The sequence below is a fragment of the Pipistrellus hanaki genome (genome assembly GCF_964339955.1).
Source record: "Pipistrellus hanaki genome assembly, chromosome: 1".
In the NCBI taxonomy this organism is placed as follows: Eukaryota; Metazoa; Chordata; class Mammalia; order Chiroptera; family Vespertilionidae; genus Pipistrellus; species Pipistrellus hanaki.
The window spans coordinates 105,835,963-105,908,051 of NC_140503.1; the positions used below are offsets into that span (position 1 = coordinate 105,835,963).

Here is a 72,089-nt window from a genome sequence, read left to right on the forward strand (position 1 = left end):
ATTAGAATTGAGATGAACGAGACAGAGACCAAAGAAACAATACATAAGATCAACAAAACCAAGAGCTGGTTATTTGAAAGGATAAACAAGATTGATGAACCTCTAGCCAGGCTAACCAAGAAACAAAGAGAGAGGACCCAAATAAACAAAATCAGAAATGAAAGAGGTGAAATAACAACAGACCCCACTGAAATACAAAGGATTGTTAAAAAAAAAAAAATACTATGAACAACTGGACAACCTGGAGTAAATGGACATATTCCTAGAAAAATACAACCTTCCAAAACTCAATCAGGAAGAATATAAAAATCTCAATAGAACAGTAACTTGGGAAGAAATTGAAACAGTCATCAAAAAGCTTCCAGCAAACAAAAGCCCACGGCCAGATGGCTTCACAGGAGAGTTTTACCAAACATTCAAGGAAGAACTAAAACCTATCCTCCTCAGACTATTCCAACAAATTCAAGAGGAAGGAACACTTCTAAATTCCTTCTATGAAGTCAGCATCACCCTAATACCAAAACCACATAAAGAAAACACAATGAAAGAGAATTACAGGGATATTCCTCATGAACTTAGATGCAAAAATCCTCAACAAAATTCTAGCAAATCGGCTCCAGCAGAACATCACAAAGATCATACACCACGATCAAGTAGGATTTATTCCGGGAATGCAAGGATGGTACAATATTCGCAAATCAATAAACTTGATACATCACATAAACAAATTGAAAGATAAAAATCATATAGTCATATCAATTGATGCAGAAAAAGCATTTGATAAAATCCAACACACTTTCCTGATTTAAAAACAAACAAACAAAAAAACTCTCAACAAGGTGGGAGTACAAGGATCATACCTCAACATAATAAAAGCTATATATGATAAACCCACAGCCAACATCACACTCAATGGGCAAAAACTAAAACCATTCCCTCTAAAAACAGGAACAAGACAGGGATGCCCACTCTGACTACTCCTGTTTGACATATTGTAGTACTGGAAGTACTAGCCATTGCAATTAGATAAGAAGAGGAAATAAAAGGCATCCAAATTGGAAAAGAAGAAGTACAGTTATCTTTATTTGCAGACGACATGATATTGTACATAAAAGACTCCATCAAAAACTAATAGACTTAATAAATGAATTTGGCAAGGTAGCAGGATACAAAATTAATGCCAAGAAATCTATGGCATTTCTATACACCAATAGTGAACTTGCAGAAACAGAGACTAAAAAGGCAATCCCATTTACCATCGCACCAAAAAAATTAAGATACCTAGGAATAAACTTAACTAAGGAGAGAAAAGACCTATACGCAGAAAACTACACGACACTGAAAAAAGATATAGAGGAAGATGTAAACAGATGGAAAAACATACCATGTTCACGGATTGGTACAATCAACATCATTAAAATGTCCATACTCCCAAAGCAATTTATACATTCAATGCACTCTCCATTAAAATACCAATGGCATATTTCCCAGACCTAGAAAGAACTATCCAAAAGTTCATTTGGAACAATAAAAGACCCCGAATAGTCACAGAAATCCTGAGAAAGAAGAACAAAGTAGGAGGGATCTCAATACCAGATTTCAAGCTGTATTACAAAGCCACTGTTCTCAAAACAGCCTGGTACTGGCACAAGAACAGACATATAGATCAATGGAATCGAACCGAAAACCCAGATAATGACCCAAACCTCTATACTCAATTAATATTTGACAAAGGAGGCACGAACATACAATGGAGTCAAGACAGTCTCTTTACATAAATGGTGATGGGAAAATTGGACAGATACATGCAAAATAATGAAACTAGACCACCAACTTACACCATACACAAAAATAAAGTCAAAATGGATACAGGACTTAAACATAAGACTGGAAACCATAAAAATACTAGAAGCATCCACAGGCAGCAAAATCTCAGACATATGCCAAAAGAACTTATTCACTGATACTGCCCCTAGGGCAATGGAAACTAAAGAGAAAGTAAACAAATGGGACTACATCAAAATAAAAAGTTTTTTTACACCAAAAGAAACCATCAACAAAACAACATGAAAGCCCACTGTATGGGAGAACATATTTTCAAATGTTATCACTGATAAAGTTTTAATTTCCAACATCTACAGACAGCTTATACAATTTAATAAAAGGAAGATAAATGACCCAATTAAAAAATGGGCAATGGATCTAAATAGAATATTTTTAAAAGAAGACAGAAGGAACACCAAGAGGCACATGAAAACATGCTCAAAGTCACTAATTATCTGAGAGATGCAAATCAAAACAACAATGTGGTACCATCTCACACCTGTCAGAACGGCCAACATCAACAAATCAATAAACGACAAGTGTTGGCGAGGTTGGGGAGAAAAAGGAACCCTCGTGCACTGCTGGTGGGAATGCAGCCACTGTGGAGAACAGTATGGAGCTTCCTCAAAAACTGAAAATGGAACTCCCATTTGACCCAGTAATCCCACTCCTAGGAATATATCCCAAGAAACTAGAAACACCAATCAGAAAGGATATATGCACCCCTATGTTCATAGCAGCATAATTTACAATAGCTAGGATTTGGAAACAACCTAGATGCCCATCAGCAGATGATTGGATCCAAAAACCATGGTACATCTACACAATGGAATATTATGCTGCCATAAAAAAGAAGAAATTCTCATCATTTGTAGCAGTCTGGATGGAATTGGAGAACATCATGCTGAGTGAAATAAGCCAGTCAATGAAAGAGAAACACCACATTACCTCACTCATTTATGAATGGTAAAGAACATTATAAACTGATGAACCAAAAGATAGATATAGAGATAGTAAAGCAACAAGCAGACTGTCAAATTACAGCGGGGAAGGTAGGGAGATCAGGGGTAGATAAGAGATTAACCAAAGGACTCGTATATATGCATATAAGTACAACCAATGGACACAAAACTCTGGGAAGTGAGGGTATGTATCGGAGGGGGAGCAATGGTATATGTACAAAGATAATAATTTAATTAAAAATTTTAAAAAATCTTTAACTAATATTTCTGCAATTATGGTCAGGAAATTCTTAAATACTGTGACAGCACAGTCCAACAGTATTGGTGCACTGCTTTAGTTTATGAGTCCTTCCATTTAAAGGCAAATAACAGTTTAATCCCAACTGCCCTGTCTCAGTGGTTGAACATTGACCTATGAACTAGGATGTCATGGTTGGATACCTGGTGAGTGCACATGCCCAGGTTGTGGGCTCAATCCTCATTAATGTTCCTATCTCTCTCTCCCTCTCCTTTCCTCTCTGAAATCAATACAAACATTAAAAAAAATAATTACAGAGGGAATACAGGGGAATGTGGTGGGTGGGAGACAATCAACCAAAGTCATTGCATGCATATATGCATAACCCATGGACACAAACAATAGGGTCTGGGTTGGAGGTTGGGTGTGGGCTGGAAGAGGTCAATGAGGGGAGAAAGGGTATAAATGTAATATTTTTAACAATAAATATTTTTAAAATAATAATAGTTTAGCCTATTTGTCTATTGGGATGAAGAAAAAAAGCATCCTTCAAATCTAGGACTGAGAATCATTTGCTGGGCACCATGGTCAACAAAGTGTAAGGCATGGGCACCATAGGAAGAATATCCTGGACAATGTCATCTATGGCCTAAGGCCCTGTACAAATCAATGCTCACAGAGTGAGGCATGCCTAAATTAATCTTGATTTTAAGAATTTCTACAGACTGGTTGAATTCCTTCTAAAGCTTCTTTCTTCAAGGGATTTTTTTTTTCTTTCCATCTTTTAGGTTTTGCCCCTTTTAGGTTATTTTTTATAGGTTGGATGTTAACTATCTACGTAGGTTTCCTTCAGCCTAAACAGCTCAATCAACCTGGTCATAAATCTCAGGTAGAAAGAATTAATCTCCATGTCTTTCCTAGAAAGTCAGGAGCACCTGGAGCTGGAGATCATGTTCCAGCAGGACTCATAAACAAAATCGATGCTTGTCAGGGAAAAAAAGTTATTTGTGCATGCAGTTTACAAAATAAATCTTGGTACAAAAATGAAATGGGGCAGTGTGACATATAGAGAAAACTATGTGTAAGTTTTTGATCCTCAAGCTGGCATTCTAGAGGTGAATGAACATCTGTTTTTATAATTGACCGATCACTCCAGTAAGGATAACTGCAGGTAAACTTTTATTGGTTAGTTTTGTAGCTCCCATATCTACCAGGCAGTCAATTTGCTTATTCCTCATTGTTGGTTTTTTTTTGTTTGTTTGTTTTTTAGTTTTTTTAATTATTATTATTGATTATGGTATCACATAATTGTCCTCATCCCCCCATTCCCATCCCAAACCCCTCCCTACATATGCCCCACCCCCCTGTGGTCCAATGTCACTGGTTAGGTTTATATGCATGCACACAAGTTCTTTGGTTGATCTCTCTCCCTTACCCCCACTTTTCCTTAACTTCCCTTTGAGGCTCAAAAGTCTGATCACTGCTTCTCTTTCTCTGGATCTGTTTTTCTTCATCAGTTTATGTTGTTCATTATCTCCCATAGATGTGTGAGATCGTGTGATCCAAGAAATACCCTTGTAAGAAGCAAAACTGAGACAAGCCATAATGGTTATGCTGAGAGGCAAATTAATCAGTCTGTAGTGAGTTCCTTTCTGCGCCAACAGTTCTTTTGTGTCCCAATTTCAATGTCAAATAGTTACTTATGTGTACATGTCAGCCATGCTATTTCAGATCTGGTTGGTGGACAAATGGTGGTGATGTAGGTCCTACCATCTCTGGTTTAGTCCTGGGCATCCTTTAGTGACATACAGCTGCTGTCTGCTAGTATGCCAAGGCTTTGTCAGTGTCTTCCATCTCTGAACTGTTTCTCTTCTGTCTTCATGGCTGGAGCACTCCTGTCAATTCCTCTTTGTTGCAGGAATCCAGATGGTCTCAGAGTTGTTTTCTGAAAATATACAAACATATTCTCGACCAAAAGTTAATAAAGGGATATTTTCTATAAATTTTACTTAGGATCCTTTTTCATTCCCCCACCCCCACCCCAAATGATTTTCCTCTGGCTTGTTTTGACACCATGTGTGTTTTTTTCATGGGTATCTTGCGGTTAGCATTTTGAATGAAAGTTAATTTTCTAAAGTACAAGTTTTCTAGATGTAATTTACTCACAGGATATTTTTCCTTACATGGTATTTTTCCACTGTCACCCCCTTTTTTAATTTAAATAATATTAGGCTTTTGGAAATTTTATAATATAGTCTTGATAGCTTTTACATTTTAATTATTTGCGCTATACCATGACTGCTTTAGGTTCATTACGTTACTCAATTTTACCATGAGACTCTCTGCCAATAAGAATTTTTGTTAACACTTTAGGAACAGCTTTTTGTACAGTACAATCAGTTTTTCTAGAATATTCACTTATTTTCATTAGCCAATTTAATTTCCTCTGAGAAATTGGCTATTATTCAACTGTCAAACTCAACACTTTAACAACAATCTTATTTTACCATGTGTGTATTAGTGGAAAGGATTATTTGCCTTCTTGAGAAGGGCCTGAGCATTCCTGGTACTAGGCTGGACTTGGATATTAAAAACCCACTTGCCCACACCATGGGTACAAGACCTCTCAAACAAGTCTTGCTGCAGTGAGAGGGCAGCTGCTATCGGCCAATTCTCTGTCTTTTACCTGGAACCCAATTTGAGCTGTGCATGGGAACCGAAGCAGCCATGGGGACAGGAGACCTCCCTCAGAAGGACTGAAGGTTCAGGCACCTGCCAAGTTGCAGTGGGGTGGGGGTGGGGGTGAGGGTCTGTGCCCCCAGTTCTCTCCTGATGGCCCCTCTGTGACTGTGCCTGTTTTAGGTTGTTCCTTCCCTGAGGAATCTTAACTGTTTCTGGCTAACCAGACATCCTCTGGGGCCAAGCAGGGTGATGTGAGGTTTAGTTTTGTCTTCTTGATAGCCTAGGCCCCCATGGCCTCCACACCCAGCACCTGCCTCAGGATCTCCTCACCTGCTGGTGAGGCTCAGGCACTGATCTCATATTTTGGGGAACCCATGTTTCTTCTCCAGAGAGGGCCCAGCTCACCACACTGGGTGGGAGAGAGATTCATGGTACCAGCCACCATGATGCTTCAACCTCAGCATGAACTGAAAGCTTAGCAACACCTGTGGGCAACTGGACCACGAGAAGAGGATAACTCTTGGCCAAAAGGACAAGAGGAACCAGTATAGAATGCTCAGGTGCCTTCCCAGGGGGCCCTCTACACAGTGGAAGGGATTAAATCCTTTCATGTAGTTTTTATATTGCTGCCAGGCATTCAAAGAATTGGTTTGTAAGTTTGTTTGGGATAATTGTACATTATGTTGTTGTAATTCTAAAATATATAGAGATGTGTTACCTTTGTTCCAAGCACCAAAAAGATGATTTTTTTTTCTGGAAAAAATTATAATGACCTTGTAGAATAATATAATGTAAGGATATTCTAGGCTCTGATAATTCCATTTCAAACTAGCTGTCAATTTCTTTTTGTATAGACAAGGTCTTTGTTACATTTTCTGCACCTCTCCCAGGAGGAAGTAGTGATGGTCCCTTCCATTGGTGTCCTCGCAAGCCAGAAACCTCTTTAATTTTACACACAAAGGAGCAGTGGTTTGATTTTGTGTCATACAGAAAGGAAGCTGGGTGGTGAGCCCTATGTAATTATACTTCCTTGCCCCAGCCATGGTCCTCCTGAATGACCAAGGTGTTTGGTATCATCAGTGAGTACTTTGGGCGGGGGGGATCAGCCCACATAAGGGCTCCTCCCCATAAAGGATTACGAACATAAGTCCAGAAATTCTTCCCCAAAAGCCCCAGATTATATTACCGTACAGCTAATGACTGCTAGCATGGCAGTAAAGATGTTTTCAGGTGTTCTTGGGGTTCCAGTTACCTCACATTTCTTTTTAAAAATATTATTATTATTATCATTATTATTATTATTATTTTACATATGTGTTCATATCCCCCCGTTACCTCCTACTGTCCTCAACTCATACCCCACCCCCCTGTTATCTGTGACCATTGATGAGGCTCATATGTATGCACATAAGTCCCTTGATTGATTTCTTCCCCTTACTCCCAGTGATCTCCTCCTTCCCTGAGGTTTGAGGATCTGATCAACGTTACTCAGTCTCTGGGTCTGTTCTTGTTCATCAGTCTATGCCATTCATTATATTCCACAAATGCGTGAGATGTTTATCTTTCTCTGCCTGGCTTATTTCACTTAGCATAATGCTCTTCAACTCCATCCATGTTGTTGCAAATCGTAGGAACTCCTTTTTTACCGCAGCATAGTTTTCCATTGAATAGATGTACCACAGTGTTTTAATCCATTGATCTGCTGGTGGGCATTTAGGCTGTTTCCAAATCTTAGCTATGGTGAATTGTGCTGCTATGAACATAGGGGTGCATATATCCTTTCTGATTCGTGTTTCTTGCTTCTTGGGATATATTCCTAGAAGTGGAATCATTGAGTTAAATGGAAGTTCCATTTTTAGTTTTTAAAGGGAACTCCATACTGTTCTCCACAGTGGCTGCACTAGTCTGCATTCCCACCAGCAGTGTAAAAGAGTTCCTTTTTCTCTGCATCGTCGCCAACACTTGTCATTTGCTGATTTATTGATGATAACCATCTGACTGGTGCAAGATGGTACCGCATTGTTGTTTTGATTTGCATCTCTCTGATGATTAATAACAGGTTTTCATATGTCTCTTGACCTTCCTTCTGTCTTCTTTCGAAAAGTGTCTATTTAGACCAGTTGTCCAGTTTTTGATTGAGTTATCTTCTTTTTGTTAAGTTGTATGAATTCTCTGTAAATGTTGGAGATTAAACCCTTATTGTTTATATCCTTGGCAAATATGTTTTCCTACGCAGTGGAGTTTCTTGTTATTTTATGATGGTTTTCTTTGCTATGAAAAAGCTTTTTATTTTGATGTAGTCCCATTTGTTTATTTCTTTTTAACTTCCATTGCCCTAGGAGCAGTTTCAGCGAAGTAGTTATTTTGGCATATGTTTGAGATTTTCCTGCCTGTGGATTCCTCTAATATTTTTATGGTTTCCCGTCTTATGTTTAAGTCCTCTATCCACTTTAAATTTATTTTTGTGTATGGTGTAATTTGGTGGTCTAGTTTCTTTTCTTCCTTCCTTCCTTCCTTCCTTCCTTCCTTCCTTCCTTCCTTCCTTCCTTCTTTTCTTTCTTTCTTTCTTTCTTTCTTTCTTTCTTTCTTTCTTTCTTTCTTTCTTTCTTTCTTTCTTTCTTTTCTTCTTCTTTTTTTTTTTTTTTTGCATGTATCTGTCCAATTTTCCCAGCACCATTTGTTGAAGAGACTGTCTTGACTCCATTGTATGTTCGTGCCTCCTTTGTCAAATATTAATTGAGTATAGAGGTTTGGGTCATTATCTGGATTCTCTATTCTATTCTATTGATCTATATGTCTATTCTTGTGCCAGTACCAGGCTGTTTTGAGAACAGTGGCTTTGTAATACAGCTTGAAATCTGGTATTGAGATCCCTCCTACTTTGTTCTTCTTTCTCAGGATTGCTGTGACTATTCGGGGTCTTTTTTTATTCCAGATGAATTTTTGGATAGTTCTTTCTAGGTCTGGGAAATATGCCATTGGTATTTTAATGGAGAGTGCATTGAATCTATAGATTGTTTTGGGTAGTATGGACATTTTAATGATGTTGATTGTACCAACCCATGAACATGGTATGTTCTTCCATCTGTTTACATCTTCCTCTATATCTTTTTTCAGTGTCGTGTAGTTTTCTGCGTATAGGTCTTTTACCTCCTTAGTTAAGTTTGTTCCTAGGTATCTTAATATTTTTGGTGCGATAGTAAATGGGATTGCTTTTTTAGTCTCTCTTTCTGTAAGTTCATTATTGGTGTATAGAAATGCCATGGATTTCTTGGCATTAATTTTGTATCCTGCTACCTTGCCGAATTCATTTATTAAGTCTAATAATTTTTTGATAGGGTCTTTAGGGTTTTCTATGTACAGTATCATGTCCTCTGCAAATAAGAACAGTTGTACTTCTTCTTTTCCAATTTAGATGCCTTTTATTTCTTCTTCTTGCCTGATTTCTATGGCTAATACTTCCAGTACTAGGTTGAACAGGAGTGGTGAGAGTGGGCATCCCTGTCTTGTTCCTGTTCTTCGAGTAAATGGTTTTAGTTTTTGCCCATTGAGTATGATGTTGGCTGTGGTTTGTTATATATGGCTTTTATTATGTTGAAGTATGATCCTTCTATTCCCACCTAGCTAAGTGTTTTTTATCAAGCAACAGTGTTGGATTTTGTCAAATGCTTTTGCTGCATCAATTGATATGATTATGGGATAAATCCTACTTGATCATGGTGTATGATCTTTCTGATGTACTGTTGGATTTGATTTGCTAGAATTTTGTTGTGGATTTTGGCATCTATGTTCATTAGGGATATTGGCCTGTAATTCTCTTTCATTGTGTTGTCTTTATCTGGTTTGGTATTGGGTAATGCTGGCTTCATAGAAGGAGCTTGGAAGTGTTCTTTCCTCCTGAATTTTCTGGAATAGTCTGAGGAGGATAGGTTTTAGTTCTTCCTTGAATGTTTGGTAAAACTCTCCTGTGAAGCCATCTGGCTCTAGGCTTTTGTTTCTTGAAAGCTTTTTGGTGACTACTTCAATTTTTTCCATAGTTATCAGCCTATTGCGATTTTTAGATTTTTCCTGAGTCAGTTTTGGAAGGTTGTGTTTTTCTATGAACGTGTTCATTTCTTCCAGGTTGTCTAGTTTGTTAGAATAGAGTTGTTCATATTATTTTTTAAAACAAAATTTTGTATTTATGTGGGGTCTGTTGTTATTTCATCTCTTTTATTTCTGATTTTGTTTACTTAGGTCCTCTCTCTTTGCTTCTTGGTGAGCTTGGCTAGAGGTTCATCAATATTGTTTATCCTTTTAAAGAACCCGCTCTTGGTTTTGTTAATCTTTTTTATTTTTTTTTTTGTCTTTATGTCATTTATTTCTGCTTTGATCTTCATTATTTCCTTCCTTCTGCTTTCCTTCCTTCTGTGGGCTTTTCTGTTGCTCCCTTTATAATTCTTTGAGTTGTTGAATTAGAATATTTATTATCATTTTTTCTTGTTTTTTGACATAGGTCTGTAGAGCTATAAACTTTCCTCTCAAGATTGCTTTCATTGTGTCCCATAGGATTTGCAATGTTGTGTTTTTATCGTCATTAGTCTCCAGGATGTTTTTCATTTCTTCTTTGATCTCATTGATAACTCAATCATTGTTTAATATAATAGCATGCTATTCAACTTCCAAGTGTTTAAATTTTTTTTGGATTGTTTTTATTGCAGTGTATTTATAATATTATGCCATTGTGATCTGAGAAAATGCTTGATATTATTTCAATCTTTTTGAATTTTGGGTGACTTTGCTTGTTAACCAATATGTGGTCTATTTTTGAGAATTTCCCATGAGCACTTGAGAAGAACATATATTCCTTGGCTTTGGGGTGAAATTCTCTGAAGATGTCAATTAGGTCCATCTAATCTAGTGTGTTGTTTAGAATTGCTGTTTATTTGCTGAGTTTTTTCCCAGAGGATTTATCCATTGATGTCAGTGGTGTATTAAAGTCCCCTACTATGATTGTATTGATGTCGATCTCTCCCCTGATATCTTCCAGGAGATTTTTTATGTATTTGGGTGCTCCTGCATTGGGTGCGTATATGTTTACCAGAGTTATACCTTCTTGCTGAATTGCTCCCTTTGGTATTATGTAGTGGCCTTCCTTATCCCTTGTTATGCCTTTACTTTGAGGTCTATTTTATCTGACATAAGTATCACAACCCCAGCTTTTTTCTAATTTCCATTTGCCTAAAAAATGTTTTTCCATCCCTTCACTCTCAGTCTGTGTGAATCCTTTGCTCTAAGGTGGGTTTTTTTGTAGACACCAGATATATGGGTCATGTTTTCTTATCCATTCAGAAAAAAACACATAAACACAGCAGCAACTGGTTTATGTCCTTTGATTGGTGCATTTAATCCATTTAAGTTTAATGTTATTATCGATGAGTACCTATTTGTTGACATATTTTTCCTTAGTGTTTGTGTTTCTTTTTGACTTTCTCTTTCTTCTTTTTACAGAAGTCCCTTTAGCATTTCTTGCATTGCTGGCTTGGTAATGATGAACTCTCTTAGCCCTTTTTTGTCTAAGGGCTAAGTTTCTGATCCCACCTTCAATTTTGAATGATAGCCTTGCTGGGTATAGTATTCTTGGATTCAGTCCCTTGTTTTGCATCACTTTGTATATTTAATTCCATTCCCTTCTGGCCTGGTGTCTTTCTGTTGAGAAACCAGTTGCTATTCTAATAGGAGATCCCTTGTATGTAACTTTCTGTCTCTCTCTTGTAGCCTTTAAAATTCTTGCTTTGTTGTTGGTGTTTGTCAATTTAATTATGTTGTATCTTGGTGTCGGTCTTTTGGGGTTCAACTTATTTGGGACTCTGTACTTCTTGGACTTGGATAGTTTTTTTCTTGCCAATATCAGGGAACTTTTCTGTCATTATTTCTTTCAGGAGGTTTTCTATTCCTTGCATTTCTTCCTCTCCTTCTTGTATCCCTATTATTCTAATGTTGTTTTGTTTTGTGTTGTTCTAAAGCTCCCTTAGGCTCTCCTCTTGCTTTTTAAGTCTTCTTTCCAGTTGCTGCTGTGTTTATGTGTGTTTTTTTCTACCTTGTCTTCTACTTTGCTCATGTGGTCCTCAGCCCCTTCTAGTCTACTTTTTAAGCCTTCTACTGAGTTATTTATTGCAACTATGTCGTTCTTCATCTCCTCTTGGTATTTTTTTCATGTTGGTGACATTCTCATTCAGCTCTTTATATGTCTCATGAAGTTGTGTGTATTTGTCCTCCAACTGTTTAAACATCCTAGCCGAAACTGGTTTGGCTCAGTGGATAGAGCATCACCCTCGGACTCAAGGGTCCCAGGTTTGATTCCGGTCAAGGGCATGTACCTTGGTTGCAGGCACATCCCCAGTAGGAGTGTGCAAGAGGCAGCTGATCGATGTTTCTCTCTTATCGATGTTTCTAACTCTCTCTCCCTCTCTCTTCCTCTCTGTAAAAAATCAATAAAATAAAAATAAGCATCCTTACAACTATTACTATGAATTCTGTCTCTGATAAGCTGCTAACTTTAAATTCATTTAACTCCCTTTTTGGTGACTCCTCTTTTTCTTTTTTTGGGGGGAGGTGGGGGTTGCCTTTTTGTCTTCCCATGTTTTCCAGTAGTTTTTTTTTTTTTAATATATTTTATTGATTTTTTACAGAGAGAAAGAGAAAGGGATAGAGAGCTAGAAACATCGATGAGAGAGAAACATTGACCAGCTGCCTCCTGCACACCCCACACCAGGGATGTGCCTGCAACCAACATACATGCCCTTGACCAGAATCGAACCTGGGACCTTTCAGTCCACAGACTGACGCTCTATCCACTGAGCCAAACCGGTTTTGGCTTCCTGTAGTGTTTTAATTGTAGATCCAATTGCCTTGCTGCCCAGATTCCTTTGGGGATGGTGCTACTAGTGTAATCTCTCATTTCTCCTGGCCTTGTTAATCTAGTGTAGCTCCCTTCTCAAGGTATTTGGGTTCTCTTGATATAGACCTGCGAGCTTGAGAGACACAACTGCGGTGTTTAGAAGTTAGCCGCTGTGGAGGGGAGTTTCTTAATTTTTGCTGTCTTGCACCGTTAATTGTAATCGTGTGTGCCCAGCAGGGACTCACAGTGGTCCACAGGAATCGTCTGTTGGGGTTTTGGGGTTCAGGGGACCTGTTGTTTGGAAAGGCGTGGCTGAGGTGCCCAGACCCAGCTTTTTCTGTTGCACCTGTGGTGGATATGTGCTTACTCCCAGTGGCGGTTCACTGGAAAACCCACTTTAGTTTGCCAGTGAAGTTCACTAAAGGACCCTGGCAGTGTAGTTGCACAGATGAGGTGCCTGTGGGCCAGTATCAAGGCTAAATGAATTCAAAGCTTCTACTGCTGGAGGGATGTGCGCCTCCTGCTTGTTCAAGATGGCACCAAAGGCAAGCTCACAGTAGCTCCCACTAGTGGCTTACAGAGGTCTGCCAGAACCTCACCTCTGCAGTGGCGAATCTAAGGATGCGTTTTCTCAGGACGCAGAGAGCTCCAATGCACACCTAGGGATCCCGGCACCATGGTTGAGCAGCTGGGCTAGCCTCCAGGGAGAGGAAGTTCAGAATTTCCACTGCGGGGTCTATGTGCCCCCAGTCTATACAGAATCCATTCTCGGGTACTCTTGTTGTCTCCCACGCACTGCCCCAGGAGAGATGTACAACCCCAGAGTGGACTGTTCTACTGTCTATGGGATTGGGATAATGTGCACAAGAGTGCGCGAGAATGTGCAAGCGCCCCAGGAGATGCGCAACCCGGAGTGGGCTGTCCTAGTGTCTATGGGGTTGGGGTAACGTGCGCAAGAGTGTGCGAGCACCTCAGGAGAGGTGTGCAATCCCAGGTGGGGTGTTTTTGCTTGTCTATGGATTTGGATTGTGGGCATGAGTGGGCCATGAGGCGAGAGCCTGCGAACACGCGAATCCGGGATTTTGCTGTTGGGGAGGGGGAGCTGCACTTACAGTTCCTGCGAATGGCATATCTTTGGATGTGGAGGACCGCAAGTCTGCAGCTGAGGTAGCAGGATAATGGCTGGGGTGGGTGCTGGGTCACGGGGCATTTCCAAGGCCTGTCTTGTTGGTGGTGTTGATGAGTTCCTAAAAAAGGCTGTTCTCCCCTTCAAGATGATGTGGGCTCCGTGCTGGAATCCCACCGTCTGGGGAGTGCCTGTAGTGGTGGAAGTCTCTCCTTGTCAAGGAGATGCTTTCTGCCAGCTTCTGCTGCTCCTGTGTGATTTAACTTTCCCTCCCTCACTCACATGCACTCCATGCCCGTCCACACACACTCCTTTCGTACCCTCAATCATTTCCTCTCTCTCAGCTCAGTCCTAGTTGTTAATTGTACCCTGGGCATCTGCGGGGAAATACCAATAGGTCAGGATGTGTCTAGGGGTACTCCTGAGCCTCCTTGCTCATTACCATATTTGTCATTCCTTTCTAACATTTCTTGGAGATAATTTCTATCTTTTTTTTTTCTTTCATTTTTGTTTTTGAATACTAGGCAGTCCTTTCTCCAATGGCCTTTCTCTTTTCAATAGGCACATACATTGGCACCTAGTGGGTCTTTCCCTTTTCCTTTCATGTTCCATCTTTCCTCCTGGTTTCCCTGCACTGTTTCTAAGAAAACGGTAGCCTGATTTAATTTCTTTGGCATGGTAAACTTCATGTCCACAAGCTGGAAAGAATTCATTCCCAATTCCCTATCTAAATATTGGAGCTTCCTTCTGATATCCATGGCACTTTGTCCAATTAAAATCATGTTTACCATCCAGACATTTTCTGGTACCCGTGGGTCAGTATCCATATGCTTTCAAAAGGCCTGAGAGATTCTTTCTAAAAATTCAAAAGGATCTTGGCTTTATTTCTGTTATTTGGGTTGTATCATATTCAGGCTCTTTTGTTTAGGTACTCTTTCTCAAGCCCTTCCAATACACACATTTATAATGTTCTAGGAAGGTTAGGTCTCCACTACTCAGGTCCCAGTTGAACTCTGTCAAGGGAATTGTCCCAGCTGGGTTGGAGGTCCCTGTTGGGATTCTCTTGATGGAGGTGATGAGCTTTTTTATTAGCCTTCTCATATAATAAAAGCCTAATATGCTAAGTGTCCAGTCTGTCTGGTCATCGTTCAATCAATCAGAGTGTAATATGCTAATAATATGCTAAGGCAGATCAAACACTCATTATGACATGCACTGACCACCAGGGGGCAGGCAGTCAACAAGTTGCTATGACATTCACTGACCAATAGGAGCAGATACTCCAATCAGTAGGTTAGCCTGCTGCTGGGGTCTGGCCAATTGGGACCAAGATGGGCTGGACATGCCCGGAGCTCCCCCATGTCCCTCCCTGGCCCTGATCATGCACCAATGGAGTCCCTCAGCCTGGCCTGCACCCTCTCACAATCCAGGACCCCTCAGGGGACGTTGGAGAGCCAGTTTTAGCTCAATCCCACAGGCAAGGTTGAGGGACCCTACTGCTGCATGAAATTTTGCACTGGGCCTCTAGTATTATATAACTACCCACCTTTCTCCTATCGTCTGCCCAGTTTGGATGGCAAGTGGCAAAAATGGAGATGATAAGATCTGCCATTTTCTGAGGGTCCTCCCTAATATGAGGGATCATAATTCTTCCAATTCAGTAAATATGAAGTGGAAAATGGAGTACAGGCCAATAGTAGCCAGCAGGCTGGCCTTCCTGGTTTATTTCACCTATAAGGTCTTGCCTCAAAGGGAATTGTCTTACTCTGGATAGGGATACTTTCTGGCCAAGTTGGGTGCCCTGCCAGATCTTCAAGGAAGAGACCATTCCTTAATCATACAAGGTTGGGGCTGTTGCATCTCTGGACCCATTATCAGGGGTATCTGGAAGCAGGGTTGGTGGTAGGGAAATCTTCCAGCTGATGATCGTGCCAAAAACTGTAATGCATCTCCTCTTTTTTCTTTTCTTCCTGTGTCTTACTATCAGGGAGGAGTTTTGAAGCCAATTCCTTCTCTGAATCATTAGGTTGTTCCCTTTCCTTGCTAAATCCTTATTGTGTAAAGATATAAACACTTGAACATAAGAGATTTTGTCCCATTTCCCTGATGACTGGCAAAGCAATTTCAATTTTATGATGGTGTAGTAATTTAGGGAACCATTTAGGGGCCATCCCTCTCTCCCTATAGTCTAAACTATACATAGGCCAACTACTGTTACAATAGAAAACCAATTTCTTCTTAGTCATTGGATCATAGGTGTACATCAACCAATCTGCTAAAATTTGACCCAGTGGGATCCCTTCAGGAGTTGAAACAGAACAAGCCCTGATAGTATGAAAGTACAAACCCAAACCATAACCATTGCAAACCCCAGAGAAAGTGGGAACATATCAACAGAACTTGGATTTCTAATTCTATTGGTCCAAACAAGTGCTCACAAGCAACTCCCAGTGTCTTGTCTCCTACCAACCAATACAGCAAGTGGTTCTTACCAGATTCAACTGGAGTGAAGCCCAAGTGGCAGGGATAGCTTACCGATTGGTATGGTGAATGGTTCTAACTGGACTCAAATGGCATGAAGCCCAAGCAATAGAGATAGAGGACCCAGAGTTTGCACACTAGTTTGACTTACCCAGTGTTGGAGTCCTTTTGTTCCCCCTTTCTTTTCATCAGTCAAGTGTTACAGGTGGCTGATGCCTTGAGAAGGAGTGCAGGGAAATTCCCATAGAAAAGCTCTCAGTAGCTGGTGGGAAATCCCCACAGTCCTGTTCAGGGGTTGGACTGTCACAGACAGTTGGGACACCAGCCCAGTCTCTCAGGGACTTACTGAGGTCCATGCTATCCCTTCAGAGTTGCCAAAAACTGTAACTGAAAAATCCAGGTTCAGCTACCTGCCTCAAGAAAAGCCAAACTCGTATGACTATGTGCTTGTGCAAAATGAAAGAGGTTTTATTTAGGTACTGTGATCTGGGAGAATGGTGGACTCCTATTGCAAAGATGATATCTGCTTTCTGCTCAAGCAATGGTTCTTACAGTGACAGGAAGGAAAGGCCTTTTTTCTATCCAATTATCTTGCTAGCTTTCTGGCATTGGGGCCCTATCTGATTATCTTTCTAGTTTTTGGTGTGCTTGGGCTCTGCTCATTCACCTTTCTAGCTTTTGGCACACTCCCCCTGAGCCATCTTGATCAATGGGTGAGACTCCGTAGTGCTCTGAGGGACTATCTACAGTAATAAGTACTTTAATGGTGCATTATTGTATTTCATTGTATGAACATTATTATATTGTAATTTATAAACTATTGGCTATTTATGTGATTTCCAAGTGTCTACCATTTTAAATAAAGCTTCAGTAAATATTCCTGTACTTTAATCTTTGTGTATATTTCTGATTATTTCTTTAGGAGATACCTAGATGGTGGGATCAAGATCTATAAATACTTATTTATTGCCAATTAGTTTTCTAGAAAGATTGTATCAAAGCATCCTTCCATCAACAATGATTAAATGTGGCTATCTCATTTTAGCATCAATTCTTGGCTAGTTAGGAAAACAAAACAAAGCATAAAACTGATCATTGCCACTGTATACAGCTCTATACAGTTTTGCCAATCCCATGTACTGTGTTCAATTCCTCACTTTGGCTGATCTAAGTTTAAAGCTGAGGTTTTCAAAATACGCCCCTCTATTTCCAACCCCTGACCAGTTGCATTAGCATCACCTAGAAACTTACTAGAAATGCAAATTTTTGTGCTTTACTCTAGACCTACTGAATCAGAAACTCTGGGGTTAGGAGCCAGTGTGAGTTTTTAAAATATATATTTTATTGATTTCAGAGAGGAAGAGAGAGGAAGAAATAGAAACATCAATGATGAAAGAGAAACATTGATTGGCTGCCCACTACTGAGGATTGAGCCCACCACCCGGCATGTACCATAACCAGGAATCAAACTGTGACCTCCTGGTTCATCGGTTTATGATCAACCATTGAGCAACACTGGCCAACCATCCAGTGTGAGTTTGAAAAATCTCCCAGGTGCTTCTTACATCTGCTCAAGTTTGAGATCCCCCATATGAAAGCATTGAGGAGTCCTTTGGAAGCCATCCTGTGTGTTCATTTTGAGTGCCCAAATATCATTTTCTGGACCCTGACCATTTACAAGGAATAGTGTGATGTGGAATAAAGGCAGTGGGCCCTGGCTGTAACTGCTAGTTGACTCCCTGCAGGATATACATCCAAACATATGTGATGGTCAAGGTGAACATTTTTCTATGTCATTTAGCCCAAATGTGACACTGGAGGGAAGTTTTAAGCTAAGTTACTCAAGATGTGTCATGGTTACACAAGAGTGCAAAGCAAAACATGTTTTCCCCACTGAATAAGACACATTATAAGTTTTCTTTAGCAGCTGTGGCTGGAGATTGCAAAATGAAAAATCTGGCCACCCTCCAGGCTATCCGCGCCCTTTCCCCTCCCCCAAGAACAAAAGACAATCAAGCCAAAGAGACAGGCAAACACAGTGTTCTGAAGTTCACAGCTAATACTGAGAAATGAAGCTGATGGGACATCTGGAATGTATTAGAATGGAGGTGACAGAGAAGAAGAGTACAGAGAAACTCGCCCCATTTAGAATGGCTCTGAGAGGCATGGCCCCAATATTCATTTCAAAGCAATGCATGCCAGGTCTGTGGTAGGTGTGGGAGATAAAATTGGAAAGCAAAAATATCTTTCCAGAGCTATTGGAATAGCATGGCAGCAATGACTGTGTCCTTCATCTGGACTTAATAATTCTCCCACTTCTGAGTCTATTTAGGCCTTCATCCCATTGCATCTCCAGAAGAATGCAGCATGGTATAGTGGGAAAGGTATAAATTTGGAGTCAGACAGCACAAGTATAAATGTTCATGCTCTGCCACATCCCAGCCATATAACTTTTAGCAAGTCACTTGATTTTGCTCAACTTCACTTTCCCCAAACAATACTTCATTGGGACTGCTGCAAGGATGAAATGAGCTCATGAGCATAGTAAATAGTAATTGCTTCATGAATAGTCATTCTTTTTATCTTCTTTACAATATTTTGGTGTTTTCTCAGTACTTTAGTCCCCACCTAGTGTGAGGGATACATAAAAAGTACTCTGTTGATGTTCAGGATTTTAAAAAATCTCATATTTCAAAATTTCTACTCAGTTAAGAAGTTCTTTCCTTTTCTAAATGTTATTCTATATCAAGTCTTTCTTTGATACTTTGTAGTGACCCCGACACCTCTTTCTTTGGTGAGCATCTAAACTAAGTGTTCCTGCCACAAAGTTAGCCCTTTTTTAATTAGCCTGGGTCCCAATCAGGTCTTCCTCTGGAGAAGGAGAAAAGAATGAGAGAGCATGCATTGAGATGTGATGTCTTCCACTCGGACCCTGTCAATCCTGGGCAGTGGGCTTTTCAAGACTGCAACCCAGACCAGCCTCCAATTAAATGATCTACAATCAGGTACTTGTTGCAGCTTTAAGTCTGTCACCAAATCCTCAGACCAGAAGAATTCCCAAAAGCCAAACTTGACCTTGAGCCAACCTGAGTTCAGGCCAGGTCCATAATTACACCATATTTCAATTGTTTCTCCAACTCCAGCCCCTCCTTCTTGGCTTCCCAGAGACCAATTATTTAATGGCCTCGAGGGGTTCAAATCTAAAGAATGGTACAGGTTTAATTATTATTTTAATGATAATTTAATTATGATTTAAATTTAAAATACAAGAGGATTATTATTTTGATTTCTACCTGATTTAACTGAATTTTATTAGAGTGTTATTGATTTTCTTAGGACTCTGGCCAGTGGTGCTTAGCCAATAGGTTAAGTGTCTCCAGATTTCCAGGTATCCCTTACCCTTATCTAGTCCCTGTTGCATGAAACCTCTGAAAACTTTGAAGCTAAGGTCTGAATTTGATCTTGAAGATTACTTAAACTTCCAGAGTCTCACCTGGATGGACAAGACAGTTGTACAGGATGCCTGTTAAGATTTCCATGCAGGCCACATAACCTATTAATATTCATTGATTAGAGGTATGGAGAGTACCAACCAGGGTTTCAGTCTTACTGCTTCAATTACTTTTAGTTGGGCATTTAGAAAATGATGAATTCTACTTGATACATTCAATTCTGAAACACCTTGGCATTATTCAATTATTTCTTCATTTAATAAATATTTAACAAACACTATATATAGGAGGATTATGGAGATACAGTGGGATTAGGGTAATGAGAAAGACATACATGTTTCTGCCTTCATGGAGCTTACTATGTATTGGGAAATGTAGACAATAATCAGAGTAAGAAATATAATGAGTGTTGCAAAAGGATAACCACAGGATGCTAGAAAGCATCTATCAATCCAAGCACAGCTCTTTAATATTGGGTAACTATCATTTTTAGGCTTTTATCCTGTGTCTGGCAACCACTGAAGCAAATATCCAATTCTGCGCCTCCTTTCCTGAGAGTAACTAATTTGTCCTGGTTTATCCAGGACTTACTTGATTTTGGCACTAACCTTCCCCAGTCAGAGAAAACCCTCAATCCTGAGTAAACCAGGATAGGATTGGTTAAACTTTTTGTCTCAGAGAAAGTTTGGAGCAGAGTTTTCTGGCAGGGGGAGTGTTGATTTTTTGGGAGGGAAAAACCTCAAAATTAAGGGAGTGGGAGAGAGTAGCAGAGAGTCTTTTTCAAAGTCCCCACTGTTTTGACACTTGCAACAGTAGTTGGACTTTCATCAGTAATGATAGTTATGTTATCCTTGCAAAGGGGACATTGAAGCAGGAATACAGAGTCCAATTCTCCTATTAGGACATGAGTTCCTAGAAGGAGAGAGGATAGTCTACTCTTTTTTGAAGCCTACATCATTTTTACCACATAATTTGTATATTTTTGTCATGTAATAAAAGTTTTTCAGTTGTCAAAATTTAAAAAATTAAAATTCAATACCAATTTTACTATGTGTCTACTTTGTCCTGGGCCCTGAGCTAGGTGCTCCCATATGTTATCTCCTTCAATCTTACTACATCTTCAGATTTGTGTTAGGATAAAGGCTAAGCTGCTATAAAAAAGATATCTCAAAATACAGGATTAATCAAGGCATGAGTTTCTTTTTGTGAATATTCAAATAATGTTCCAGATGATGGTCCACTAAACAAGTCCAAAGCTAGTTTCCTGACTCTGCCACCTTTAACATGTGGCTTCTTTGGGTCCAACATGGCTACTCTGGCCAAGAGGTAGAGGAAAAAGGCCAGACAAGCACATCCAAATTTGCTGAAACACAACCAGAAGTGGGAGAAAAGCATTTTGTTCACATTTTATTGGTCAGAATTTAGTTACATGGTTATAATAATATGCAAAGTGTGCTTGGAAATGTAATTTCTAATTTGACAGCCATCTATCCATCTAAGACTGGGGATTCATATTATTAAACAAGGGAAAAGGCATATTGATGGGCAAGTCTCACAAAACACCTCATACCTATGGATAAGTATCTTAGTTCCGAAAGATGTGGATTTCCTGCCTGGAGAGGTGCTTTGTTTTGTCAGTGCATTTAGAATTAAGTTGGCTCTGAAAGGCTACCTCAACTTATAAGAGTTTGACATATTGAAAAACAAAACAAAAGAAAATAAAACAAAAAAAACCCACAAAACATACCAAACAAGCAATTTCTTAATTTCCAGTGGAGGAAAATACATATCAGTTTATGTTCCCTATTCAAGCTAAGAGTTTCCTGATATGTAGCTCTTAAGAAGACCACATCACAGTATATACAAGCATATCCTGAGCATCTAATCTGGGCCACAGGCTGTGCTAGACATTTTTTACAGATAATCTAATTTGATCTACATCCTCAATTTGATGAGGTAAGGACCATTATGACTATTTTACAGGAAAGAAAATTTAAAAGCAGAGAGGTTATGTAGCTAAAATATGATGAGGCTGGTGTCTGAATCCAGATCTGATACCTGAGTGGTTGCTTTTTCCACTACATTCTACTGCTTATGTGAGAGCTTTTGTAGTATCTTCTGGATATCTATGGTGATGTTTTTACTTCTTATGTCTCTTTGTATAGATTTTGACTATAGCATTTGTTGCAGTTCTTATTATGGAAGGCTATCTCTTCCAGCCTCCCTCCATCTCCTGGTATTTATGGATCATACCTTAATCATTTTACACAATTGAGGCCAGCACAGGGCCTAGTATTTGTTACATGATTAAATAGATTATTAAATTAGTAAGTAAAAACCTCCCTTCACCATAGTTAAAACCAGACCTTTTGGGGTACCCATTCCCTAATCGGAGAGCTAGATGATGTTTTATATCCTTTCTAATCCCAATTTCTTTTATGAAGAGTAAATGATAACAGAAATCAGCACCACCAAAACTAATGCATATAAATTGAATTTCTTTTTCTTTTAATTTATTGATTTTTTTTTTTTTTTTTTTTTTTTTTTTTTTTTTTTTTTTTTTTACAGAGAGGAAGAAGGGGGGGGTAGAGAGTTAGAAACATTGATGAGAGAGAATCATTGATCAGCTGCCCCCCCCCCCCCCCCCCCCCGCCCACTGAGAATGTGCCCGCAACCAAGGTACATGCCCTTGACCTGAATCGAACCTGGGACCCTTCAGTCCGCATGCCAATGCTCTATCCACTGAGCCAAACCAGTTTCAGCTGAATTTATTTTTCAACACTCCAACTAAATAAAATGCTTCTGTGGACCAGATTCTTTCACCAACTGCAAGTTCTCAAACTACGGGGGTTTGTAATCTATATTTTCAGATGAGTCTTCAGAGGACTCACTATCAGGCAATTGGAAACACTGAGACAAGGTATGCATGAATTCTTCATAAACTATAAAACGTGGTACTATGTGAGGCATTATTGTGGAGTAAGGGTAATAATCCCTGCTGTCTTTGCCACACAAGGTGATTTAAATTTAAAAAAAAAAAAAAGCATTGCTTTGTAAAATTCAGGAACTAAAGCTATCAGACCCAGAGGCAACCTCTTCTTGATCCTCATCACAGGAGTGGACTGGGTGGGTAGAGAGGTTCTATAAGCTCTATAGGGCAGAGAAAGGCACAGGTAGCTTGGAAAAGATCCTTTCCACTCTTTGCCTTTCCAGTATCTCAGAACCTGGGCTGTAAGCTGTGCTGGTGCAGAACACCAAGGTCCCTCTCTTCCTTCACTTATTCATTCTAAGACCTCTTCTGTCAAGAGAGAAATCTGACAAAGAAAGGAACATAGATTCCAGTCACACCTTAAAAAGATGGCTGGTTCTTCCTGAACCCCTGGATTTCTCCTGACACCAGCCCAGACATGAGTTCTTTTACAAGACCCTGCTTTCCAAGAGACCCCATTTCTTGAACCTCTCCTGACTTGTTTGCTTATATCAAATCTATTGGTCCAGGCTTCTGTTCTTTCGGAGTACTAGTGTGGCAGATCAACAAGATAAATTATATTTAAGGCACTAAACTAAGAGCTTCCAGAAAGCAGATTTGGGTTTATTTATATGCCTCTGATCCTAGATTCTGGGTCATATTTGAAGGGTTGAGATGGAACTCATTTAAAGTTAAATGTGGAAAAGGTAGCTGGCATTTCAATAGCTCCCTTTATTCATTCAACAAATATTTGAATATTTACTATGTGAAGGACATATTCTAAGAAGAAATATAGGAAATTTTCAAACTTTGAACTTCAGCATTACTTAGAGTGCTTGTTAAAAGTTCTGAATCATAGATTCTGATTCGGGTCTGGATTGGAACTGGTTAGAATTTGCATTTCTAACCAGTTCCCAGGTAAAGCTGATGCTGCTGGTCTGAGGGCCACATTTTGAGAACCACTAATATAGGTCCTGGCAGGCATCAAGTCCCTGACCTCACAGGATGCAGTCTAGTTGGCTATGCCAAAAAGAATAAAGGTGGAGATTTCAGAAATATTGTCAGGTCAGCGGAGCAGGCACCGAAACCCTTAGCTGCTGTCTGTGCCTGCCACCCCAGTCATCTACCAACTAAGAAGTTAGATGTGTTGGGCAGCCTTGAAAGCAGCGGGCAGCTCCTCGGGTCAGGTTTGGGCGGTGAGCAGAGGGTGCGCTCTGGAAGGCTGGGGGCCGGGGACCTTCCTCGGACAGGCCTCGGCGGAGAGCAGAGGAAGTCGCCCTCTCCCTCCGCGGCCCCGCCCGCGCCTGCTCTCCGCCAGCGTCCGGGGCGGTGGCGGCAGCTGCGCGGGGCGGGGCGCCACGACCCCCGTGCCTCCCCGCCCCCTGGTTGTAGACGCTGCAGCCCGACTGGCTTGGCCTTGAGGCGCCGCAGTGCCGACCGGCCCGCGAGCCATGGCCCAGCCCGGCGAGGAGGCTCTGCCTGGGTCCGAGACCGCGGTGCAGATCCGCGTTGCCATCCAGGAGGCCGAGGACGCGGAGGAGCTAGAGGAGGACGAGGAGGGCGCAGAGGCGCGCGGCGCGGGGCACCCGGCTCGGTACCTCAGCCCCGGCTGGGGCAGCGCTAGCGAGGAGGAGCCCAGCCGCGGGCACAGGTAGGCGCGGCGGCTGCAGGGCCGGGTGGGTGCTCCAGACCCCTGGTCGGGCGGATGGGAGTTCGGGGGCGACCGCTCAGCGAGCGGAGGCGGTTGAGTCAGTGCTGCCCCGGGGACGCTGCTCCGGGTGTCGCACAGTATCAGAAGGGCTTGTGGCCGTCCTTGTGCCAGGGTCCGCAGCTCTGTAACGCGATCAAGGCTCCCTCCCTGCCAGGGTTGGTGGCGGGGATCCGAGGGGCCTGTCCGTGGACATGGTCTGGGACCCAGAAAGAAGTCCTTCCTGGGCTATCCTCTCCCTGTCCTCTCCTTCCCGAGCTTCTAAAAAGCCCAGCCTGACTTTTACTCTAGAGAGTGTCTCCCTCCCCACCCCCCACCTTGTTCCAGGGATTCCAGCAAATCATCACTGCCCAGACTGTTTATCAATCCAAATGGCTTCCCTCTCTGGGTGGGGTCAAGCACAGGGGACACTTGCTGCTGTGGGATCCTAGGAGGGGTGATTTCATGGTGTAGAGAGCTCTGTGGCCCTGATTTGGGATCCGTTTAGGGCTTACTGCCTGTATCCTCCCTTGCTGGGGATTCCCATTTTCACATAGTCTTCCCCACCTGACTTCTATGCTTGCATCATCTTCTTGCTGCCTTGGCGTTGGGTTTCTGGGTCCTAGGTAGTCTGGAGCTGGTATGGCACAAGAAGCCACCTGCCTAACCATGCCTCTGGGCCCTGAACTTTGCCATCAACTGGAGATCTTATCCTTGTGTCCAACTAATGCCCAAGCCTTTTAGGACTGTGGTTTTGTTCCTGCTATCGAAAGGAGATACAGTATTGAGTATCCATAGAAATGAGAAAAAGGAATGGCAGAACTTGCAAATTCTGGGAAATGCCAACAGGCACATATTAAGAGCCTTCTTCTAAGATTCTTTGCACATGCTTTTAGCTGTTAGGGCTCTGCAGGATTATTCTGCGGCAGGCATAAATCTTTTTCACTTGGAGAATAGTCAGCTCAAAGGCATAAGGAGACTGGGACCAAAGCTATCCCCCATCACTCACTGACTCTTTCCCAGTGAAAAAGTCTGGATTTGGGAACCCCGAGATTCAGGGTAGTCCAGTGGAGACAGGGGTATTTGAGGAGGAAAGCTGGGCCACAGCAGATGACATAGTAGACATTTCAGCACTTTACATACTATGGAGTCTGATTCATTAATTCAGCTCTGCTGAGTATTGAGAGTATAAAAATACTGACTCCATAGTCACTGGATCTCACAGTGTTCAGGAGAAGGCAGCCACCTAGTCAAATAATTTCAGAGGTCATTATAATAGCTCTGAGTGGTTTATCCTTCTCACATTTATTTTGCCTCTGGTTAGCAAAAAGTTGTCCTCTGTCCTGGGACTAAGACAGTTCCATTAGCATGGAGTAAAGACCTACTTATTTTGGGGGCCCAGAAAGATCCCCTATGGGATCTAGAGAACATGATCCTCAGTTCTTGTAGGCCTCTTGCCCTCACCCTCCTCACCTTCTCTGCAGAACCGCCCTTTTCTCCCAGCTCCAGTCCAGTGGCTCGAGTCTCATAAAACATTCAGTCAGAAGCATTTTCTGCTGCCCACTGGCATAGAGTTGACCCCAGAAAAATCTCTGAGGCTCTTCAGGGTAGTGTAGCCAACAGAACCCAGCAGACATTCAGAGCACAAGGAGATGCAGCCAAGGACAGGATGCACACTGTCCCTCATTTGGGCCCAGCCTGGCACCGGAAAAGCTGCCACTCCGGGAGAATGTCAAGTGCATTCTCCAGGCACTAGGGTCCCAGAGCCTGCAAGAGGCAGCCCAGGTGTCTGAACCTGCTCGGTGAGATGTGGCCCCCACCCACATCTTCCCCGCAGCCCATTGCTTCCTTTCCTGCCTGCCCTAACAATTCATGCTCCCACAGGCCCCATCCCCTCTAGGTCCCTGAACACAGGGTGCAGTTTGTGTCTATATGCCTTTGTAATTACGCCTCTAGGTCCCTCTGATTGATGACTTCTAGTCAGCCTGGAAGCTTTACTGCCTCTTCCTCACTACTCCCATCCTGACCCCAAAACTGGATTTGTTTCCTCTCCTTTGGGTTGCTGTAGCCATAGATCCATTTTAGTCCGAGCACTTACCCACAATTACAATTCTAGAGTTCCATATCCCTCAACAGAAAATGAGCTTCGTGAATTCAGGGACCGTGCTTGCCCTGTTCTCAGTACCTGGCATATAGTGAGTATTTTCCAAATATTTGTAGAATGAATCATGTCTCTGAGGTCAGAATCACTGGGGTTGAAGTATATGTGTTTCTCCTCACTAGATAGTGAGGTCCTTGAAGGCAGTGATCTTGCCTGAGTCCTCTCAGTATCTCCAGTATCTCGCCCAATACCTGGCTTATACCCAGGGACAAGGGATAAATGGAAAAAAGGAAAAATCTTTGTAACCTCCAAATGTTCATTAGTCTTCTCACATCTTGTTTACTAAAAAGTTACTTTCCTTTTATTATCACCTTTTAACTTAAAAATTTCAAACATAAAATGTGAAACAATACTACAGTTGGAAATATTTTTGTCATTTATTTGATGGATATATAATGTGTATGGTTTTTCCTGAAGCATTTACAGATATCTGGTACATAAGACTTTTACCTTACATACTTCATTTTGTAGCTCTTAATAATGACATTGTCCTATAAAGCCATAATATTATCATTGCAATTAAGAAAATTAACAATTGCCTGCCCTAGCCTGTTTGGCTAAGTGGATAGAGCATTGGCCTGTGGACTGAAGGGTCCCAGGTTTGATTCTGGTTGGGAGTACATGCCTGGGTTGCCAGCTCGATCCCCAGTAGGGGGAGTGCAGGAGGTAGCTGATCAATGATTCTCTCTCATCATTGATGTTTCTATCTCTCCCCCTCTCCCTTCCTCTCTGAAATCAATAAAAATATTTTTAGAGTATTCTTTAAAAAGAAAATTAACAATTCCCTCATATAATCCCTAAAATAATCTAAACGTCAGGTCTCATAGCCAGGGTTCCCCCAATTGCCCCATATTGTGTTTTACAGCTGTTATTTTCCCCCTTTACACTAGAATCCAATCCAAGTTGAGGCATTTGCCTATTATGTCTTTAAAAATCTTTTAATTACCACTTTTTAAAAAATGCTTTTCTATTTTGGAACTAAGAGGCCAGATGTCTTGTTGAATGTTTCATAGTTTGAATTGGTCTGGTTTAACTTGCTCCTTTGTGTCATGTGTTTCCTGTAAACTGGAAGTTAGGGCTAAAGGCTTGATTAGATTCAGATTAGACATTTGGGCAAGAACACTTCACAAGCAATGCCATGGGTTTTTCATTGCATCTCTTTAAGCAGCATCTACCATTAGTGATGCTAAATTTGACCTCTTGGTTAAGGTGGTCCCTCTATTGCAATGAACAAGTAATAGGTGTACTTCTTGTGAATATTCTTTCTCCAACCACTTTCTCCTAATGGTAGTAGCATGCATTGATGATCCTTGTTGGAGTCAGTTAATTTGGGATGGCAAATTGGTGATTTTCTAATTTTATCCTTTATAGTACATTTATTTGCATTCTGCTGTAAAAGAGAGTTTTGTGTCATACCTAGAATTGAACAAGAGTTCCTCCTAAAGAGGCAAATAGAAATGGTTAATTATTTCCCCTTTTTTGAGTACTTCCTTACTTTCTGGTATTTTATATTCTTGACTTAAATTTACATTTTTCCTTTTCCAGTCATGGGATTTAGCCATTTCCACAGGAATCCCTAGTTTTTCAAATACTAGTGGGAAGGTATTTAGAAACCAAGACTTGGATTTGAGTGCTAATATATACTGGGGCACCATTGCTTTCAGGTCCTTTCAATGGACAGAGCTAGGAAATCTTTTCTTTGTTTAAATTTATATTGCTAATTCTAATTTAATATTTTAAGGTTCTGCTTTACTTCCTTTAATTTTACCCTGGAACTCTTGGTTTCTAATAATATTAAACTATTTTTTTTCTTTGTCTTACAATGTATAAAATAATTTAAAATTATAATCTCTATAATAAAGAGCCAGGGTGTAACACCAGTATGACTGAAGCTCCTTATTACCGAAGCTGGACCAGAAGGGAAGTCAGTGCCGGGGCAACCCAGTGCTGACTACTTTGCTGGTAGGCCAAGTGCCCCAGCACTAACTGCTAGGGGGCTGAGAATCAGGGTCAGAGAGAGGCCCGAAGAGAGAAACAGGACTGATCCGTTGCCTCTGTGGCAGCTTTTGAGCAGTACTTGCCTCTCTCTTTCTCTCCCAGTGTGGCCAGCAGCCGGGCCTCCATTTCTCTCCAGGACTCCACCTGAGCTACTGATTAGCCCCACCTTCTTGATCAGGCCCCATTGATAGGTCCAGAGACACTTACTGGCATAGAAACTGACTAATCAGAACCAAATCTGGGGGCTTAGAGGTGTTTCAGTCCAGGGAGAGTGATTAATCCCGAGGCTGGCTCCAGCAATGGCCTTCACAAATCTACAGAAAGTGCTCATCAGTGACAGCCTGTATCCTTGATGCCGGAAGATCCTGCAAGATGGAGGACTGTAGGTGGTGGAGAAGCAGAACCTGAGCAAAGAGAAGCTGATAGTCAAGCTGCAGGACTGCAAAGGCCTTCTCCTTTCCTCGGCCACCAAGGTGACCACGGATGTCATCAACGCAGCAGAGAAGCTCCGGGTGGTGGGCAGGGCCAGCACCAGCGTGGACAACGTGGACCTGGAGGCCGCCACAAGGAAGGGCATCCTGCTCACGAACACTCCCAATGGGAACAGTCTTAGTGCTGTGGAGCTCACCTGTGGGATGATCATGTGTCTGGCCAGGCAGATTCCCCAGGCAACAGCTTCAATGAAGGATGGCAAATGGGACTGAAAGTAGTTCATGGGAACCGAGTTGAATGGAAAGACCCTGGGAATTCTTGGCCTGGGGAGGATTGGGAGAGAGGTGGCCATCTGGATGCAGTCCTTCAGGATGAAGACTGTAGAGTACAACCCCATCATCTCACCAGAGGTCTCAGCCTCCTTCAGCATTCAGCAGCTGCCCCTGGAGGAGATCTGGCCCCTCTGTGACTTCATCACTGTGCACACCCCTCTCCTGCCCTCCACGACAGACCTGATGAATGACAGCACTTTTGCCCTGTGCAAGAAGACTGTGCGCCCTCAGAGGAATCATGGATGAGGGCTCCCTGCTCTGGGGCCTGCAGTCAGGGCAGTGCTTGGGTGCAGAGCTGGATGTATTCGTGGAGGAGCCGTTTCGGACCGTGCTGTGGATCAGGCCATCAGCTGCCCCCACCTGGGCGCCAGCACTAAGGAGGCTCAGAGCTGCTGCAGGGAGGAGATCACTATCCAGTTCATGGGCATGTGAAGGGGAAAGCCCTTGCCAGGGTTGTGAATGCCCAAGCTCTTACCAGCGCCTTCTTTCTGCACACCAAACCTTGGATCGGTCTGGCAGAAACTCTGGGGGCTCTGATGTGAGCTTGGGCAAGGTCCCCCAAAGGGCTTATCCCTGAAGAATGCCGGGAACTGCCTGAGCCCTGCAGTCATTGTCGGCCTCCTCAAAGACGCTTTTAATCATGTGGATGTGAACTTGGTCAATGCCATGCTGCTGGTGAAGGAGACTGGCCTCAATGTAACCACCTCCCATAACCCCACTGTGCCAGGAGAGCAAGGATGCGGGAAGGCCTCCTGAGTGTGGCCTGGCAGGTGCCCTCTACCAGGCTGTGGGCTTTGTCTAGGGCACCACACCTGTGCTGCAGGCACTCAACGGAGCTGCCTTCAGACCAGAAGTGCCTCTCCTCAGGGCTCAGCCCTTCAACCCTGCCATGCTGCCTACCATGATTGGGCTTCTGTCAGAGGTAGGCATGCAGCTGATGTCCTACCAGACCTCAGTGGTGTCTGATGTAGAGACCTGGAATGTCATGGGCATCTTCTTCCTGCTTCCCAGCCTGGATGCCTGGAAGCAGTATGTGACCGAGGCCTTTCAGTTTCATTTCTGACCTTGGGGCTCACCAGGACCAGCCCTGCGGGATTTGTGATCAACATTGACAGGTCACGTTTCCAGGGCTGACACTACTTATGTCCTGACTCCAGTAATAACCACTTAATAAACATCCCACCCTCCACCACCCCCCCCCCCAAAAAAAAGAACCAAATGTGGGTCAACTGTGAGGAGCCAATGGCTGCCTAGGAGGAGGAGCTTTTGATGTTGACTGGCATAGAAACTGACCAATCAGAACCAAATTGGCCAGCAGAGAAGGGCAGTTGGGGGGCAAGATCAGGCCAGCAGGGGAGGGCAGTTAGAGCTGATCAGGCAGGCAGAGGCAGTTAGCGGTGATCAGGCAGGCAGTCAGGCAGGCAGGTGAGCAGTTAGAAGCCAGTGATCCCAGATTGCAAGAGGGATGTCCAACTGGCAGTGTTTTAGGCCTGACTGGCAGTTGGACATCCCTCAAGGGGTCCCTGATTGGAGAGGCTGCAGGCTGGGCTGAGGGAGGCATTACGACTGGTCAACCAAATGACCAGTTGATTGGTTGCCAGATGCTCGATGAAGGAGCTGCCCCCTGGTGGTTAATGTGTTCCCACAGCCATCCCTCCCCCCGGCTGGTCGGGTGGTCAGTGCACTGCCACAGTCAACCTCCCATGGCTGGCCAATCTCCCACAGTCCTTCCTCCTGGACTAGGTGAGATGGCCCTGATCGGTCCCAATCACCAGCCAGGCTGAGGGACCCCACATGTGCATGAATTCATGCAACAGGCCTCTAATAAATATATAAGAACCTGTGGGCATACAGAACAGGATGTAGCCTCTGCTAGTGATATCCAAAATGGAGTTGTTCCCAAGGTGCCTTTTCCAAAGTTGAACATACTTGTATATTTTAAATCTGTTTCTAAGACAAACCTTTATCTTTTGATTTTGCATCATCAATTTGGTTGCCTTTTTTTTTTTTTTAAATGTTTTCAGATCCTTATCTTTTTCTAGAGACAAAGCAAAAGAAACTTCACATGGAACTAAACCCTAGTGCTTTACATAAATGATGTTTTCTCAAAATCTGTCTTGTTGCTGTCCAGGATTTTCCTGGTCTTGGTGGCTAAAGCACAATATCAGACCATATGCAAGGATAGATGTGTTCAAGAGATACTGTGTTGAAAGTCTCAGTGAGGAGCTCACTACTCCACCATTTTAGATTGGATATTTTCCTTCTATAAAGTTTCATAGATTAACCACTCAATTAATATATCCAAATTAGCTTGAGATTTTATGAGAAAAGCCTTGGATATTTTATGCTGTATTTGTTTCTCCAAATTATTTACAAATATGATAAATATTTCAACACTGGCCTATGGAGCCCAGTCCTCTATTTTGAAATGTGCCCCCTATTTCTACACTATGTTTCTATTTCTACCAGGTTTACAACTGTAACAAAAGCATTTATTTCCACTGCCAATGTACAATGCTTTATTTAAAGTGAAACAATAAACTATAATAATAAAAGCATAATATGCAAATTGACCAAATGGCCGAACAGCAGAACAACTGTCCAGACAACTTTCCTGACGAAGCTGGGGCTGCAAGGGCTGAGGCAGCGAGGGCTGTGAGGGCCTACTCTTGCACGAATTTTGTGCATCAGGCCTCTCATGTAAACATAAAACTTAAATGTAAACCTTTTTCAAAGTTCTCTTAAAAGGCCACTAACAAGCCCAGCTGATGGGCTCAGGGGTTGAAATTCTACCTAAAAACCAGGAGATTATGGTTCAATTTCTGGTCAGGGCACCTGCCCAGGGTTCAGTCCTCAGTGTGAGGCATGTAGGAGGCAGCCGATCAATGATTCTCTCTCATCATTGATGTTTCTATCTCTTTCTCTCTCCATCTCCCTTTCTCTCTGAAATCCACAAAAATATATTTAAAAAAAGAAAGATATTCACCAGTAACCATACTTATACTTTCTGCTTCAAAGAATCCTGATAGGTGTGATTTGCCCTTACAGAAATGATTCACTTTATATTGGTGGTACTTTTTAAATTCCTACTCTGTGCAAGGCTCTGGGTTGATGCTAGAATGAAAGAACCCAATATGAACCCTGCTCCCCAGGCACTTTCAGTTCAGGGCACTAAAAAGAAGTGCACACAAGTAGTTTCAATACAACTATAGACAAGTGTTAGTTGAAAGCTCAAATGACTTTCTTCTTGGGAGAATTGCATTTAAGATGAACCTTGATGTCTAACTAGGATTTATACTTGAGAGATTGGGCAAAGCATTCATGGAGATGGGAACTGTATGCTCAAAGGCCTAGAGTTCAGAAACCTTGTGACCCTTACAAGGAACTGTAAGTCTTTTTTTTTTTTTTTAGTTTTTTTAAAATATTTTTTTTATTGATTTCAGAGAGGGAGACAGAGAGAAACATCAATGATGAGAGAGGATCATTGACCGGCTGCCTTCTGCACACCTCACACTGGGGATCGAGCCTGCAATCTGGGCGTGTGCCTTGACCAGTAATCGAACTGTGACCTCCTAGTTCATAGATGGTCACTCAATCACTGAGCCATTCTGGCTGGGTGGGACTATAAACCTTTTAGAAAATGTTTTATTGATTTTAGAGAGAGGTGAAGAGAGAGAGAGAGAAACATCGATCAGTTGCCTCCTGTATGTGTCTGACCTAAGATCAAACCTACAACCTAGGTACATGCCATGACCAGAAATCAAACCTGAAACCTTTTGGTGTACCGATGACACTCCAACCAGCTTTCTACAAGGCCAGGGCAGGAACTATAACTCTAATTGCTTGGTGCAAAAGACCTGAAAGGAAATAGGTTGAAATAAGTTTGGAAGCTGGTTACAGCCAGATTCTAAAATGAATCTGAATATAGAGCTAAGGACTTGGGTTTTATTTAATATGAAATAGAACATGTTATTTTGTTAACATCATCATTAGAGCAGTGGCATGGCTGTTCTTCAAAACATGTGACAAGGCACAGAGTGGAATTGGCTTAACCTGAAATGCAACTGGAGTGGGGCAGGGGGCCAGAGGAGGTGGCAGGAGATGGGAAGACAGAAGCCTGGAAAGGGTACAAGAGTGAAAAGAGATGCTAATATCTGAGAAGTAATTTAAATTCTTCCTTTGGAACAATTGCCCAGTCTCTCTGCCTGACAATGAAAAGTAGCAGACAGCATACCATTTACTTCCAAGGGGTAAAAAAAGATTATTTTCTACAGGAATTAAATGAACTAATTGGTGATCTATGGCTGCTAAGGTAGAGCCAGTATCTACAATGTAAAGCCTTCTCCATATGAGGCTTTACATAATGATTCCCTCCTCTTCTCTCTATAATGAGGCCTGCCAGTTGGCTTGTGCCACCCATGTACATAGAGCCACCTAAGAAGAAAACCAACAGGAGTGTACAGCTATAGAAGGAACCCACATGACCACCAAGAAAAAGCAATCCAGACCTTCATTATTCAAAAGGAATAGCCTTGGAGTCTATTCCTTAAGTGTAGGCTGTGTGCAGTGACTGCCTTCCAAAGTGTACAGTATGGGAAGCGGGGAAAGGAGTTACTTTAAGATGGAGACAAACTACCTCTGCCAGATGACCAGGGTCAGCATCCACAGTGATTAGTCATGTTGATAGTACATAGCCTTGATATGACGTGATGAAAATGGAAATTTACTTCTGTGGCCCTCCTAGAACCTCATAGCCTCAGTCTAATCATGAGAAAAATATCAGACGAACCATAAAGAGAGACATTCTACAATACCTGAAACCGTCAACACTGCCAAGGTCATCAAAAACAAGGAAAGTCTGAGAAACTGTAACAGCCAAGGGGAGCCCGGTGAGACATGATGACTAAATGCAATATGACATCTTGGATGAGATCCTGCAACAGAAAAGGATATTAGGTAAAAACTAAGAAAATTTGAATAAAGTATGGACTTTAATAAAGTTAATAATAATGCAATAATATTCATTAATATATTATGAATGTAAGCTATTAATAATAGAAGAGGAAGCCTGGTGTTGGACATATGGGAACTCTCTGTACTATTTTCACAATTTTTCTATACATCTAAAACTATTCTAAAGTTTACTTTTAAATGTTTATAAAAAAAAAAAAGATGAATTATTTACCAGTCACATAAAGAAAATCAGTGACATGAAAGTTAAATAGTAAAACCCCATTTCCAGATTGTCTGCAGGCAAATAATGAAACCTTTTCATTTTTAAAATCAACCAATGCCTATATTTTATGCTAATTTTAATTTCTGAATTTGAAAAATTATGACATGGATTTAATTGTTGTTTTTTTTCCCCTCCTCACAGAATATTTAATTTTTATTCTCATTTTGACTCTTCTGCAATTGATTTTTTTGGGTGGTTGAAAACCAGTGAAAATTTTGCTAGAGTTAAGGGACATATATGGATGAGCCCTTTCCAACCTTAAAGTAATAGGTTATAGTACTTCGATTTTTGAGCCTGCTCTCTTTTTTCTGTGGTTGATTACTTTCTGTAAGAGCTTAATGTTGATCCAAGGGAAATGTTAATTGTTTGTTTCTTTGTAAAGGAAACATAATATGCATGTAAACATACATACTTTTTATTGAAGGCCTACTTTAAAAAAAAAAAAGTTAATTGTAGTAAAATACACATATAGTTTATCATCTTAACTCTTTTTAAGTGGCATCAAGTACACTCACATTCTCACATTGTTGTGCAACCAACACCACCTTCCTACTCCAGAATTTTTTTCTTTCCTGCTTGAAACTCTATCCATTAAACAATAACTTCCCATTCACCCCTCCCTAACCCCTTTTAACCACCACTTTACTTTCTGTCTCTATGAATTTGATTATTCTAGGGACCTCATATAAATGAAATCATACAGTATTTGTCCTTTTGTGACTAGCTTATTTCACTTAGCATAATGTCCTCAAGGTTCATCCACGTTATAGTATGTGTCAGAATTTTCTTTTTGAGGCTGAAATATATTTCACTGTATGTACATACCATATCCTATTTATCCATTTATCCATCAGTGGACTTTGAGTTGTTTTCATCTGTTGGCTATTGTGAATAATGCTGCTGTGAACACGTTCTCCCAACAGAGTAGAAGCACATGGATGCTTTAGGTGGACTAGGTGTGTGTGTCTGTACTCAAGAGTTGTTTTCTCTGCTCGGAACATGGTAATGGGAGCTATGAGCTGGGTGTTCAGGCTCTTGGACATAAAGCTACCACATAGGAAAGCAGCTATATTTTTTCCAGAAATAATTTTTAAATAAACCCTTTTATTGTGTAGTATATATAGTATTTGTATAATGCATAATTTAATTTAGTAATAAATATACAAATGATAACTCACCTTTGATAACTTTTTTTAAAAAAATCTTTATATCTTTATTGCTCAGATTATTACAATTGTTTCTCCTTTTTACCCCCCATAGCTCCCTTCCACCCGGTTCCTCACCCTCTGCCCTTGCCCTTATCTCCCCTCCTGTCCCCTCCCCCCCCCCCCCCCCCCGCCATTGTCCTCATCCATAGGTTATACGATTTTAATCTAGTCTCTGCACCCCCACATCCCTTCCCCCCTGATAATTATCAATCTACTCCCTTTCTTTGCCCCTGATTCTATTATATTCACCAGTTTATTCTGTTCCTCGGACTTTTAATTCACTTGATCTTCTTCCTCTTCTTAAATAATACCTTTCAGCATTTCATATAATACTGGTTTGGTGGTGATGAACTCCTTTAACTTTTTCTTATCTGTGAAGCTCTTTATCTGCCCTTCAATTCTGAATGTTAACTTTTCTGGATACAGTAATCTTGGTTGTAGGTTCTCGCTATTCATCACTTTGAATATTTCTTGCTACTCCCTTCTGGCCTGCATAGTTTCTGTTGAGAAATCAGCTGATAATCATATCGGTGCTCCCTTATAGGTAACCAACTGCTTTTCTCTTGCTGCTTGTAAGATCCTCTTTTTGTCTTTTGCCCTTGGCATTTTAATTATGATGTGTCTTGGAGGGTTCCTCTTTGGATTCCTCTTGTTTGGGGTTCTGTAAGCTTTCTGTACTTGTAAGTCTATTTCTTTCACCATGTGGGGGAATTTTTCTGATATTATTTCTTCAAGTATGTTTTCAGTATTTTGCACTCTCTTCTTCTGGCACCCCCATAATTCTGATGTTGGTAAGCTTGAAGTTGTCCCAGAGGTTCCTTACACTATCTTCAACTTTCTGGATTCTCTTTTCTTCTTGCTTCTCCAGAGGAGTGTCTTTTGGCTCTTTGACCTGATTCTTGTGTTCCTTCATTCTGCTGTTGGATCTCTGCGCCGAAAGAAGGCTGTGGCTGCAGCAAGAATCCTGCCAGGCGAGACCCAGTGCTAGGTTTGGCGTAATCTTCCCCAGAAGCAGGACTTTTTTAAAACTCCAAGGAACACGGGACAGATTATTAAGAATTGGGGCTGTCCCGTCAAGGATAGAACATCTGGACACCTTGGCGCCTGATCCCCTTCACCCCCTTGCTCCTGAATACTAGGGAAGGACTGCCCAGTTGGGCATATCCTGGGGACTACAGGCGGAAATTGCCTTCCTGGAAAAGGGGGATCAGAGCCAGAAAAGATAGTCTGGGAGCCAGCAGGCACTCTGGCAGCTAGAGCCATAGAGAAAGAAGGCCAGAGCAACCAAAAAGACTGGGAGGTCAAACCAGAAACACTGCCACCTAGGGGCAGAATTACAAACTGCCTTTTTTTTTCTTTTAAGTAATCAAAAATAAATGGACACAAATAACTGAGGTGCAGTGGAACGCTGGGAACTGCAAGACTGTCTGGTCCAAAAATCAGGCGTGCCAAATACAATAACAGAGGAAGTGAATGACCACTACTGGACATTTTTATCCTATTTTATGCTAATTTTACTATTCTTTATTTTCATTTTTTACATCTTTTATTTTATTTTCATTTTTTTCTTCTTGTACTTAAGAAAGGAATTTTTTTCCTTACTTAATTTTACCTTTTCAATTATTATATCTCTCAATCTCAATCATCACTATTACTACTGCTATTTTGCATTTTTTGTTCCCTTTTTCTTCTTTTTTTTCTCCAGTACCATTTTATTTTCTTTTTATTTTACATTGGGATTAGTCTTCATTCTATTTTAATCTCTACTATAGCATCGTTCAACCCTATCTCAACTCGACCTTTACACCATCACTCTCTTACTAACCTTTACCCTTTTTGTCTCCTGTTTATCCTATCCCTTTCCGGCTTTAGTTTTTCCCCTATTCTTTCTGTATACCCCCTGCTAAAGCTCTCACCATACTTATAGACCTAATTTCCAACCCCCTGATCCAAGTGAATAAATACCACTCTCTTCACTATATTAACTAGTTAAAAAAAAAATAAAAATAAAAAAACTGTTCTCCTCTCTATCCTTTTGTCATTGTTTTCGTGAATGTTGATTATAGTGAATTTTTATGCTTTTTAGTGAAATTGTTATGCTTATTCTTATGCTGTTATTGTAGCTTTGTATTTTTTTAAATCCTTTGTTTTTGTTTGTTTTTTACTTCTGTACATCATAGCTTTACTTAATAATAGTGGATATTGTAGTTTGTATTAATCTCCAAGTATTGTTGCTGGCATTGGCTGGGATTAGTGGTTGTTCTATGGGAATTTTCTCCATATATATATATACACACACACCAGTATTTTCCAATTTAGTCAGTTTATGTTTAATTTTTAGTTGAGTCTCATGAAATTTATCACCCTTTTCTAGGATATTCTTGCATAACCTTAAAACCGCGGTTTTGAACTCTATATCCTCCATCTCTTTCGTTTGAGATCTATTTCCTTGTCTGGGCATTTTCGCTGCTTCCCAGAGTTGGTAGGATGGCTTTGTGTGTTTGGTGTCCTATATGGCCTAGTGGGTCAGCCTCCTCAGTTACCTGAGGTATACACTCTTGGTGCTCCCCTTTGTGGACAGTGCGTACAAGCCTTGTTTGTAGCTAAGTCTTTATTGTTGTTGGTATCCCTGGGAGGAATTGACCTTCAGGCCAATTTGATGTGGGTATCAGCTACTTTGGGATACCTTCTGTATTGGAGACTTATAGGATCAGACTTGCAAAATTGCAGAAGCCTCTGTGCTCAGCTTGGATGGGGCACAGTCTCAGGGCTGAGCTAGTAGTCTTGACTTCCCATCAGCCCTGCCCTTGTGTGCTTGACTGAGTTTCCGTCTGACCTCTGCCTTCCGCGGCACCCCTGAGTTTCCGCCTGACTGTCCCAGATCTCCCCCCCCCCCCCGTGCAAGAGCATGAGTGCACCAGGGGCTCACCCGGAATTGGGTTGGGTTCCTGTAGCTTCTGACTCCTTCCAATACAGAGAGGCTGCGGCAACCTCCTCAGTCAGACCTCTGAGCGTACTCATTGTAGACCCTGCCTGCTGTGGCTCCTGGCTCCCCCAGTCTCTGAGTCTCTGGGTGCCTTTCTCTACAGTCCAGACTCCACCCGTATGAGCCTGGATCCATGGGGTTTCGGCCGGGATTGGGGTTCAGTACAGTCAGAAAGGGTTCAGTGCAATTGGGAATTACTCCCTTCCTGCCAGCTAGGCATTCGGCTGCACTTCCTCTCTGCATGCGAGCGTCTCCCTACCTCAGCACTTTGTGGCTCCCAGTCCGATCCGTGAGCTTCTCTCCTTCTTTCTAGTTGTAGATTTCCCACTCCACCAGCTTTTCTGTGTTTTTGGATGAAGTCCGTTCTAATTTTACTTGTTTTTTAAATTGTTGTGTGAGGCGGCAGATTAGATGCTTACCTAGACCGCCATCTTGGTTCCTTTATATATATATATATCTCACCTTTGATAACTTTCAATGATGGTGTCAACTATGACTTGGGTAATCACACATTCCGTAAATAGTTATGGATTTGAAATTTGTATAACCTCTTTGTGAAAGGTTGGCCATCCTGAAGAAGCTTTGCCCAGGATTTCCTTGGCTTGTTCTCATGTTCTATTCTCATGAGAGGAAGTCATCCAGGAGAGCTCCTGGGAGTGTGGGTTTCATTTAGAAGGCCCTGGTGAATGGGATTGTTTCAGATTTCAGGGCAGGGTCCCAACAAAAACCTGGAAAATATTGTGTGTGCTGGCTTTGGAGATACAAATTTGAATTTGGATCCTAGATCTGCCTCTTATGAATGAACAAATGGATATATCTGTCATTTACTGAGCTCTATGGGTATGCCAGGAGCTCTCTGGGATATGGGCTGTCTTAATTCATCTAACCTTTACAATAATCCTATCATGACTCCCAATTTATAGAAATGGCACCTTGGTGTGGCAGTGGAGCTCCTGTCCAGTTTGACTCAGTTAATAAATGGTGGTGTCCGGATTCAAACCCAGGCAGTGTAACTTTGGAACTGGGACTCTTAGTTACATTGCCAAACTACCTTCTGGAAATCAGGATTTGCAGGGTGGAGGTAGGGAGGAAGGATAAGGAGTGTATTGTGAAAAGCATCGGATTGAAGAGCAACACATAAATATAAGTAGAGTGTGTTGTATTAATGGTCCCATCTCCTTGTTAAAAATGAAAGCGTGATTTCTTAGCTTTTTGGAAGCAAAACCTATTCCCTGTGGCCATGTGATCACCCTCTCTGTAGAGTCCAATTCAGGTATGGCCCAGTGCAACTTCTTAGGGCTACTGTAACAAAGCACCACAAATTGGAGGGCCTAGAACTACAGAAAATTACTGCCTCACAGTTCTGGAGGCCAGAAGTCCAAAATCAAGGTGTCAATGGGGGCATGCTCCCTCTCAAGATGCTATGGAAGAGTCTGGTCTAGGTATTTTTTTGGCAATCTTTGATGTTCCTTACCTTCTGCATGCCCCCCTTTCCCCATCTCTGTCTTTATCTTCACTCAGCATTCTCTCTGTGTGTCCAGATTCCCCTTGTAAAGATGAGTCCTACTGGATTAGGGACCTTCCTGCTCTGATATGGCCTTATCTGCAACTAATGACATCTGTAAGACTACAAATAAGGTCACATTCTGAGCTGGGAATGTTGGGACTTCAACATATGAATTCTGGGTGGGGAGAGACAATTCAGCTCATAACACCCAGTGTCTCCTTCTGGTCTCAGTGGCACCACAACAAGTGGGGGCGAGAATGACCATGAGGACCTGGAGCAGGAGTGGAAGCCTCCAGACGAGGAGTTAATCAGAAAACTGGTGGATCAGATCGAATTCTACTTTTCCAATGAAAACTTGGAAAAGGATGCCTTCCTGCTAAAGCATGTGAGGAGGAACAAGTTGGGATATGTGAGTGTTAAGCTACTCACATCCTTCAAAAAGGTGAGACCTCATTGTCAGAGCTGCCCAAAGAGTTTCAAGGCTGTTTTTACCCTTTTCAAACCTAATGACTAGTAATTTTTTACTTCCTCTGAGGCCTGAAAAAAGAGAAAAATGATCAAGAAAGGGGATTTAGGATTGTCTCACACTATGAAAAGGGTCCTGGGTTGAGGACAGATCTCAGCAATGGCCTTTTGAGACACCTTCTAGGCCTAGAATTATATGCAATTCAAGCTTTTCATTTGTATAGTTGAATAAATAAAAGGAGGAAGGAGTGCTCAGAACTTTGAGAGATAAGCCCTTCTCCAAGATTTCAGCCGCCTTTGTGTGCAATGCCAACCTCATCTGTAGATGGAGATGTGGGAAATCTGCCTGTTGCTGCCGTCTGCGCACCAGACCGCATGGCCCTGCTGTGTACACACCCATCAAGTGGACCGTGTTTACCTGCTTCTTGAAGAGCTGACAAATAAGTTGGCCTAAGAAATCTGTCTCTCTTGAGAGAAGTTGTTTACTAGAATGGAAAAGTACTACACTGACTGTTGTATAATGAAATGTGTAATGAATAGGTCCTGGCCAAGTTGTCAGGAAGCACCTAGGACAACTCTTCTCCCAGACTGCTTCTCTGCCTCAGGATCTGGTGTGCTCTGCCGTCTCCTGTTCTTCTCTTTATTTTATTCATTCACCAAGCATACTCATCCTGTATGCTGAGTACCATGTAGGCATAGGATATCCAAGATGAATTTGGCATTCCCCTGCCTTTGCAAAGTCCAGTAAAGGAGAGAGAGACTAGTGGAAGGTTACAATATGACCCTAGATAGTACCATGAAAGAAAGAAAGGACTATTGGTAGTGAGTTGCTTAGAGTAACTAATCCTGCTTGGAGAAGTGCAACAATAAAGTTGGATCTTGGAGAATGAGTAGGAGTTTTCAACAAATAGGAGATGGGAAAGGGCATTTCATGTTCCATAGGAAAACCTACTCTTCCTCCTTTGCTGTCATACTATTCCCACACTCACACTTTAATAGAAGTGAGGGGAGGGTTCCCACACCAAGCATTTCTGTGACACAGCTGAGTGTCCTACACTTCACCTCAATTCTGACACTGCCTACCTGGAAATGGCATTAGATCCCAGAGGTTAAGGGCTCGGTCCCACAGACTGACTCCCACTTCAGGTGCCAATCACAAGTAGTGGGTCCCTAGGTTCCTCACAACTTCTGTCCAATTTGGCTACAAATCAGAGGTTCCTGTGGCCTCCTCCCCTTGGATTCGATTATTTGCTAGAATAGCTCACAGAACTCGGGGAAACACATTTACCAGTTGGACATAACAAAGGGTAAGATGAATAACCAGATGAAGAGATACAAAGGGATGGGATTTGGGAGCACAGGAACGCCTGTCCCAGTGGAGTTGGGGTGCACCACCTTTCATGTAGGCAGAGGTGTTCACCCACCTGGAAGCTCTCCAAATCCCTTATTATTGGGATTTTTTTTGGAGGCTTCCTCACATAAAAGTGATCATTATTAACTTCATTTCCTCCCTCTCTCCCCTCTCAGAGAATGGGGCAGAGGGCTGAAAGTGCTAAGTTTATAATTATGATGCAGTCTTTCTGGTGACCAGCCCCATCCAGGAGCTTTGGGAGCCCACCCAGAGTCCCCTCATTAGAACAAAAGATGCTTCTAGTCTCTGATCCCTTAGGAATTGACAAAAGGTTTCAGGAGCTCAGTGCCAGGAATGAGAATGAAGACCAAATTCATATATTTCTTATTATAAATTGCAGTATCATACATGTGCAGAGAAGAGTGAGCAAGCTTTCACATGCAAAGTGTTTGTCAGGAGCCCCAAAATGCAACAACCAGTGGAATCATCCTATACATTTCTTTTTTCCTCCCCAGATGCCCTAAAAGTCATCTTGATTTTCTTTCCTTTTTAACTTGCCACTTACATATCTATTTAGGAGGTGTCTTCTCTGTTGAAAACCAGCCTCAGAGTGGACAAAAACTCCCCAATACCTCCAAAATGAGAGCAAAGACCTTTTTCCTTTGACAAGGTTTCCTGCTAATCATAATAAACCTATATGACCAAGATAACAAACAGGGAAATGACAGTTCTTTAGTAATTGCACAAAGCCTGTCCCTGGTTCCTCTTCTTAGGTGTCTAGCCACTCCTTCTAAAAGCTCAGACACAGACCTGGGACGCTCAGACTGAATTTCTCATGGACCTTGTTCCCTTCTCTGGAAGGGTGCTTACCAGAACCTGCTTTCTCCACGGGTCGTGGCCCATGGCCAGTTCTCCAACCCTCTGAGCAAGGCAGCACTGGCCTCCTTCGGGCACCATCTGCTCAGGCTCCAAGCTTAGGCAGTAGATTGCCCTCTCCAGAAACTCTCTCCCTGACCTGTTTTAGAGAAGTCTCCCCATGTTCTACCCTCAAAAGGACCACTGTTTGGCTCTCCCACAACCTGGCACTGACCTGTGGTCATCATCTTCATCCTTTCTGGATCTCTCATTCACCACCAATCCGACTCTTTCCCTGGGCCCACTTTTCTCTGCCCTTACCCTGTAGCACAGTGATCAGCCCCGTTGTCTATGTGTAGGTGACTTGTGGTTCCCACATCCTAAACACAAATCTGGCTATTTCATCTGGAGGTCACAGGCTAGAGTGGAAGTGTCCTCTTTGCAGGAGCCTACATGTATGCTTGAGAGCTCTGCCACGATCCTCTCAATGCTGTTCTGTGAGGGAGTCCTTTCTGAGTCCTGAGAAGTTCCTGCTTTGGTTCCTCTGCAGAGCGGTTGCTCTGGCCTCAGAGGACTCAGGGTGATTTTGCCATTCCTGGATCAGGCCACCCACCCCACCCATCTCCACCGTTTCTTCAGAATGACTCATTCTTCTTGGAATTCCCTCACTGAAAGTGGGCCTCTTGAAAATTACTGTTTTACGATATAAATATAGCTTTCACATACTGCAGCATACCCACACTTTCCACTAAGTGAGGAGGGGATCTATTTAATCATTCTTCATGAGGCCCAAGTTGGATTTAATTCCAAGTTGAAACAGCTAAAATTATTTCCAAGAGATATTGCAGTGAAATATGAAACATTTTTTGGAACCTTCGCTGTAGCAAATGCATAAATGCAGAAATACAAATTCAGAACAGTCATCAGTTTGAAAACAAGCATTGACAAAACAAACGATTAATTTCTGTAGATTCTTTTAAATTTTGAAAATGACCTGCATGTTAATAAACACTGAGTTTATAATCATTCAAAGTGCATATACATTTTTTGAGGGGATACCCAGTATTTATTCATTTAATTCTCAGACTGACTCTATGAGGTAGGCAGGCATATTAACATCCCCATTTCACAAATGAGGAAGTTGAGGCACTTGGAGGTTGAATAAGTTTTTAGCTCTCACTGCCAGTTGGAGGTGGGCCTTGCATTTGTGCATCCAATAGCCTTTGTCCAGAGCCTGCAGGTTTAATCTCTAAACTTGTTCAGAATAGATAGAATATTTCCATCAGCATGACAAGTTCTGTTGGACAGCACTGCTCTCAACTGTGCTGCCTCATTTGATATTCTGCAAAGTGTGTTTGTTCATTCATTCATTCACTAGATCTTTGAGTGCCTGCTCACATCTGGTATGATTATAGATACCAGTCCTCCGGAATAAGGAAAGGTGTGAGAGAGATTACAGAGGACACAAGGTAGACCAGGACATTGGGTACCATTTCAGATTTGCTTTGTGTTCTTCAGGTGAAACACCTTACACGGGACTGGAGAACCACAGCACATGCCCTCAAGTACTCATTGACCCTAGAGTTGAATGAGGACCACCGGAAGGTGAGGAGGACCACCCCTGTCCCTCTCTTCCCCAATGAGAATCTCCCCAGCAAGATGCTTCTGGTCTATGATCTCTACCTGTCCCCTAAGTTGTGGGCTCTGGGCACTCCTCAGAAGAATGGGAGGGTGCAAGAGAAGGTGATGGAACACCTACTCAAGCTCTTTGGGACCTTTGGTGTCATTTCATCAGTGCGGATCCTCAAACCTGGGAGAGAGCTGCCCCCTGACATTCGGAGGATTAGCAGCCGGTACAGCCAGGTGGGGACCCAAGAATGTGCCATTGTAGAGTTTGAGGAGGTGGAAGCCGCGATCAAAGCCCATGAGTTTATGATCATGGAATCTCAGGGCAAGGAGAACATGAAAGCTGTTCTGATTGGTATGAAGCCACCCAGAAAGAAACCTCCCAAAGACAAGACCCATGATGAGGAACCCACTACAAGCATCCACTTGAACAAGTCCCTGAACAAGAGAATTGAGGAGCTTCAATACATGGGTGATGAGTCTTCTGCTAACAGCTCCTCCGACCCTGAGAGCAATCCCACATCCCCTATGGCTGGCCGGCGGCATGTGGTCACCAATAAGCTCAGCCCTTCTGGCCACCAGAATATCTTTCTGAGTCCGAATGCCTCCCCATGCTCAAGTCCTTGGAGCAGTCCCTTGGCTCAACGCAGAGGCTTTTCCAGAAAATCCCCACTGGCTGAGGAAGGTAGGCTGAACTGTAGCACCAGTCCTGAGATCCTTCACAAGTGCATGGATTATTCCTCCGACAGCAGCGTCACTCCCTCTGGCAGCCCTTGGGTGCAGAGGCGCCGCCAAGCTGAGATGGGGACACAGGAAAAGAGCCCCAGAGCAAGTCCCCTGCTTTCTCGGAAGATGCAGACTGCAGATGGGTTACCCGTGGGGGTGCTGAGATTGCCCAGAGGCCCTGACAACACCAGAGGATTCCATGGTGCACACGAGAGGAGCAGGGCCCATGTATAAATAAATACCTTCTATTTTTAACACCTGCTCCATTGAAAACCACCAGTTTTCAGGTTCTGATAAATACCTGGCATGCCATAGAATGAACTTAAGTCCCCTTTCAAGAATTTTGTATACATATGAACCTCTTAATTTATATGTTTGCAATGTAAACATATAATGTTAGATTGTCTGGACACCCTGGTTTTAAGGCCATCTTCTAGTTCAGGAGACCGCTTCCTCCCAACACAACACAACCACTGTTGTGATGCTGTCTAGCCAGTGTGTGAATGTCACGGCTCTGTATGGCTGTGGGATGGGCTCCGGGGAAGCCTGGCAGCCAGCCTCTTCTCTGGGGCAGGGTTCTTCTCTTTGGGCTGTCCTAGGCCATGCAGGGAGTCCTCAGAGCCCAGAAGAGTTATTTTGTGCAGTGGCAACTAGTTAAACCTGTTGCATGGTGTCTTCTAGGGTCTAATGTATGTTTTCTGTCAAGTGAATAAAAAAATAAACACTCAAGCCCAGCTGTGTGGCTCAGTGGTTGAGTGGAGTGTTAAACTATGAACCAGGAAGTCATTCTTTCAATTCCTGGTCAGGGCACATGCTCAGGTTGCAGGCTAGATCCCCAGTGGGAGGCATGCAGGAGGTAGCCAATCAATGATTCTCTCTCATCATTGATGTTTCTCTCTCCCTCCCTCTCTCTTCCCCTCTGAAATCAATGAAAATCTATTTTAAAAAATAAATAAAATAAAACACTCAACCCAGAGTGTTGGCTCTGAAATCACGTCTGACAGAAATCTGCCTCCTGGCAAGGCTGTGGTTAGTGTGTCATGAGGCCCTGAAATACTTAACCAAAACATTTCTTGAGTGTGCCTGTGGCTCCCTGGGGCTTGTGGTTGCCTGAGAGGTGGCAGAGTTTATGCAAATGTTAGAGCACCACCCCTCCCATCACAATGAATCACAGAGCAGTAGACCAAGCTCTCTAGATGTGATCTCCCTGGACTGGCAGTGACATCACTTTTGAACTTGTTAAAAATGCAAATTCTCAGGCCTGCTGAATCAAAAACTCTGGGAAACGGGCCTGGAATCTGGATTTTAACAAGCCTGCCTGATGATTCTGAGAACAAAGGTGTGGGACTAGAGGTCACACAGTGTGATTCCCACATGCCAACCCCCACTTCCTAGTTCTGTGACCTTAGGCCATCACTAGCTCCACTTATCTCCCTGCAGAGTGCTTTGTCTTGATGTCAGTGCCTAAATGCAGTTGCTCCTTTTCCTGGGGTTAATATCCATTATCACTGGAAGCTGCCTGAGTGTCACAGAAAGAGCACTGTTCAAGGCTTCAGTGTTGGTTTATTCGCTTGCTATTTGGGGGGAGTTGAGGCAGGCCACATTTAATGGAATTTGTTAATAATTATTGAAGAGTGATTAGATGCCAGGGGCTATGCTGAGAGTTTTCCATGTGTTATCTCATTTTCTTAAGAAATGTGAGATAGGTTCAGATATTATCTCTATTTTACACCAGAAAAAAACAGAGATAGTGTGGAGATAAATGACTAACTCTTCCAAGATTTAATGGCCAGATTGGTAAGAGCTGGTGCTGGAACCCACACTCTAACCACCACCAGACTGTACTCAGCATCACTGAACCGCACCTCCACATTAAAAATAACCACAGCCCTGGCCGGGTTGGCTCAGTGGATAGAGTGTTGGCCTGTGGACTGAAGGGTCATGGGTTTGATTATAGTCAAAGGCATGTACCTAGGGTGCAGGCTCAATCCTTGGCCCTGGTCAGGGAGTGTACAGGAGGCAACCAATCAATGTATCTCTTTCACATTGATGTTTCTCTCTTTCTGTCTCTCCTCCTTCCTTCCACTCTCCCTAAAATTCAATGGAAAAATACCCTCAGATTAGGATAAACAAAAAATAAATAAAATAAAATGATACTAAAATTCATCTAAAATAAATAAATAAATAAAGGAAACACAAAAGGTGCTAATATTTATTCAGCACCTCCTATGTGCTGGGCATTTTATTAGAAATATTCTTTCAGTTATCCTTTCAATGCCCCAGGTAGAATAATACTCCAAGCCATTGTTAAAATGGAAAAAGATAAAGTATTTTAAATTACATAGCTCTATACAAATTAGCAGGTGTTCATTATCTGGTTAGTAACATAGTGGGTCCCTTTGAAGACCCAGAAGAATTTCTATAAACGCCTCCAGGAATTACTCAGATCTGCCCTTCCCACCACTACCAGCTATAGGTGGCCCAAAGGCCTCCTCACCCTGGGCAACGCCGTGACCCTCGCCTGGCCGCGGGCTCTCTGGGCTTCACCAGCTCTGGGCCTGGTTAGCTCAGACTCTTCCACTCCTTTATGCTCTGGCACACAAGCTACAGCTCTGTTTTTTTATTCAATCCTGTGGACCATAATTTCTTTGGAAAAAAAAAAACACCTGTATCCTCACCTTTCTCTGTGAATACAGATGAACTTGGCCTTCAATTTGTAGTATTGACTTATGTTATCTTATGAAGGAACCCAAATATGGAGTCAGCAAATCTGGGTTCTAGCTTTTTTAGTAAGTAACTGTTTTGACCTTCAGCAAGTAATTTCTCTTTTTGATTCAAAGTTTCCCCATCCAACCAGTGCTCCTTAATATAAAGCCATGTATATGCTTTATGAACTGACAAGTACTTTGTAGACATTAGTCATTACCCTCTGCTCTGATCATCTTTAAAGACAAACCCTCCTTCTAGTGCTCTGTTGCTTACCCCCAGCCTCACATTAGAATCACCCAGAGAGCTTTTCAGACTGCCTGTGTCTACCCTGACATAGTCTGATTTAATTAGTTATGATGAGGCCTTGGAAACAGTGTTTTTTAAAACTCCCTAGGCAATTCCAATGGGCAGGCAGCATGAGAAGTACAGATTGCTTAGAATGAGGAGGGCACTCAAAACAATTGAGGGGACCTTAGACTCATCCATCCCCTCCTCCTTTTTCAAGGCTTGGGCTTGGTCTCTCTTGCAGACCTTCATGAGCCCAGAGACCCTGAATACCTTGCTAATGAACCTGCTCTTTCTAAAGCTCTGGCCCAGGGGTCAGCAACCTTTAAGACATAAAGAGCCACTTGGACCTGTTTTCGAAGGAAAAAAAAACCTGGGAGCCGCAAAACCATTGCGACATTTAAAACAAATATAACACTGCATATATTGTTTCTTACCTTAATGCTATATACCGGATCGTGCAGTTAGCTGTCAATCTGAAGATAAAAAGGATTTTTTCACTTAACAATGTAAAATATATTTTTGCAAATTAATAGCTAATTAAAATATTTAATTTACCTGGTTAATGGGATTTTGGCTCCTGAACCTCAGTGCACAGTGTCTGCACATCAGGGCTGTAAGATGTTACCTTCATTTTCACACAGGCTTGCAAGTTGTCATCTGTGAGGCATAATCGATGTTTGTTTTTAATATAGTTCATGTTGGAGAAGACCTGCTCACATACATATGTGGAGCTGAAGATCGACAGGACTCCAAATGCATACTTTTTCATGTTTATATAAGTGTTGGGGATGGCATTCTATGTTTCGAATACAAGTTTGTCCTGTTTGGGAAGGTTTTCAATATCACTCCATTTATGATTCTGAGCCAGAATGGCCTTCTGACAGGCAACATCCTCAAGAGTAGCGGCCAAGCATTTGAACTTGGACACCCATATATCTTTGTCGGCTATATCGGCCAGTTCCATCTCAAGATCAGGTTGACTTACACCTGCAAATGCAATCATATTCAATAGGGATGGATCGATCGCCAGGGGAGTGACAGGGAAGGATAATGTGTTTTTTTCCTCTCTGAACTCACAGAATCGTTTCCCAAACGAACTTTGCATTGTGGTGATTGCAGACTTCAAATATTCCAAATTTATCATATCATGACTTTGTTTGAACTCTCTCAAAGAGGGAAAGTGAGACAGTGTACCTCTCTGTAAATCTTTGACAAACACTGTCAACTTGTGCTCGAATGCCAAAACCTCCTCCAGCATTTGCAGGGCTGTGCTTCCTTTCCCCTGAAGGGTTGTATTTAGTGTGTTTAGATGTGCTGTCATGTCTACCATAAAATGTAATTTTTCCAGCCACTCTGGTTGTTCCAGCTCAGGAAAGGTGAGCTCTTTGCTGGCCAGGAAAGTTTTTACTTCTTCCAAAGATGCGACAAAGCGTTTTAGCACCTTGCCTCTGGACAGCCACCGGACCTTGTTGTGGAGCAGGAGGTCAGAATATATGCTTTCCACTCACTGTACAGGCCCGACTCCCAGTGACAGTCACACTGCAAGCCCTCTCTTTCTCTTTCTCCAGTCCTCTCTGTCCTCTTCTTTTTCCTTCTCCCTTTTTTCTCTTTATTGCTTTTTTATTATTATTTTTCAGTGTCCCCTCTGTCAGCACCTCTCTTTACCCTCGCAGCAGTCGCCTCCACCCCAGCTCAGAGGTGCACGCTCAGCGTGTCCTCAGTGACATCACAGGCTGTGATGTGAGGGAGGAGGCTGGCCCAGGACAGGGACGCTGTGGTTGCCTAGCGACGCTAAGTCACCCGCAACCTGCGACACAGAGCTCCGGGAAGCCGGAGGCGGAGGCGGTGGAGGTAAGTGATACAGCTCCCCGCCCCCCCCTCCTCCCCCTCTGCTATCAGCCGGCTGGGAGCCACAGCAAAGCTTCAAAAGAGCTGCATGCGGCTCTGGAGCCGCAGGTTGCCGACACCTGCTCTGGCCAAACTTTCAGCAGGAGCCTGGGCTTCCTGTTTGTTAGCATAGAAGGTCTTTCTTGAATAGTTTGACTGGGAATCCCAGCCAACAGTATTTTACAGATGTTTCATTTTTAATGAAAACCAGCTCTCTCTCCATATTTGGATTCAAAGCTTGTTGGATATCTCCACCTGAGGTGCTGGCAGAACATTCAAACTATACACATGTCCAAAACACACTCCTCCAACTGCACTTGTTCTACACATGCTCCTTTTGACTTCTCATCCCAGCCAGGGACACCATCATCTCCCATGGCCCCAGACTGGAAAAGAGACTGCGCGACATATGGAGAGTGCAGGTGCTGGGCTTTGACAGCTGGGTTCAAATCCTAGTGACCTTTCACAAATAACTTTTGTTTATCTGTGCCTCAGTTTCTTTTCCCATAAAAGGTGGACAATAATATTCCCCCCTCATTTGATTTGTGAGGATTAAATAAGTGCCAGTAAAATACTTAAATTGCACACGGTAAACACTCAGAGTGTGAGGGCCAACAACTCAGCTGTTGGTTCTAGTCCTGAAATGTTTCTTGCATGCTCCCTCTCCCCCAAGTATTATACTTCCCCCTTCTCCCAAGAGCCTTAGTGTCTGGTCCCTCTTAATGCTTCCAAACTCATCTTATTTCATATAACTTCTTTACTTAAACAAACAAGTTGCTGGCTGTCCCTTCTCTAAACATAGAATAAGGGGCAAACTACCCTAACCCTCCACCATATGTCTTGGGGGAAGGCTCTATTGATCCAGAGGTGCGTCCACACCTACCATTGTATCATTCCAGGGTGTGGCTGGGTAAAAAACGGCTCTGCTTGCTTTCTGCTATGCAGTACTGAAACACTGAGAAAGGATATATTTGAAGACACATTGGTCACTGGTTATTTTTAACTACTTTCCCTAAAATGTGAACTCCTTTTTTCCAATTCAGCACATATTCTATATTGTAAGTGGCAAACATGATGGAAAAGCATCTATAAACTAATGGCAATGCTCTAGGAGGAAAGAATTGAAACAACCAGGAATGTTGACTTCTGGTTCCAGCACTACCTTCGATCCAGGTGAGTGCCCATTCCATAATGGGAACCTAATCCTATAGGCGATAGCCTGAGGACTTCATCACAAAAAGCACCTCTCACAATGATGGGCGTGTAGACGGGCCAGTCCTTTGTGAGGCTGCCAATGGAGTGGGAGTCATGCCAGTCACTCATTGCTCTGGGAGCTGGAATAAATGTGGTGAGGGTCATGTCTAGAGTGTGTATGCAGTTCAGCAGGTAAACTGAGCTACTTTCACTTGAACCAGTGTCTAGTTGAGCAGCTGTTTGCACAGCAGTCCTGATTTGTAATCAGCTATGGATGCGTAGAAGCAACCAAGACATACACAGACTTGTGACTATACACATAAATCTAGTTAAATTCCACATGCATTCTATACTGTGGATAAAAGAAATAGTGGGCTAAAATGTTTTAGATGAAAGATGAAGCCTAAGTTATCCTTGCCCTTATCTGTAACTGGAATGTGCAGTACATTTAGACCTGCTTTCTCAACACTGTGCTTATTAACACACCTTCAAAGATGAATTTCAAAATGGTAGCCCCTGGAGGCAAATTCCTCCCATTGGTTTGCTCTCAGCGCCCTCTGGTGTCCAACTTGGGACATAGCCCTAAGGGATTATAACCCAATATTCTGCATAGAGTCTAATTTACACCTTCATCTTTGTGGAATAAAAAAGATCTTAGTTTATATTCCAGCCTTGCTAATTTCCAGACTCTGAGGCCTGTCTCACCTCTCTAAGATTCAGTTTCCTCATACATAGAATGATGATAATACCTACAACATCAGTGTTCTTGTAAGGATGAAAGAAAAATACTTCACACAATACTAGTTTAAAGAAATTGCTTCCAAAAAAATGTCATCACTAAAACTCTTAGCCATATATACTCATCCTATGAAGTATAGAAAAGACTTACCTAGAGCACTAATCACGTTGCATTAGAGTCAATTGTTTATATATCTTTTCTTTGCAGGATTATGAACTTTGAGGTAAAGATCATGTAGCTCAATGCATTTAATTAAGTCTGGCTCATGGCTGGAGTTCAGGAAATATTTTTTGAATGGACACTGAATAAAAACTTGTTTTCTTTGGCCTTAAAAATATTGTACAGTGTGCTATAAGTTTAGTGTTTCCAAACATCCAAGCAGGCCCTCTCACAGGCCACATAGATTCCAAGGACTCATTGACAATGCCTTGTCCTGAAACACGCTGGCCCTGGAATGTACCTTGGAGTGCCTGTTATGTCCCATCATAACCTATGGGAAAGTCTAATCTGCATAATTAAACCTGGAACGAGGACTCCTGAACTCTGAACACATGAAGAATCTGAAAAGGAATGTGAATACTTATGAGAGATAGGAGGAGCTTAGGGATGGAGTTGGGACCAAGAAACCATTGAAGCTGCCTCTCATCTGTGTAAAATGAGGGAAGTGTTCCCATCCTGAAGCACCTGGGATACATTCCAAAGGGCCAACCCAATTAGCAACTCAGATCCATTCATTTGTGCAAATGTACTTGGGGCTCTAAATCGTTGTTTCAAGTGGACCATGGAGCAGACTTCAGAGAAAGAACAAATATGAGCATGAGTAAATATTTTCATTATTTAAAAATGACACTTCTAATACCGTAAGTCCACAGACCTATAACCGAGAACAGAAAATAAATGAGAAAGGCAAGTAGATTTGTTCTATTTTTAAACACAAGGAATATCATGTGAGAAATTTCAACTGTGCTTTTACTTTTAAGGAGCTAAGTTTTGGAACAGAAACTTTCTTGTTCTCAGTTGCAGAGTCTCTTCAAAGATGGAGAAGCTGACTCTGACATTGCAAACTGATTAGAAGTTGATGATTGCAGATTAATAGAGTGCTGCATCTGTTCTTTGTTGAGCATGACCTTACAACAATTTAAGGAAGATGGGTTTATAAAGCCCAAAGTACTTTGAAATCAATAGCTTGATTTCAGGGGACATTAACAGTAGGTCAAATGAAAGTCCTGGGCTGTATAGTTGTTACCCACTGGCAGACAACGAGCTCTCAGGACTATGAAATGACTGTGAAGATCTCCTGGAGGGGATGTAGTCTCTGCATCCATCAAAGTCTGACTCTATCCAAGGAAAAAGGAGTTGAGACACCTGTAAGGACCTGGGATCCCTTTGGGTCAAAAAGTGAGGCTGTGCTGAGATTTTACTTTTTAAATAATAAAGAAATAAAGTATCCATTACCAGACATCAACTGTTTGAGAAATCATGTTAGATATAATATATTGACAAACTTCATTGTTTTAACTTTTTTGTTGCTGGGAAAGAAGTGAACAAGACTCAGGTACATTCTATTCTCCTTGTGCTTATATTGTTCTTGGAGGAGGCCTGCAATACATAAAAAAGATCGTAACAGATAATTGTTTAGACAAAAAATAAAACAAGGTAATGGGGTAGAAAATGACAACAGGTAGGGTGGCAGGTTATTTTATTTATAATTTTATGATTAGAAAATTTCAAGCAAACACAAAATTAGAGAATATAAGCTCTAATATGTTCCCCAGATTCAACAATCATCATTTTCCCCGCATTTACTTCATTTAGAACTTTTTCTTTCCTCCTTTCTTTCTTTTTTTTTTTCCTCCTTCTTCTTCACCTTCTCTTTCTCTTCCTCCTTTGTAACTAAAAAGTTTCTTAGGGCATAGTTTCTGGATTAATTGGTATTTATATTTATTTTTTATTTTTATTGATTTCAGAGAGGAAGAGAGAAGGAGAGAGAGAGAAACATCAATGATGAGAGAAAACCATTATTCGTCTGCCTCCTGCACATCCCTTTCTGGGGATGAAGCCTGCAATCCTTGCATGTACCCTTGACTAGAATTGAACCTGGAACCCTTCGGTCCACAGGCTGATGTTTTATCCACTGAGTTGAGCCAGCTAGGGCAATTGCTAAGATATTTTAAAACATATCTGGGTGGCAGAAGGCAATGAGAGATATCTGTAATACTATCAATAAAAACTATATTTCGAAATAAATAAAAACACACCCAAATGCTTCATTCAGTTGGCCCCTATATACTTCAGTATGCATCTCTAATAATTATGAGCTAGAGAAGTATTTTTAAAACTTTGGCTTAAGTTTATAATTCATAAAAGTATACTGTATAAATTATAAAATTATAAATTATATAACATAACTAGACACTTGGTAGTAATCATAGTAATATAAATTATATAGTAATAAATTATAAAAGAATTACTAAACATTAAAAAACAACATTTTTAAAAAATTATATAAACAACCAAAATCAAATCATCTGAACCTAGTACCTGTTTTAAGTGCTTTTTCCTTATCTTTTAAAAAAACATTTTATTACAATACAACAGCTGAAAAATACCCATATCATGAGGTATGGCTTGCCAAAGCATCATAAAGTGAGCACATCTGTGTAACCTACTATACACTCAGGCACTGCAGGGGATTTTTTTTCTTGCAATTTCATGAAGGAATTCATCATCATCATCCTGTAGTTTCCCACATACTGGATTCATTCAACATTTCTTCTATCCTTGTAATTATTGTAAAATGGTCATCTAATCTAGACTCTACACCAGGGTAGAGCCATATGGAGCCTGTAGCAAAGGAAAAACCTTTACTGACCTTACCATTGTTTAAAATGGCATTTTTTTATCATGCATTTTTAATTAATTTTGATTTTTTAAAAATATTGCATTAAGATGTTATTTTTCTTGATCATTGGGTTGTTTTTTGGCATCCTATGGTCTTATCCTGAACTTTTCTTTTTTGGTCTGCTTCTGGTTTAATTTTTTGTCAAGAAAACTACTTCATGGCTGACTGTGTATCCCTCCTGCATCACACTGACAGGGACTTGCCTGGCTATTTCTCTTTTTTTCTTATGTTAAGAACTAAAGGCTAAATGCACAAAATTTGTGTACTTGGGGGGGGGGGGAGGTTAGGAGCGGTCTCAGCCCAATCTGTGCCCTCTAGAAGTCCAGGAGCCCTCGAGGGGAGTGGGCTTAAGCCGGCAGTCGGACAAACTTAGCACTGCTGCTATGGAGGTGGGAGAGGATCACGCCACCACCACTGTGCTCAGCAGCCATGAGCCTGGCATCTGGCTCAGGGGCACTCCTCCTGTAGGAGCTTACTGACCACCAAGGGGCAACTCCTGTGTTGAGCGTCTGCTCCCTGGTGGTCAGTGCATCTCATAGTGACCAGTTGTTCTGCCATCAAGTCAAAACTGGCTCTCCAACATCCCTCGAGGGGTCCAGGATTGCGAGAGGACACAGGTCAGGCTGACGGACCCCGCCAGTGAATGATAGGGGCCGAGGAGGGATACGGGATGTTGGCCAGCCAGGAAAGGACCAGGGGGGGCTCCAGAGCTTGTCTGGCCTATCTCGCTCAGTCCCTATTGACTGGACCAGCAGCAAGTTAACCTACTGGTCAGAGCGTCTGCCCCCAGTAGTCAGTGCATGTCATAGCAAGTGGTTGAGTGGCCTTAGCATATAATTTGCGTATTACACTTTGATTGGTTGAACGACAGACTGGACACATAGCATATTACCCTTTATTAATGGTCAGTGGAACCCTAGCTAGTTTGGCTCTGTGGATAGAGCATCAGCCCAAGGACTGAAGGGTCCTGGATTTGATTACAGTAAAGGGCACACACCTCAGTTACAGGCTTGATCCCCAGTCCTGGTCAGGCTCATGCAGGAGGCAACCAATTGATGTGTATCTCTCACATCAATGTTTATCTCTCTCTGTTTCTCCCCCTCCCTTCCACTCTCTCTAAAAGTCAATGGGAAAATATCCTCGGGTGATGATAGACATGAATGGTTAGTTCTGACACTAGCTGTACTAGAAATCCTAGCAATTGTAATTAGACAAGATATAAAAGGCTTTAAAGTGGAATGGAAGAAGTAAAATGCCCTTCTTATAGTTGACATGTAGAAAATCCTAAGAAAGCTACAAAAAAAAAAAAAAAAAAAGCTTCTAAAACCAAGTATGTATAGTAAGATCATGGGATAGGTCACTAAACAAAAATAAATCATTTTTCTATATCTACAAGCGATAAATTAATTGGAAGGAAAAAAAAAGATATACTTAGCTATAACTTTAACAAAATATGTGCAAGATGTAAATGGTAAAAACTACAAAACACTGAGAAAAGACATCAAAGAAGACCTAAATAAATGAGGAGACATATTCCATTCATGTATTAGATTATCATTATAGTTAAAATGTCAAACTTACCCAATTGATCTATAGATTAATGGCAATCCCAAGCAAATCCCGTTATGATTCTTTGTAGATATAGACAAGCTAATTACAACATTTGCATTTAAAACCAAGGAACTAGTATACTCGAAATAATTTTGAAAAAGAACAAATTGTAAGACTCACACTGACTGATTTTAATATATACTATGAAATAAAACTATAAGCCCTGGCCAGGTAACTCAGTTGGTTAGAGTGTCCTCCTAATACACCACGGTTATGGGTTCAATTTTCACTCAGGGCACTAGTAAGAATCAACCAATGAATGCATAAATTAGTGGTACAACAAATTGATGTTTCTCTTCCATCCCTTCTTTTTTCTCTCTCTAAAATTCATAATTAAGAACTAATTAAATAAATAAAACTACTGTGATTGAAACAGGATGGTATAGACTGAAAAAACACATAGACAAATGGAACAGCATAGAGTCCCCAGAAATATAGTCTATTTTAAAGAGTTTTATTGAGATATAATTGACTTACAGCAAACCGCACACAATGAAAGGGTACAAGATGATAAATTTTGACACTTCAATCAAGTTAATGAACATATCCATTATTCCCAAAGTTTCCTTGTGTCTTTTGGTAATCCTTTCTTCCTACTCATCTCTACCTACCTACTTTAACTCCTGGCAATCACTGATCTACTTCCTATCATTTATGTTAGTTTACATTTCTTAAAATTTAATATTAATTAAATCATACAGAAAGTGCTTTTTGTCTTGCTCCCCGAACTTAATATAATTATTTTGAGAATGATCCACGTTGCGGCATGTATCGATAGTTCATTCCTTTTTATTGCTGTGCAATACTCCACTGTATCTGTATCCATTTTGCTTATCTGTTCACTTAATGGGCATTCAGGCTGAGTCCTGTTTTAGTTATTACTCATAAAGCTGTTATGAACTTTCATGTATGAGTTTTTGGACATGTGTATGTACATATGTTTCCATTTCTCTAGGAGTAGAATGGTTAGAAGAAGTGGTAATTGTGTGACTAATTTTTAAAGAAACTGGCAAACTCTTTTCAAATAGTTTGTACCATTTTATATTCCCACCTACAGTGTCTGAGAGTTCCAGATCTGACATGTCCTCACCAACACTTAATTTTAGCCAGTCTGAAAGGTAGGCGGTGATAACTTATTGTGGTTTTAATGTGCATTTCTCTAACAATGAAGATCTTTTCCTGATGTTGAAGACATTTTCACATGCTTATTTACCATTCATGTATCTTCTTTTATGAAGTGTCTGTTCAAAGTTTTGACAAAGGTATGAAAACAATTCAATAGGTTGCCTTTTCAATAGTTGGTGGTTGAATATTCATATGCAAAGTTTGAACCTCAACCTATACCTCAATCAAAAGCAAATATTAAATAAAAATAAATCGCAGGCCTTGGATAGTGTATTCAGTGGTTAGAGTGCTGGCCTGTGCACTGCAGGATCATGGGTTCAATTCCCTGTCAAAGGGCACATACTTTGCTGCAAGTTCAATCCCTGGCCCTGGTCAGGGTGCCTATAAAAGGCAACCAATCAATGTGTCTCTCTCACATTGATGTCTCTCTCTCTCTCTTGTAGTCCCTCCCTCTCTCTAAAAGTCAATGGAAAAAAAAATATCCTCAGGTGAAGATTAACAACAAAATTACAGATTTAAAAGTAAAATTAAAAAACTATAACACAGATAAAACAAATAGAAAATCTTGTGCTATTGGTTCACAAAACAAAATCCTTTAAAATTTTTGATAAACTGAAATTCATTGAATTAAAAACTTTTCCTCTGTGAAAGACACTATTAAGAGAATAAAAAAAAATAAGTCACAGACTGGAAGAAAGTATTTTCAAATCACATATCCAATAAAGGACTTCTATCCAGAATATATTAAAAACAAAACAAAAACAAAAACAAAAAACTCATACTTCATCAATAAGAAAGCAGCAACCTATGAACCATGAAGTCATGGTTCAATTCCATGTCAAGGCACATGCCCAGGTTTCAGGCTCCATCATAGTAAGGGCCATGCAGGAGGTATCTGATCAATGATTCTCTCTCTTCATTGGTGTTTCTACCTCTCTCTCCCTCTTCCTTCTTCTCTGAAATCAATAAAAATATATTTTAAAAATAAAAATGTGCAAAAGACTTGAACACATACCTCCAAAAGAAGATAAACAAATGGCAAATAAACATATGAACAGCTGTTCACATCATTAGTCCTTAGGGAAATGCAAATTAATAGCTAGAATGAGATATCATTACATACCTATTAGAATGACTAATATAAAAAAATTCTGATGAGTGCTGACAGGAGTATGGAGTAACTGGAACTCTTGCACAGGACTGGTGGGAATACAATATGGTACAGGCACTCTGGAGAATCCTATCTAATAAAAGAGTAATATGCAAATTGACCATCACTCCAAGACACAAGATGGCCACCCCCATGTGGTCAAAGATGGCTTCCCCTATGTGGACACAAGATGGCCACCACAATATGGCTGGCAGGGGCAGGCAGGGGGCAATCAGGCCTGCAGGGGAAGATAGTTAGGGATGACGAGGACAGCGAGGAGGAAAGTTAGGGGTAGTCGGGCTGGCAGGGGAGCAGTTAGGCATCAATCAGGCTGGCAAGGGAGTATTTAGAGGTTGATCAAGCAGGTGAGTAGGTGGGAGCCAGCAGTCCTGGATTGTGAAGGGGATATCCAACTGCCTATTTAGGCTCGACCCTAGGCAGGTGGACATCCCTCGAGAGGGTCCCAGATTGGAGAGGGTGCAGGCTGGGCTGCGGGACACCCCCCCTCCTCCAATGCACAAATTTCATGCACTGGGCCTCTAGTAGTTTGATATTTTCTTACAAAGTTAAGCATATGATTAACATTTGATCTCGCACTCTCATCTGTCGATATTTATTAGTGGGAAGCAAGAATTTGTGTTCACACCAAAACCTATAAACTAATGTTTAATAGCAGCATTATTCATAAATTCCCAAAACTAGAAATTATTCAAATATTCTTCAATGAGTAAATGGATTAAAAAACAACTGTGGTACATTGATACAATGGAATACTACTCAGCAATCAAAAGAATAGGTTATTGCTGCACAGAACAACTGGATGACTCTCAAATACATTGTGCTGTGTGAAATAAGCCAGTCTCAAAAGATTAGCTACTTCATGTGACAGTCTGATTCTATAGAATCAGATCCGTGGTTTCCAGGCTTTGGGGACAGCAACTGATTATAAAGGGGCAGCATCAGGGATCTCTTCAAGGCATTGGAATTATTTTGTGTCCTGTTTATGGTGGTGATAACAAGAATTTACACATGTGTAAAACCTAATAGGACTACACAACAACAAAAGTGAAGTTGATTGTATGTAAATTTTTTAAAGTAATAAAAATGATTGATGGGTGATGTTTTCAAGTGTGTATGCAGCCCAATCCATCTTTATCAGTCCCCTAAACCTGAAGAGCTAGAGCTAAGAGCTGGGGCGAGGAGGAGGAGAGGGGGAAAGAGAAGGGTTGGAACTGTGAAATCAGTGAGAGGTCAGGTCCATAGAGACAGTTGTAAAGGTGTCTGCTTTTTAAAAATCATGCTGGCTGCCATGTGGAGAATGGAGATATACTAGTAACAGTGAATTATGGAAAAACGGCTTTTGCATTTTTTAAATGATTAATTAAAGAGAAAAGTAATCATACTTTGAGAATAACAGTTCAAGTAATTGGAACATTTTACTGGAACCAAGTACAAGAAAGGCAAGAAATTAGTTGGCTTATAAAATGTTGTGTGGTCTTGAAGTCAAAGAGAATGTCCTTGTCTGACTTACTCCAATGGTAAAAGAACAGGGTTCCTCTCAGTGTCTTTTCTTAGCCTTCTGCCTCAGGATAAACAAATGTGATGTCTCAAAGCTTTTTTGAGGTTCCAGACACAGGGTGACCTGATCCAGACCACAGACACTTTATTGCCAGCTTCCTCCAGCTCACAGCTTGGGACCTGTTGCCATAAACATGCCACTCAGGAAGTGTGGGCAAGTTTGAACACACCCCAGAGCTACTTTTTGTGTCATCCCAACTCCACAAGGACAAGGGAGGTCCATCCATGGAGGACAGAGCATCATGGGAAGGGCTAGAACCTGAAACCTCAAAAATCGAGGGTTGTCAAGGCTGTTGGGAAGCCTGTGAGTTACTACTTGAGGTGGCTTCTCATTTAATGTAGAAAAAAAGTTGATATTTGAGTGCCAATATAGGTCTCTATTTGCTGGACCCTCTGACTAGCAGCAAAAATCCCAACCCAAACTCCCAAGTCCAGGTTGACAAAATGACTATATGAACATTAATTTTGTAAGACAAGAGAGAGAGGGAGAGAGAGAGGGAGAGAGAGAGAAAGACTCCCTTTTCCCTGTCTGTCCCAGGGTAGCCAATTCCCATTCAAAAGCGGTAGTTCATTTGGTTCCTGGGATGTTTCTGTGCCTCTTTCCTGCTTTGTCTCTTCTCTTAAGAATCCTGGTCATGGGCAAATGTCTCTTCAACAAAAGGGTCTGCCCCACTGGAATCACTTAGCATGGGGACTGCAGCCAAGCTCTGTGGCTCAATTTCGAGTTCCCTTTTAAATAGAAACCATTCGCCAAAACTGGTTTGGCTCAGTGGATAGAGCGTCAGCCTGTGGACTGAAGGGTCCCAGGTTCGATTCCGGTCAAAGGCATGTACCTTGGTTGCGGGCATATCCCCAGTAGGGGGTGTGCAAGAGGCAGCTGATCGATGATTCTCTCTCATCGATGTTTCTAACTCTCTCTCCCTCTCTCTTCCTCTCTGTAAAAAATCAATAAAATATATTTTAAAAAAATAAATAAATAAAAATAAATAAATGAATAGAAACCATTCGATACACTTGGCCCGTGCAGTCCTAAAGTCTGAGTACACTGAAAACAAAAGGGACAATACTGGCTCAGATATTTAACTCCCTGCCTACACAAACATTGGTAATTACTCTACGAAAAAATAAAACAACAAAAATAGATTTCTGGAAAACGGAAAATAAAATTTACCTTCAATTGACACCATAAAACCCAATGAAAGGGTATGGGTTGGTGAGTTCCCTAAAACATCCCACATATTGCCTTCATGTGTTCACCACAGTCTATGTTCAAATTACTAGGTTCAAGATGACTCCTGGGAAAAGAAAAAACAAGCCCTGTACTGGGAGTTAGGGAGAGGTAGAGTTAAGCAAAGTATCTCAGGTCACATAGTTCTATAGCCTTGGGTTCATCAGTCACCCTGGCCTCTCTCAGGGTCTCAGTTTCCTCATGTGAAATAGAAGGGTTAAGACTTGTCTATGTCTCCAAAACCTGTTATATCTGGAAATTTTTCATAGTGCTTAGTTTCTCCAAGTTTTACCTCTCAACTTAAATTTTTCACCTTGTCTTTGTCATACATGTCCTCATACCTCTGGGAAGTTTTTGCTTGACTATCCTGCTGCTACCCCAAATTAATTAAGTAAAAATTACATCTCTAGCTCAGCCCTCTAAGTCGCCTGACTTTTTCCCTTCATCTCAGTAATGAAAGAATATTACTGGAACCAAAATGACAGCTTTCCTTCCTTCTCAAGGGTCATCTCCCTCTATATTTGTGAAAGAAGTAGGGATTGTCACCCTGCCCTCAGGTCTGAGTTTTCCTGACTCCTTTCACTGTGAGTTTTGTTCTTCTGGTGGCTCTAGGCTCTGCATGACCATGATCCCATCAACAATGGGCAGACCACACCAGCATCCTGCTGCTTCCTGAGTCATAGCGTACATGCAGGGAAGGCAAGCAAATGTGTCCCTTCTCTCCCCCACAAAATTATCCATCAAATGCAAGTAAATGTATCAGACTTTACTAAAGGTTGAAAAATTAACGTTATACCATATCAGAGAGAAAAATTTAAATGGCATTCAGGTATCATTTTTCTTGGGAAAACATCCAAGATGTGGAAAAACAACCAAGAAATTAAACATGTCACAGGAGGAATTCCTTTAAGTGGGTGCTCTCCAGAATCTAATCATGTTCTCATAACCTTATGTCTGCTTTCTTTGAGAGTGGCAACTTCCCACTTCAAAACTTCCTGCTCTGGGAAAGCATCTGCTTATGAGGACTGGTCTGTCACAGGAGATCTCCCACTCCCCACCAAACTCCCCAGAAGTTCACTGAGTCAAGTCTTAATTATTTCATCCAAAATGTCTCAGCAAATGGTTCAAGATGAACCTGAGTTCTCCAAGTCTGTCAGAGCCAGATAAGCTGTGAGGGATGTGGAGACTCCAGATTTTGATCTCTTTATTTTTCCAAGTATCCATGGACTGAGAGTTGGTACATGCACACACATGCCTCTTAATGACAAACTTTAATTCCCAGAGATATTATAGACTAACTTCATACCCTTAGGAAGAAAGCAAAACAATCTCTCTTCTCCCTAACTCCCCATACTTTGCAAGGCTGCTCCTTGGAGTTGTACTTTCCATTCCGACCAGAACACGTTCCTTTGCTCAGCTCTTTTCCCACCCATTCCACTTTCAGATTGTGCTCCCTTAGTCTGGACAAGAACCAGAAAAGGAGCCTGTGAATTTATCAAAGACCACTGGAAACTTGGAAAATATTTCTTATAATATGAGAGACAGATTAAATTCTTAGATGATGGGGCCATACTGCACCCCAATTTCTGTCCGAGTGTGGGGAGTGGGAGAGGTGTGTGTGAGGAAGTCGTTCTTCCAGATATAATAGCAATTAAAAGGGTGATGTCTGACCCATGCTTATCAATTTGTACAGGCTCTTTCAATCCTGACAGCACGTTTCCATCATCTGGAGAGCTTTAAAAATACCAACCTCACCCCTGAACTATGAAATCAGAATCTCTGGGGGTGATATCTGGACTTCACTGTTTCTAAAAGTCTCTGGGTGATGCTAATGTGCAACCAGGGCTGAGAGCCACTGATGGATAAGGATGGGAAATTACCACAATTGAAAAAGGTTACACTTTGCTGCACCTGAAATGAATTCTGCAGCCCAAGGCATTCTTATTCCATCAGGCTCCTCTAGCAGCCAAGATTCTGGATGAAATCTCAAAGAGAGGGGTGGTGAGGGAATAAGGCTATTGGATTCCTATGATGCAGCTGCTATGCACGGTCTGGAATGGCAGTTACCTCCAATCCCAGGGGCACATTCCTACCACATAGGCAGAGTCTTATGTTTAATGTAAACAGATGACTGCAATTACTATACCGTGCCTGTTGCAAAGTAGATCCTCAACAAATACAATACTTATTGAAATAATGAATACAATCCCCGAACATAATAGGCAGTGACCCTCTTCCACCACGAGATGGTGACACACCAAGTATCACTGTAGAACAAAGTCTTAACTGCCAAAATGAAAAAAAGATGAATAGCTGATCCTGAAGATAAAAGATGTAGAATACATGAGGGGTGGGAGAGGGGGTGTTGTTTTTGTTGTTGTCATCATCATTGGTTTTTGGTCCTTTATCCTTTTATATAAGGAGATCAACAAAATTGAAAGTGGTGAGTTTTTTTGTTTTTGTTCTTTTTTTGTGTTTTGTGTGTGTGTGTGTGTGTGTGTGTGTGTGTGTGTGTGTGTTTAAGTCAGACACTTGGCTTATCCCTCTCTGGGAAGGCCAAGCCATTTGGTTGATATCTCTGTGCTCGTGGCATCTCACTCAGAAAGATAGGCCAAGGCTTAACACTAAACTATTTTATATATGAGGGCAATAAGTGCCGTCAATAAATCCTCTTTAGGGAAACATACTTCTAAGTCATATTGGTCCCTAGCTCTTCCCATCTACAATGGGGAGTTTGGGGAAACAACTAATCTGTGGAAGCAGATCAGTTATAATAAAACCTCTGAGAAAAACCCCTTTTAATAAAGTTGGCCTTGGCACCAGGAAAGGTGGGTGGAATTTCTTGTCCAAATGTTGGGTCCTAGGAAAAAAAGGCAGGATGACATCTCATGAGCAGTTTTTGATTGATGGGCAGAGATCTAGGTCTATGGCCCCAGGGTTTAAAGATCCTGTGTACCCCAGGGAATCAGAGGTTCTACCTTGTCTTGGTGTGTGCTGCCTCTGGGACCCTAAGCACAGGGAGATCAATCATTGCCAGAGAGGCAGGGTATCTGCCTGGCCACCACCTGATCTGTTTCTAAGACCAGTTGCTTGACTCTATGGGTGAGGAGGAGGAGAGGGCGCACACAGTGGGGATACAGTCTGATTATAACTAAAATATCTCTGAGCCACTTATCTTTTGACTGCTCTCAGGTGAGGGACAAGGAAAGATCTGGGCTTAAAACTTTAGACTCCAGGCATTGGGCAAGATGCTTCCAATAATGATGTCCTTTAGTCCCATTCATAGGTAGTGACTCTGGGCTAACACCACCTCTGCTCTCTTGGACCCGGGATCCCTGGATCTGCACAGCTGGATGCTGCTAAAGAGAAAATCACAAATTTACAATCTTCAGTGCCTCTGAGTCATCCTTTGCCATATCTCTAGAGATATTGTTTCTTCCTCATGGTGACTATTCTGGATCTTCACTACTATCTAATTCCATCCTTACTTCAGCTCCCCTCTCAGCAGGTGGCTGTGCCTTCTAGTTCCGAGAGAATATTGAACACCCTGGCATGAAATACCTGGACTTCCAGTTTCCCTCCTACAAACTTATGTCTGCTGCCCTCACATCTTCTTACCAAAGTCAGAGAATGAAGGTGTCCCATCCACAGAGAGACTATAATCCTCACCTGTGTCTTGGATTCCACAGCCTTCAACTCCTCCAGGTTTCCTGTGGGCCTTTGCTTTACCAACTGTCATCTCTTTCTCTTTTGGGCTCTTTCCATATACAAACTCCCTCATCATCAAAAGTGAAATAGAACAAAACCAGCCTTCCCTTATACCTCTATGAGACCAATAGTAGCATATTTTCAAATCTACCTCAGTTGCCTCAGACCTAAGAGCTCAGCTTCAGATATAGGGCAGGTGTAGAAACCCAGAGGATACGGAACAGCTAGAAGCCCCTCTCTGTCGTCTCTCCAGTCTGCCCACCGGTGGATCTGCTCCCACTCAGAAGTGTAGCAGTAAAAGTAAACCCAGGACCCAGCAGCAGCCTGCTGTGCCCATGTGACAGTGACCTTAAGGTTGAGCCATGGACATCTGAGCTGGCATCAGAGTCTTCTGTAGACTTCTGAGGCTGTGGGCAGTGACAGTCTCTGTCCTAGGTTGCACTGGGCCTCACCCCCTGCCAAATGTCACCTTCAATCTCCAAGACTAAGCCCAAAGTGGAAATGAGCCAGGCAAGAAGCCTGTCCTTTCTGAGAATGAAATGGTGACAGGAGCAGCAGCGGAAACTGCACTTGTGGGTGAGGGGTGGACAGTTTCTGGGTTGAGATCTGAGTGGGTGTCTGAGTGGGCATGTGTGGCCTATAGATAAAATTAGTGATTAGGGCAAGGAGTAGGGGGCTGAATTCATGTTCATGTCCCCTTCCACACTCAGAATCTAGTCTGGGATATTTTCCAGACTGGCCCTTCCCACAGGCCGCAGATGTCCCTCTCTGCAGTTGCTATAAGGCGCTGACTCAAAGGCCTCCTGGGTGCCTACTCTTCATTTTTCCTATCATTAGAACAAAGCAGCATTGTCTGAGTTCATCCTACGTGTCCAGAAATCTGCTAACTATTATACAAAGATCATCTCATTTCATTTAACCATCACCAAACTCCATGAAGTAAGCTTTATTATCTCCACCTCACAGTAGAAACCAAGACTTAGAGAAGTCAAGTAATTGCTCAAGTCTACATAGCTAGTGAGCAATGAGCCAGGATTTGAGCCCTGGTCTGTCGACTCCATGGCCTCTTAATTTTATTGCCCAAATTTCTCAGACAAGTATGAATTTGTTCTAAAACACTTAGGAGCAACAGAAGTATGGCCAGAATCAGTTATTACTGAGGACCCTTTGTCTCAGCCCATATTTTTCCCTAAAAAAATAAGTTGTATGGGCAGGGGAGTTCATCCCAGGGCAGTGAGAGTGAAAGAAAGGGGAAGTGAAGCTGGTCAAAATTCAACATATGGGCATTTACTTCCTCATACTTCTGCATGTACCTGGCCCTCTGGGTAGCTATGGGGCCAGCTGCAGTGGATCCAGGTCACTTTGGACACAGGTACTAGAGCTATTTCAATGCCTCCTATCAGAGTGGGCATCAAAAAGGTCATGCTAAAACCCAGCACTCATGCCCAGGATGGTATAGATAGCTGCTGTGTTAGGAGATGGGTGACAATGGCAGCAGATGATCTCCATTGATCAAGGCCTGGGAAAGAGAATGGGGTCGGAGGTAGGCAAGTGGCCTCAAGCCTATCTGACTTTCAATTTCTTTCAAGATCAAGTCCAAGTTCCTTTGCACGGCATCTAAGATTCTCCATGGAGTGGCCTCAGCCCATAATTCCAGCATAGTCTACTGCACCTCCACACCCACCCCCTTTAAGGCCAGGGAACTATTATACTATACATAGATGAGAAAAAGGCACTCCTCTTAAGTGCTCATAGCCCTGTGGGCTCTGAGTCTGGCTGGCAGAATAATGTTCTGGTGAAAGTTAGAAACATAAAGCACTCTTTCTTCCTTGTCACCACTCATGCCAGAGTGCACAACTGGATTTTGATGTGTCCCTTGGCTTTGCATGCACAGAGGCCTGGCCAACCACACTACATTGCAGATGAGGAAATAGGCTGCAGAGGTAGGGGCCCTTGGCCAGAGTCCCATAGACCCAGACCCAGGACTCAGAATTTAGCTGTTGCCTCCTACTTCACTTTGGCCCAGTTAGGGAGCCAAGAGACCACCTCGCCTCCATCCCATATATAAATGGTTTGTGAAGTTCCTGGCATTGGTCCCCTGTTCTAGTGCCCAAAGCTGTACCTCAGCTTTCCCTTCACCACCCCTATGACCTGCAGAGAATTGGCCCCTGGGGCCTTGGCCATTGAGCTCAGGGGAAACTGCTGCCTGTGGACTTCCTGTTTTTATATTCTTTCCTCTAGTACTGCTTTTTCTATTTTGTTATTCTTTAGTCATTTTTTTTTTTATTCTCCTCCCCGAGTCCACCTTGCAAAAATGAAACTTTGCTTTTTTTGTGTGATTATGTTAAATCCATGGTCAGAGATAGAGATGTTATACTTCTTCATTTTATTTGAGTGTTATTTCTCCCCATGGTTTATTTCCCAAACCATAGTCTTCAGGTTCCACAGCTTAGAAGAAACAAACTCAAAAGCAACACCTGCAAATAATATGTGCACTCAGGGTCTGTCTCTACTAGAGATTTCCTGTCTTCACATGCTTAGTAGACTGTGGGGAAGAGATCTGCCAGCTTCCCCACAGTCATATCATTGGCTTCCTAACACAGAAGACACAGAAGTCCATTTAAAATCCACGTGGACTCTCCACTTCCAGAGGATCAAATCCAAATCCCTCAACATGCATCAAAGACCCTTCAAAGGGCAGCCCAAAGTAACTTTCCAATCTTGTTTATTGTTATTCTATTTGCATCCACCTCCCTCCACCCTGCTTCCTGTATTCCAGCCCTGCTAAACTTCTTATCTGTTTTGGAAACACGGCTCCTTTGTGCCTCCCTACTTTGACACTTCTGTTTCTCTTTTCCTTTTCTCTGCCTAGGGAATTCTTACTGATGAATATCTCAGACATCACCTTCTCAGAGATGCCTTCACCAACTCCACCAAACTGAATTTGTCATTCCTTCCTCTGTGTTCCTTTGCACTTTGTTCCTTAGTGTCAATACAATGTATTTATACTTTCTCTTAATAGTTAAGAACCTCACTTATATCTGTCTGATCAGGCTGGCAGGGGAGGGCAGTTAGGGGTGATCAGGCAGGTAGGCAGAGTGGTTAGGGGCAATCAGGCAGGCAGGCAGGTGAGCAGTTAGGAGCCAGTGGTCCTGGATTGTAAGAGGGATGACCTGTGGGATCGGACCTAAACCTGCAGTTGAATATCTCCCAAGAGATCCCAGATAAGAGAAGGCACAGGCTGGGCTGAGGGACCTCCAGTGCACAAATTTTGTGTACTATGGCTTCTAGTGTATTTATATTTTCTCTTAATAGTTAAGAATCTCACTTATATGCTCTCTTTGGTGGTATTTGATACACCTTTACATTGTTTCCTTTTATATTATCATAGTCTCCTTTTCCCTTACTTGATTGGTCATGTGTATTTATATTTATTTTCTTTATATCTGAGATAGATGGCTTTTTCTCCTATTCTGTCTAAGCATGGTGTGTGCATGTGTGTGTATGTGTGTGTGATAGGTATGAATGTTTTTCTAATTGTAGCATTAAAATATGACTAGTGCCCTAGCCAGTAGGTTACAGCATGGCCTGCAGACCGAAGGGTGTCAGGTTTGATTCCCATTCAAGGGCATGTATGTGGGTCGCGAGAGGGAACCAGTTAATGTGTCTCTCACATCAATGTTTCTGTCTCTCTTCTCCACTGCCCCTCCCTCCACTTTCTCTGGAAAGCAATGGAAAAAACATCCTCAGGTGAGGATTAACACTAATATATATGATTAGGGCCTGATGATATTACTGGGGCCTGAGGGGCAAGGTCCCTGAGGGTAGGGGAGGGAGGGTAAGCTGATGATTTACAGTGCTGATTTCCCACAGAAGTTGTAGATCACTTAGCAGGAAACTAGAGCCTAGGCAAGTGGGAAAGAAAATGCTTCTGTATTTACCAAAATATAATTTTTAAAAATATATATTTTATTGATTTTTCACAGAGAGGAAGAGAGAGGGATAGAGAGTTAGAAACGTCGATGAGAGAGAATCATCGATCAGCTGCCTCTTGCACACTCCCTACTGGGGATGTGCCCGCAACCAAGGTACATGCCCTTGACCAGAATCAAACCCGGGACCTTTCAGTCACTGAGCCAAACCAGTCCCGGCACCAAAATATAATTTGTGACCAAATGTATCAGAATCACCTGTATGAAGGGAGGATTTTTAAAATTCATGTTTCTAGGCCCCAACCCAATTGTGATGAATCCACGTTTCTGAAGGCAGCACCAGGAATCTGCATTTTAATAAACTGCCAGAGATTCTTCTGCACCAGAGTTTGAGAACCACTGGCCCAGGTTCTTTGGGAGCTGGAGTTCATGCCACTGACATTGTGTTTGCCAAAGTCACTTGTTGTGAAGCCTCTTGAATGTCTAATTTAGTGGCTGCTTCTCAGGGCCGACTCATATGCTCCTTTTAGTTGTCTGTAACCCATTGGAACATTGGCTTCTTTTTTAATCTCTTCACTTCCTCGCCCTCTATGACACTTCCTATTCCTGGTTCATATCCTACTTTTAATCATTCATTTTCATACTCCTTCCCCAGCTCCTCTTGATCCAAATGCCCCTCATTCTTGGGTATTCTCCCAAGTCCTGATCTTTGCCCTGTCCTTGAATTTCCACACCAGGCCTAGGGTTTTCACCACCACATATGGACGGTGACGATGTCCATGTTGATGTTTCCAGCACAGATGCTCTCCTTGGCCTGCATCCCATAAATACAGCTCTCTCCTGAAGTTCTTCCCTGAGATGGTCCAAAGCATCCAAAATTGTGCATTTATAAAACTATACTGTGTATCTTTCTTCTGCATTTCCTATCTTTCTGGAGGCACCAACTTAAACACTGAACTATAGACATCTGAAGATCATCCACTCCTGTCATTTACTAACTGTGTCACTTTGGACAAATTACTTTTCTCTCTGTGCCTCCACTCCCTCACCTGAAATATGAATGTAATGCCAATGCCAGTCATTATGGATTTTTCAATTGAGGATTAAATTAATTCACACATACAAAGAGCTTAGAATAGTACCTGACATGCTTTGTAAATGCCAGCTATCTATAAAAATAAAAGCATAATATGCTAATTAGACTGGATGTCCTTCCAGGTGACCTTCTGGATGACATTCTGGATGAAGCAGAGGCTGCGAGGGAAGCCCCGGTCCCAGGAACCAGAGGGAAGCCAGTGCCAGCAACAGGGGAAGGAAGGCCTACTCTTGCACCAATTTTGTGCATAGGGCCTCTAGTCTATATATATAAAAGCCTAAGTGACCAAATGACCACTGACCACCAGGGGGCAGACGCTTAATGCAGGAGCTGCCCCCTGATGGTAATTGCACTCCCACAGCAGGAGTGCTGCTCAGCTGACCCACCTGTCCCAGTGGCCCACCAGCCCCTCGGCAGCCACTCACTCCCTCAGTAGTCCTGCAGATCTAATCTCTGGAGAATGGGCCAGGCACCAACAGATCGGTACTGCAGGCATGACAGTGCCATTGGCCTCCTGAAAGTCAGCCTCGGGCACAATGACAGCTTCCTCTCCCTAGATGCTCTGCAAGGAAGAAACAATATAAAATTGCTGCCAAGTGGTTCCTAACAACTGGCACGAACATCAGCAGGATGGACCTGGATCCAGGGCTGGCAGGGCATCCCCCCACCAACCCAGAGGGCCCTGATCCCGTCCTGCCCACCCCCCACCCTCTTTGGGATGGGTGCCACCGCTGCAGTGGCACGAGCCTCTCCCAATCAGGACTGACTGGGCGTGAGAAGCAGGTGGGATTGGACTTCGGGCAATACCCACAGGCCACACCAAGGAACCCCACCCATGCACGAATCTGTGCACTGGGCCTCTAGTTAATAAATGATGATACTACTAAATACATAGTAGTTAACAATCATTTTTCTTATACTGGTTTCCTCATTTTCTCTCACTGCCAGCCCAATAGCTAATCACAGTCTATTTTCTCTCTTTAACATTCTCTTTCTCTGATATATGTCTTTTCTTTCCTATCACCTCCATTCACACTTGGTGTATCATTATTTTCTCCCTGGACTTGTTCAGGACTATTCTCCCACCTAGAATCCTGTCTCCCTTTTTAATTTTGAGGTTCTTTGAAGGCAAGGACCATGCTTTATTTCTCTTTGTATTCCCTAGCATCAACTGAGTACATATTACATATTCACAGAATATGTGAAATGATGGATGGATGGATGGATGGATGGATGGATGGATGGTGGATGGTGGATGGTCAGATGGACAAAATCAATGCATTATGTAAAAATCTTTGAAGGAAACCTTACCGGTTTGGCTCAGTGGATAGAGGGTTGGCCTGTGGACCAAAGGTTCCTGGGTTCGATTACAGTCAAGGGCACATATCTTGGTTGCAGGCCGGCCCTCCCCGGGCCTTAGTCAGGATTCATGCAGTATGCAATCAATCAATGTGTTTCTTCACATTAATATTTCTCTCTCTGTATTTCCCTCTCTTCCACTATCTCTCAAAATCAATGGAAAAATATCCTTGAGTGAGGATTAACAACATCAACAAAAAGAAAATCTTTAAGGGGGTAAAATGCCCTATCAATCAAAGTGGTAATGGACAATTGGGAAAGTGAGAAAGCAAACTCTAAGTAAAATGGAATCCCCAAAAGTGCTTCTGAACTTAAAAGTAACAACAGCCTAATCAATTATATTAATATATCTGAGGAAGCATGTCTCACAGAAGAAATGGGTTTGGCAGAGAAGAATCAA

General features: G+C 42.1%; 1 protein-coding gene and 1 pseudogene across 2 annotated transcripts; both read left to right on the top strand.

Moving 5' to 3' along the window:
• Positions 1-23,685: 23,685 nt before the first annotated feature.
• Positions 23,686-45,905, top strand: LARP6 (La ribonucleoprotein 6, translational regulator). The gene is made up of 3 exons (XM_084885281.1): positions 23,686-24,264; positions 40,392-40,602; positions 44,350-45,905. Exons 1-3 carry the CDS (start codon positions 24,065-24,067, stop codon positions 45,415-45,417), a joined length of 1,479 nt encoding a protein of 492 aa, XP_084741407.1. The 5' UTR covers positions 23,686-24,064; the 3' UTR covers positions 45,418-45,905.
• On the top strand, positions 28,299-30,535 carry LOC311623264 (D-3-phosphoglycerate dehydrogenase-like; annotated as a pseudogene). The gene has a single exon. The product of its transcript is annotated as a D-3-phosphoglycerate dehydrogenase-like (transcript).
• Positions 45,906-72,089: the final 26,184 nt, after the last annotated feature.

What these genes read in the sequence shown, in the direction of transcription:
- LARP6 (XM_084885281.1), top strand. Translation starts at nt 24,065, where the DNA reads ATGGCCCAGCCCGGCGAGGAGGCTCTGCCTGGGTCCGAGACCGCGGTG. An exon ending in GAGCCCAGCCGCGGGCACAG is followed by an intron (nt 24,265 to 40,391) that starts GTAGGCGCGGCG and finishes TTCTGGTCTCAG; the next exon opens with TGGCACCACAACAAGTGGGG. An exon ending in TACTCACATCCTTCAAAAAG is followed by an intron (nt 40,603 to 44,349) that starts GTGAGACCTCAT and finishes TGTGTTCTTCAG; the next exon opens with GTGAAACACCTTACACGGGA.